The sequence below is a fragment of the Lactuca serriola genome, chromosome 1 (assembly GCF_051521515.1).
Source record: "Lactuca serriola cultivar US96UC23 chromosome 1, Lser_US96UC23_V15, whole genome shotgun sequence".
Lineage (NCBI taxonomy): Eukaryota > Viridiplantae > Streptophyta > Magnoliopsida > Asterales > Asteraceae > Lactuca > Lactuca serriola.
The window spans coordinates 38,984,725-39,056,813 of record NC_136408.1 but is presented as its reverse complement, the minus strand read 5'-3'; the positions used below and the strand labels follow the sequence as shown (position 1 = coordinate 39,056,813).

General features: G+C 36.8%; 3 protein-coding genes and 1 pseudogene across 3 annotated transcripts; 3 read left to right on the top strand and 1 right to left on the bottom strand.

The window, feature by feature from the left end:
* Positions 1 to 29,907: 29,907 nt before the first annotated feature.
* LPA3 (Low PSII Accumulation 3) lies at positions 29,908 to 33,701 on the top strand. The gene is made up of 12 exons (XM_079023430.1): positions 29,908 to 30,319; positions 30,770 to 30,800; positions 30,897 to 30,989; positions 31,411 to 31,473; positions 31,621 to 31,732; positions 31,844 to 31,929; positions 32,026 to 32,084; positions 32,181 to 32,283; positions 32,366 to 32,426; positions 32,916 to 32,998; positions 33,095 to 33,175; positions 33,510 to 33,701. Exons 1-12 carry the CDS (start codon positions 29,994 to 29,996, stop codon positions 33,567 to 33,569), a joined length of 1,158 nt encoding a protein of 385 aa, XP_078879556.1. The 5' UTR covers positions 29,908 to 29,993; the 3' UTR covers positions 33,570 to 33,701.
* Positions 33,702 to 33,869: 168 nt separating this feature from the next.
* LOC145084165 (putative cyclic nucleotide-gated ion channel 5) lies at positions 33,870 to 37,661 on the bottom strand. Its single transcript, XM_079023429.1, has 8 exons — positions 37,410 to 37,661; positions 36,545 to 36,873; positions 35,894 to 36,470; positions 35,608 to 35,820; positions 35,196 to 35,500; positions 34,998 to 35,109; positions 34,685 to 34,921; positions 33,870 to 34,622 (listed from the first exon to the last, which is right to left on the bottom strand). The coding sequence occupies exons 2-8, from the start codon at positions 36,601 to 36,603 to the stop codon at positions 33,879 to 33,881; spliced, it is 2,247 nt and encodes a 748-aa protein (XP_078879555.1). The 5' UTR covers positions 36,604 to 36,873; positions 37,410 to 37,661; the 3' UTR covers positions 33,870 to 33,878.
* Positions 37,662 to 53,810: 16,149 nt separating this feature from the next.
* LOC145053918 (uncharacterized) lies at positions 53,811 to 54,929 on the top strand. The gene is made up of 2 exons (XM_079002041.1): positions 53,811 to 54,206; positions 54,489 to 54,929. The coding sequence occupies exons 1-2, from the start codon at positions 53,811 to 53,813 to the stop codon at positions 54,927 to 54,929; spliced, it is 837 nt and encodes a 278-aa protein (XP_078858167.1).
* Positions 54,930 to 68,939: 14,010 nt separating this feature from the next.
* Positions 68,940 to 69,695, top strand: LOC145053909 (secreted RxLR effector protein 161 pseudogene; annotated as a pseudogene).
* The last annotated feature ends 2,394 nt before the right edge of the window (positions 69,696 to 72,089 follow it).

Here is a 72,089-nt window from a genome sequence, read left to right as displayed (position 1 = left end):
TTTTGTTACAATAATATATTTTCTAACATTTTGTATTGCATCATGATTATAAAAATGTAAATGTTAAAGTTGTTGTTAACCTAAAAGGATCGAGATGTAATATATGACAAGTATTTAAAGTATTGCATGGTGTGCGACGGGAAAGTTTTAGAAACATGGTGTTTGGTTACTTGTTGGACGTCTCTCAATTACAATGGGACGGGTTGTTGTTTCATAAAATGTTTCTTCATCAGTTACGGTCGGACGCAGTAGTATCTCCAAATGGCTTAAAGCGGCTGTATTTTAAATTGGGGGATACTAAAATGGTGTATGGCCCGAAAGAGTTTTGTTTGATAATCGGGTTTAATTTTGGAGTTTATCCAAAAATGATTGGAAAAAAAGTGTCGGAAAAAAAATTAGTAGTAAAAAAAGATGTTTATTGTGGGAAGGTCTCTTTCTGAACCACACAAATAGTTCGGTGAAAATCTGTGATTTGAAAATTTATATTTTAAATTAGTCATTCTTAGCAGCTACTGACGATGATGTAGTTAGAGGATGTCTCATTATTGTTTTGTGTGATTGTGGAAGAAGTGGATGACGAAAGTACATGGAACAACATAAATTTTGATGAACCGGCAAAATTTGAAACAAATTTTTCTTTTGATGAAAAGGTTAGTGACACCTTACATTTATGATATAATTTGTTAATAAATATGTATGTTTTTTTTTAATAATTTAAATGTACTAATGTAGGTTTTAGATGATGGGGTGCAGACTAGAAATAAATTCGATGAGAATGTTTTTTATGATAATGAAGCTGAAAATGTTATTATACATTATAATTATGATATAAATTGTAAATAATTATGTATATTGTTTGTTAATAGTTATATATTAATGTAGGTGTTAGACGAAAGGAGACATGAAGGGGGGTGGAGTACAAATCAATCTAATGATGATGTTTTGGATTTTAATGATAATGAAGGTAAACAGGTTATTATACTTATATTTATGATATTATTTGTTAATAAATACATACATTTTATTAATAATTATAATGTATTAATATATGTCAAAGACTAAGTTCTTCTAAACCCTTCAATCTAAACTTTTAGATTCGAAAAAAAGTATGAGTGCCCTCTCCCTTATGTCTAAATATAGCGAAACAATTTCCAAACTTTGCAACTTGCAAACTGAAAACTTTGTTTCCTTCAAATAGTATTGTCAACTTGCAACACTTAGCATAACAATTATGCTCCCACTAGTATAATAATTATTCTCTTAACAACACAACAATTATGCTCTCATTAGCTTTAACATGTACCCAGAAATCAACTGGACTTCTAGAAATCAATACTCTTGATGTAACATCCAAAAATTTCATTTTTAAATAAGTAATTATAAAAACCAATAGTATGAAACATCAATAGTGTCAACTGATGGGTTTTGGTCATAAGACATCCTATGTGCTCATGCAAACCCTAATGCTTGGATCTAGGTTTCTCTATTGTACATGCTTTGAATCCAAGACTATAAACCCTAATTCTAGCATATGGAAATCAATATTGACATATAATTAGGTTTAAGATATTACCTTGATTGTTATGTAGCAATAACAATCCCAATTCCTCCTTGAATTGACTTTGGAAGGCTTAGAGTCACAAGTGTCACTCCTCTAATGGCTTACAAACACCAAGAGCAAATGGAGAAGGTATAAAGAGAGAGGAGAGAGGTAGGAATTCGTCCTTAGGACTTCTTGGGAAGGGTTAGACGAATTCATGAGCCTTAGGGGGTTTATATAGGTGTAAAGATTAGGGTTGTAGTCTTTATCCTTATCTAGTTGCTTGCCCACCAAGCAACCATAAGATAAGTCTTAGAAACCCTTATCCTAGTCGAATTCTAAGGCATTATCTCCTTAAATTCGTTCACCCTATATTTAAGATAATCCTTACCTTATTTTGTAACTATCACATAATTACAATTCAGCCCCTCTAGTTTAATTAATTACACTTGATCACAAAATTAATTATTAATTAATTATTGACCAATATTAATTAAACAAATATGATTTCTCCTTTAATATATTATTCTTATAACATATTAATAAATCATAATAACCTCTCTCTCTATTTATTTCTCCAATCAAGTTGCTTTGGTGAAGGCAACCCAAAAGGACCATGCACCATCGGGTCAAGTACATACCAAAATAGTTATGGACTTAGAAACTAATCCAACAGTCTCCCACTTGGATAAGTCTAACAACTATTCTGCGTATGACTTCAGATCCTGATCTGCAATCGTAGCTTTCCAAAGCCGCTGTCAACTCTGATCATATCAGATACGCGTGTCTTAGATAAGTGATCATATATTCCTCCATTCTAGATATCATATGAGATATGATTTCAAATCATTCTCTTTGTACTATATCTCGATTTCTGATTTATGACGACAGACTAATTGAACAAATCAAATTAGCCCTAGCCCGGCCGAGCATTTACGTTTGTCATCACTAAACCATCGAGGGGCCCAAAGATATCGCTTTTATCCTACTTTGAATAAAAGGAACGGATAAACTTTGATACAATGTTTGCTTGCACTTACTAACCAAATCACACACAATAATATGTTTTATAACACCAAGTTACTAGTGCGTTTACATATTATCAATGTGCAACCGATTCGCAAGATACAACTCACACATCTCGGTTTCAAGAATATAAGATGTTATCGCCTCACCAATCACTCATGATACAATTCATGGAGTGATCTTAGTGAGCGTGGGTTTAATCAAATGCTCAAATCATATTCGTAAGCACTCATGAACGTTGCAGCAAACATTTGCTTATGTCTAATACTTTTCTAGACAATCCACACACCAATTCATGACAGTCTTCATTCATATCTACTTCCAACATATGAACGACTGTGGCCCGTTCGAATAATTCGATTATTCTTAATAAACTCAATTATTCTGGAAGTCAAAACATGCAAATATGAAACACAAGAATAATACTAATCCCATATGGCCTCAAACCTTTGAGTATAAATAAAACTCCTTTTATTTATCACCATATCGATTACTCATTATTTGTCGTTTCGGGTAATCAACTTCTTACTTGAATTACAACACTTGTCCCATGCTCCTAGCATGCACACAATGTTTACCTATGGTTCTTACTTTGTGAAATAGATCACATTGAACACATTTCCAATCATTCTCATTTCACAACTCCAAATCCATTTTTCATAAGTGTAAGAATATCAAATTCTTACTACTTATAGAATATGTTAGATTCTAACATTTTATGCAATGATCCTTTCGTAATGTCACTGCACCAAAGTCACAAAGACTATTGCCAATGATATTACAAAGTCCTCTATCGGAGATTGTTACAAGACAATTCCATAGACGTGATGTCTCTCACTCAAAGTACATTCTTTAAACATCCTTTTGCATAAAAGTTTCTAATCTAGACATAGGTTTTCAATATTCAATTCCCCATATGGACACGTTTCCATATTTTCCATATGACAACTCATTCTTAATAGAATCTTTTCTATTCATAATAATGTCGATATGGTCCATCCAATACCATGCTTCACAAGCGACCAATCCTCGTCGAACTTTGGATTGTCCTTTGATAGTTGTTTAATTATTTTAGTCAAAACTGATTCTAGTCCTTTTTCCCTCTAAATGCACTAGACATTTGGAAAATTTTAGAATGGTCAAACATTAAAGCATTTGCAATCGATCCTATACCCGAAGCGTATGGGACACGACGCATAATGTTTTATTTGCTATGTTCTCAAAATTCGAATTGTGAAGAGGAATGCCGTAATCATAATCGAAATTTTAAGAACACACTATGTACCTTTGACTAAGTTTATTAACATTTCTCAACCTAATCCTTTAGATTTGAAATGAAGCATAATATTCTCTCCCTTAATTATAGCAAAACAACCTTTCAACTCTTACAACTTTGCAAAGTATGACTCTTGTTTTCTATAATTAATATTGCTAACCTTGCAATACTTTCCTTAATAATCATACAATCATAACTTTTATGCTCCCACTATCATGATGATTACTATAAAACATAACACTTATGCTCCCACTAGCTTCGACATGTATTCATAAACATCTTAACTTTCAGAAAAACAATACTTATTGAATTTCTTAAGTTCATGTTTCTAATACTTAGTGCTTTGATAATCTTTTATCAAGGCTTCTTGAACTTATACACCTTTGCCTTCGATAGTTCATATGTGTGTGTAAACAATTGCCAAACCTCGCAATTCAAATTATGGAAAGGGATGCCGTAACCATAATCGAATTTGAGAATGCAATTTTACAATCACTATCTTCTTAAGATCTTTCTTAGTGAAAGCATTTCCTCACAATCATTTTCATGAAGGAGGAAATCTTATGACACTTAGATTTAAATGGTGTATGTGTTCCTATCCATGCGAATTTGTTAAAACCAAAGTTTACGACAAATTCAAACTCATATGGACCGAACTTTCTTAATCTTGATTTCTTGCCTTATGGTAGCACAACTGCCCACCATGTCTTCCAAGTAGTTAAGCAGTTCACCCTTTCCTATCAATGTACCTTTCATTGATTAAGGTGATTTGCCTCTTATGCGTTCAAAATGAGAACTCATAGAACTCACATGCATAATTAACTCAATTGGATTGGCACAAAAACAAAATAATGTCAACACGATAGGTTGTAAACCTCAACTCGTGTGCTAGTGATAATTGATAAGGTTTATTTGATTTGTTCTTGAAACCTTTCAAGACCATTAAAACTCCCACTTACTCCTTGACATATAAGATTCTCTTGTCAAAACATTTTTTGACAAACAAATATTCAAGAGTTAGTGTAGTTTTTATCAAAACACTTCATAAATTGGTCTTAGTTGGTCTTTGTCTTATCCAAGACATCACAACTTTCCACATTTGATGAATGTTATAAACCTCTAATACTTTTCACTCATAGTCACAATCTTAACTTTAAGACTTGTTATTGGAACGAAGTATGATAGATTTCTTGATTTAACCATTTTTTCAATCCTTGATTCCTCTTCTTAAACATACAATTGTACTAAGACTCACTTAGAGGATCAATTGAAATATGGTTCTTATCATTAATACCTATCATAAAGCTACTCTCCCTTCTTCTTAGAATGGAGAAACTTTTATCTTTCTGCTTACTTGATTCTTCTTATTCATTCTGCTATTGATCTAAACCCTTTAATCAATTCAGAATTACACCTAATCTTGTAAGTATAATCATATTTACTAAACCTTTAGTAAATCATGATGAATATCTTTGTTACTCTTATGGTGAACTTGATCAACACGCAACTTTGTGTACTCGATCTCCTAGTCCTTCACTTGACACATTGTCAACGAATTAGTCTAATTATCAAATATGAGATTTCTCATTCATCATGCAACCAAGTTGCATGATTCCAAATTTCTGTCCATTTGAAACTTTGGGCGATGAGAAACTCTCCCTATTTGGTAAATTCCTGACATCTACCATAAATAACATAACTAAGAATCATATCCATTCGTTGTAGAAATATGCAAACATTAATTTTCATAACGATTTCATTGCAAGGAAATAAACAAATAAATAAATAAGTCAAACAAAATTTATTTTATTTATAAAAGCAGCGGAAAAAATTTGTCCTTACAATGCAAAATCCATTGAAAACTATGTAAAAGGAAAATTTCTAACAACTCTATCATAACTATTTAAGCTCAAAATCTAATCTTCAAGTCCATGCGATTGAGATCCATCTCTTGGTGATTAGATTCATCTTGCTCTCTCAACAAGCTTCCTTTCTTTTCACCGATCCTGAAAAAACACTCAAATGCAATCTTATCACATCATGTATTAAGAATCAATGAATAGGAACTTAACGGAGTTAGATAGTGGATTCTTACCTAAAGTAGAGCCATACGTTCTGACTCTCCCATCTCTTAGATCTCTTAGGTAATTAGGGCAACTTCGTCTCCAATGCCCCTTCTTTTGGCAATAAAAGCAAATTGACTCTTTTGGAACAACACATGGAACTACTTCAGACATCGCCTTTCTCTTATGATCAAACTTTTCGATCATTTCATGTCTTTCATTGCCATTGTCTATATCCATAGAGGTCTTGAAGGCAGATTCACCAATTAACTTTGCTTTTCTATTGCGCCAAACCATTACTGATTCAGCAGCAATCAGCATATAGGTGAGATCTATAAGGGTCACGTCGTGGTTCATCATATAGTACTCTCTTACGAACTCACTATACGAGTTGGGAAGTGACTGAAGAACCCAATCAACAGCTATTTCCTCACAGACAACGGATCCCAACATTCTTAGTCTATCAATGTGTGACTTCATCCCTAGGACGTGTGCACACACCGACTTTCCTTCTTTATGTTTACTTGCCAAAAGGGCTTGAATGATATTGAACCTTTCAATTTTACAATCTTGTGGGTTAGGGAGAATAATTGGAGGAGTAGGAGGAAGTGAAGCATGATTTCTTGTTCCTCGATCAAATCGTGGAATATCATCTTCATGTGGAATGTTTGTTCCACGGGATTCGAGAAGACCATAGTTGTCGAACTTTGACATCTACAAAACGGGAGAAAACGAAATTCAAGTTAGTTGATTGATAGAGTCCTTAGTAAATCACCCAAATGAAATACTAAGGCTAGGACCCAACACAATATTCTACAACTCGGGAGAGGGATGCCGTAACCCAAATTGCAGAACATTTGAAGGTAAGTGAATGACGATTCACTAATTTCCACCATGAAAAAACAAAAGGAAATTTAAGTTTTAAATCTATGAAAACTCCTAGATCCTTTGAGATACATTGAACTTTCAATGGCATGTTTATATCTCGATATGCCCCTCTTGTTTGTGACTGGGATGCCGAGGATCACAAAGCGGGTGTGAATAACCATGCAAACTTACATGGTGACCTCACATGTTACAGTCACCTATTCGATGTGCCGGTAAACCACACACGCTCCACCGAACTATGACACACATTGAGTCACCCTTTGCTACCTTTGCTTAGAACCATTTAGTGTGCCGGTAAACCACACACGCTCCACTAACGTCTTCGCAAGGGCACAAAGTGTATTTTCATGGAATTGCATCAATTCACTTTTGCCTAAGTAACTAAGATTGAGAATTTTATGAAAACATTTAGTTACTTTAATAATTCATTATACTTATAATGGAAGGTTTCGTCCTATCCTACCCATTCGGCTAACGACCCTCCACTAGTCAAGAGTGCGGTGGGTAAGAGTGGATACCCATTCAATCACCATTTTATAGGCAATTTCCTTAAACACCCCTTATAGACCAGCTTCGTGAATGAGGTCTACTAACGGTAAGAGTGACTTTTACTCATACATATATAATGTTAGACTTTTAATGTTATATATATAGTATAGGGTATATTTTACACTTTTAAAATATTAGGTGGTTCAATTTAACAATTATACTTTTAATTCAATTAAATTGTAAACCTAAACTTTTATGGATTTATTAAACCTCTTTTAATTATACACCTTAATTAATTAATAAAACCATAAGGGTGTGATTTGAACTTTTTCAAAACTATACTAGTTTTAGAATTTAACATTCCTAATTAAACTTTTAATCAACTTTTAAATTTCAAAACTTGAGGGCAAGTTTTGAAACATTTCAACACATTAGGGTTTAGAATTTAAATATACATCAAAATTAAACTATTAATCAAAATTTAAATTCCAAAACTTGAGGGCAAGTTTTGAAACCTTTTTCAAAACATTAGGGTTTCAACTATTTAAATTTCAAAACAATAAAACTTTTGGGTTCAAATTTAAACTATAAAACCTTAAGGGCAAAATATGAAACTTTTCATAACAACAAGGATCAAATAACAAATAATTCAAACTAACATTAAATCACATAATTATCCATATTTGATTTATTTAATGATTTCTTGCAAAACAATTTATCAATTTAATCAAAATAATTTAAGCAATTATCACATAAGGAAACAATTATCTTATTAATTGATAAATATCTTCAATTAGATCAAAAATATAGTCAAATATAGCATATAATCGGATTAATATTGATCTAACATGATAAGGTAACCATCCATAATCAAAAACAGCAAGAAATCCCGAATATACCTCTGTCTGACGCACCGAATCGCCGAGTCACCCTCTGGAACTCGCCGAGTAGGGGAAACTCGCCGAGTCCACAGTGGGACTCGCCGAGTCCATCAAGCAGAACACCAAAAATCGAATTTTTCAAACATATCAAGCATCAATACAATAGAAACCAATCAACGCTCTGATACCACTGATGGGTTTTGGTCATAAGACATCCTATGTGCTTATACAAACCCTAATGCTTGGATCTAGGTTTCTCTATTGTACATGCTTTGAATCCAATACTATAAACCCTAATTCTAGCATATGGAAATCAATATTGACATATAATTAGGTTTAAGATATTACCTTGATTGTTATGTAGCAATAACAATCCCAATTCCTCCTTGAATTGACTTTGGAAGGCTTAGAGTCACAAGTGTCACTCCTCTAATGGCTTACAAACACCAAGAGCAAATGGAGAAGGTATAAAGAGAGAGGAGAGAGGTAGGAATTCGTCCTTAGGACTTCTTGGGAAGGGTTAGACGAATTCATGAGCCTTAGGGGGTTTATATAGGTGTAAAGATTAGGGTTGTAGTCTTTATCCTTATCTAGTTGCTTGCCCACCAAGCAACCATAAGATAAGTCTTAGAAACCCTTATCCTAGTCGAATTCTAAGGCATTATCTCCTTAAATTCGTTCACCCTATATTTAAGATAATCCTTACCTTATTTTGTAACTATCACATAATTACAATTCAGCCCCTCTAGTTTAATTAATTACACTTGATCACAAAATTAATTATTAATTAATTATTGACCAATATTAATTAAACAAATATGATTTCTCCTTTAATATATTATTCTTATAACATATTAATAAATCATAATAACCTCTCTCTCTATTTATTTCTCCAATCAAGTTGCTTTGGTGAAGGCAACCCAAAAGGACCATGCACCATCGGGTCAAGTACATACCAAAATAGTTATGGACTTAGACACTAATCCAACATCAACTCATTTCATAATCAAAAACCAATATTTCAAATAACCCAAAACATGTCATAGAAAAGTAATATCATAGTACAGCTCCAAAAGATCTCATAATGCGGAAATCATAGTGTGATGCGCTGCAATCATGCCGATCCTTTCCTTTTGAAGAAGAAGTACCTGAAACCAAAACTGCAAATCGTAAGCACGAAGCTTAGTAAGTTCCCTCATCATACCACATACCATACAATAAATATATTGTCAGGCATATCTGGGTGCCCGACCTACCCTGCTGAGCATACATGGGTGCTCAACCTACCCATGTCAAGCATATCGGGGTGTCCGACCTACCCCTGTCAGGCATACCTAGGTGTACGACCTACCCATGTCAGGCATATCTGGGTGCCCGACCTACCCTCTAGTTTATTTCAACCAGTTACGGGTCCTATTTCACCCATACCACTACCACATGATATCATATCATAAACATACTATCAGGCATATCTGGGTGCCCGACCTACCCTCCGATTTATTTCAACCGGTTACAGGGCCTACTTCACCCTTCCTACCACTACCACATAATAATATAACATACAAACACATAAATCTCTACAGATAGTGGCATACCAGACAATTATCACAAAAACAATCATCTCTACTATAAACAACTACTAATAGACGGCATTGGTGTCTTCGACCCACTTATACCGGGATGGTAACTCACCTCGCACTGCTGAAGTCCCATGGATAAAACTCTAGCTGCTGGATGACAGATTCCCGAACTGTCAACATCAAAACAACACCCAATTAATAATTGGGTTCCAATACCTAACCATAAGTCCATGCTTGGGGTAAAAGACTACTTTACCCTTAACCTAGCTTTATTCAAGCCCAAAGCCCAAACACACACTCTAAAGGCCCAAAATACCGAACAATAAACCAAGGCCCAACATATGGCCTAATTTTCTAAATTGGGCCCAAACCCCTCACATGGGCCTTACCCTAAAGCCCATCCAAATACCCTAGTCCATATACTTGTTCTTAGATGGGCCAAGCCTATTGGGCCCAATCAAGGCCCAACTCCATTGGGCCCACTAAAAGCCCAATTCACCATCCAAGGCCCATTAGAGCAAACCCAGCAACGTAATCCCAAACATAATTCCATTACTCTAAAATCCTTAGTCCATTATGAGCCCAAACCAAAGGATAGGTCCAATACCAAGCTAGCCAACAATCAAAGAGCCCAAACGTACATAGGAGGTTCTCACGTCGTGAGGTCGTGATTTTTGTCCACAAAATTCCTCGAACACGCTCTCGCGTCGTGAGTCCAGATCTAACCAAAAATTAGCATTAAGCTCCTAATCCATTAAGCCTTAACATGGGACAGTCTAGAGGGTCTTCCTTGACCCTAGGGGCCATAAAAATCGAAGCTTTTCAGTCATGTATGTCCAATACATGACTCAAACACCAACTTAGGTCGAAATGAAGGAAAAGGACTAAAACTCAAACTTGGAATCTAAAACCATGACCAAAGCCCAGATCTGAGACTTATTCACCATGATCCATAAAAGTTGCCAACTTTATGGATCCCAAGCATTCTAACCAACATTACAAGCCATAAATGCATGGAAACTTAGATCTAGTAAGCAAGGAAAGGAAAGGCATGAGCTTGAGGACTTACACAGGTCCAAAAGCTCCTCAGCTAGCTGATAATGAAGCCAAGATGCCAACAAATGCACCACAATGTTCTTTTTCTCCCTCCATAAGCTTCAAGGGTCCAAAAACTCATGAATAAGACCAAAAATGACCAAGGACTTCAATGGGGGCTGAGATTAGGGTTTCTAGAGGTCCAGGGGTGAAGGAGGCTGAGGAGAAGCAACCCTAATCATATCATACCTTTAAATACCCGAAAATAAGGGTTTTGGTGCATCAGGTGCGTCTCACGTCGTGAGCACTTCATGCTCACGTCGTGAACCTTAAATGAGCTTGGTCAACAAGTCAATGATCACTCACCCGAACCACTTCAACTTCAAACGACCATAACTTCTTCGTTTCAACTCCGTTTTGACGTCCTTTATATCCACATAAAGGTAGCGAGAAGCCCTACACTTCTATCAACACACTATGGCCTTAAAGCTTCCCTAACAAAACCCAAAATTCATAGAAGGCCAGGTTATCAAATTACGATTATACCCTTGGGCTCAAGAAATACCATCAAACACCTGTATCATCCAAAATACATCATCCACCTCCAAATGAGCCCAAACTCAATTCTTCAAGGGTTCTAAGTCAGCTAATACCCACTCCTTGATCACCACCCTGCAATGGGAACGATTCGAAACAGGGCGTTACACTTGACTTTCTTAGTAAAGTACATATTTCTGATACACGATGCTTCGATAAGTCTCCAACTAGACTTCTCAAGCTTATGCGCCTTCATTAGATGGCATGTGTGTGTGTTTAGACCCTTTCAGAACTTATAGTCATATGTCTTGAAGGCTCAAACAATTTCGTGTCGTTTCTCACAATTCGAACTATGAAACGGGATGTCGTAATCATATTATGAATTTTAGAATGCAAATATCACAACTACTAACCATAATGATGCTTATTAGATCTTTACAATCTATTAGTGAAAGTGTTTCCTCATAATCATTCATGAATTAGAGTGAAACATTTTGCCATCTAGATTTTATGGTGTACATGTTCTCATCGATGTAAGTCTATCATTTCCAACCCACAATTATAAGATAAGGTTTAGGACAAAACCAAAATCAAATTTAGTTTTCCTTTCATGGACTGAACTTTGCTTATTCTTAATTTCCTGCCTTTTGGCAGCACAAGAGCTTACCAGTGATTATGCGTTGTTAAGCAGCTCAACCATATTGATCAATGTTCTTTCATTAACCAACATGTTCTTCCTTTTGCAATCAAATGAGAACCGTATAACTCATAAGCATTGCCAACTCAACTGGAAAGTGCACAGAAACAAGAATGTGTCAACTTAACACGACAGGTTATCAACCTCAGGTTGTATGCTAGTGACAACTAAAAGGTTTATTCTTGATCGAATCCTAAAACCTTTCAAGATCAATAAGACTCCCACTGACTTCTTAACATATATGTTTCTCTCTCAAGGTACATTCCTTGACGAGCAAAAAAAAAAATTCAAAAGTTAGTTTGGATTCTCGACAAGAAACACTTCATGTAATTTGTCTTAGTTTATCCTTTGTTTTTTAACTAAAATATCACAACTCCCAATTCCAAATGTGCTAGAGTAAGAAAACATTATTACTCCATATTTCGTGACGTGTTATAAACCTACTTAGTATAAAACAAGTTTTCAAGATACGAACATTCGTAACTAGAGCATGGCTCTAAAACGAGGTATGAGTCATCTCTCGATTGAACCATTTCAACAATATATGATTCCTCTTCTTAGCAAACAATTGCACTAAGATGTTCTTCGATGATCAATTGTGCTAAAGTTCCACAATCATTAAGATGATCACAAAACATGATACTAAAATACTCTCATTTCCTTTCAGATTGGAGAAACTTTTATCCTTCTGACTAATTGATTCTTCTTATTCGTTCTACTACTCTTTGAAACCTTTTCAAAGCATTAGAATTGTGCTTAATATTATAAACACAACCATGGTTACTGAAGCAACAGTAAATCATGACAAATAGAGTTATCATTCATTGTGGTGGACCTGAATAGTCCATATCAACATGTACTAGATCCATTAGTCCTTCACTTTGACTTACATAAACATGTGATCAATGAATTAGTCATAATTTTACAACGATTAAGATTCTCATACATCACCCAATTCAAATTACATGACTCCAGGTTTCTATCCAATTGAAACTTGGGTGATGATAATTATTTATCACTTAGTCAATTGTGACATTACCACAAGCTATATAACAAGAATCAAATCCATATTTAACATTGCTAATAACATAAATGTAACCACTAATTTTCATAAATGTCATTGTAATAGTAAGCCAACCAAATAAACCAAAATTTCACTTTTATTGACAATAAAAGAAAATTTGGAACTTGTCCTTACAATGCATAAAAATGAAAACTATGTTTCTAGACATTTCCTAAGCAATTTATTAAATTATCATAACTCCTAAGTAGCAGCTCCAAATTATGATCATTGAACCACGCGACCGAAATTCATCTCTCACGATCAGAATTAGCTCACTCTTCTTAAGATTCCTTCTTTCTCTTAGACCCTACAATAACATCAAAATGTGATCATCAAATCATGTATTAAGAATCTATGAATAGGAAATTGTTAAAAATAATGGAGTTACATAATGGATGTACCTGAAGTAGAGTCACACGACTTGACTTTACCATCTCTAAGATCTTTCAGGTAGTCTGGGCAGCTTCGCAACTAATGTCCCTTCAATTGGCAATATAAACATATGGACTCTTTAAGGTTAGCACATGGAACAATCTCAGAACTAGCCTTTCTCTTTACCATACGATCAAATGGTTTGACCTTGGTCGATCCCCTTCCATTGGGAAGAGAAATATTTTCTCGATCACCATTGCCACCCTTTTCAATGTTCATGGAAACTTCAGAGTTTGACTCTTGAAACACATTTGCTTCACTTGTGCTATTAAACATTTCTGCTTCAGCAACAATCAACATATGTGTTAGATCAATTAGGGTTACGTCGTGGTCACTCATATAAAAGTCCTCAATGAACTGACTATATGACTCAGGAAGCGAAAGCAAAACCCAATCAATGGCTTGCTCCCTATATAAAACGACACCCGATCTTTCCAATTTGTCAATGTACGATTTCATTTTCAGAACATGTGTATACACAAAATTTCCATATTTATGTTTGCATGCCAATAGTGCTTGAATAGTTTCGTATCTTTCAACTCGTGACATGGGGAAAGTTACTGAAGGAATAGGAGGAAGAGTTGGAGAAGCATGGTGTCCATTTCCACCATTTCTCGAAGCAGGGAACATACTTTCACCTTAATTAGAATGTGGAAGATCATCTTCAGATGTGGAGGAAAACCATTTCCAAAAGAATCATTGTTGTCTTGACTTGACATTTATAATAAGAAAATTCAAGTTAGTTGATTTTAATTCTTAATTATTAACCCATAAAATTTAAATTAAGGCTAGGATCCATATTTTCGATTCGAACTTTGAAGAGGGATGTCGTAATCAAATTCGAATCTATTTTAGGTAGGTAATGCTTTTACCAATTTCAATCTTATGAAATTCCTAGATCTTTTGAGATTCATTGAATCTAATCAATGACATGTTTAATCTCTATTATGCTCTCACTTTTGTGATTCGAATACCGAGGATCACAAATGAGATGTGAATAACCATGCAAATTAGCTTGATACTCTTGATGTCATTTATCATCTTGTTTTAATGTGCCGGTTAGCCACATGTGATCCATTAATCAACGATAATTTTTGAAACACCCATTACCACCCTTTATTAGTCCCACATTAGTATGCCGGTTAACCACACACGCTCTACTAACGACTTATAAAGTGTAATGTGCAATTTCATGGATTAACATACAAATTCACATTTTTCCTAAAGTAACTAAGAGTGGGAATTTTTAAAAAAAAAGTTTAGTTACATTATAATTCATTATACTTATTAATGAGAATTAATTTGTCTTATCAAACCCGTTTGGCTAACGACCATCCGCTAATCAAGGAAGCGGTGGGTGAGAGTGTACAACCATTCAACTACCATTTTATAGGCAGTTTCCTTACCCCCCCCCCCCCCCTTTATAGATTAGCTTTGTGAATGACACATACTAGTGGTTCGACTAAATTTTCTTGTACATATAATATATATTAAACTTTTAAATGTATACATAGTATAAGATATATTTTAAATCAATTTAAAATCACAAGGGTTTAATCTTTTAATAAATTAAACTTTTAATTTAATTAATTTTAAACCTTTTATGGATTTAATAGTTATCTTTTAATTAATTACTTAATTAAATTAATAATAAGATCCATAATAATGTATTTTAAACTTTTCAAAATACCATGTTTATGATGATCTATAAAATAAACAATATAATATTTGATATTAATTATTAAGTTTCATTAATAGTCAAATTAATTATTTAAACACTTGAAAAATCAATCATATTAATCACTAAACAATTAATCAAGTCAAATGTTAATCTCCTAACTTCTAGGATTTTAACTTATCATGCAATATACACCAAAATCAGATTTGAGGATTAAATATGGCAATTAGATAACACATAAAAGCTGTTAAGGCAAATTAGGCAAGAAAATATGTCGAGACTGAGGTCACGACATGAGCAAGCATGCTCATGATGTGAGTTGTGACAAAACCAAACCTGGTTTCTTTTCTGATTCACCAATGTGCAAATACAAGAAAGAAAATCCTAGGCTCAAATACAACTGATGAGTTTTTGGGGTTACAAATTTAATGTCATAAGCGGAAAATAATCAAAAACAATTTCAATTAATTAGAGCATATGCAACCTAGTTTGATCTATGTCTTTCAAGTAAAGCAACATATTATGAACCCTAAACACTAACCTTAAAGATTGTTGTAGTAAACAACCTTGATTTCTTCTTCCAAACCTAATGGTTCACACCCAAGGCAAGCAACTTAGGATTATGGAGAGAGAGAGAGAGAGAGAGAGAGAGAGAGAAGGGAATTTTTGGCCAGATCTTTCTTAGGTTTTGGAGTGCCGAAAATGTGAAGGTCAAGGATCCTTATATATGTGAGGTAGCTTAGAGCCAAAGTTAAGGTTTAAGGGTGGAAACCCTATTCCCTTTGCTTGGTGACCAAGCAGCCCACAAGCCTCCATCCAAGAGCCTTTGGATGAAATTTCTAGGCCTTCCCTAGAGGATTTCATTCAACCTCTCTTAAGGAAGTTCTAGAGCCTTTTCCTCAACTGTCAATAAATTTCCAAACAGCCCTTGCACTATTTAATTAATCAAATTATTCCCAAAATTAATTCTGATTAATTTTTGATCAATTATTAATTAAATATTATGATTTGTAATTAATAAATTATTCTCATAATATATTAACAAATATTTTTTTTCCAAATTATTAATCAAACAATAAATCAACCTTCTCTCCAATATAATCATGTTCAATTGCCAGCTTTGAGGGCAACCCAAAAAGACTGTGCCGCTATCAATTCAAGTTAATACCAATTATAGTTATGAGCTTAGACACCTAATCCAACAGTACACCCAACATACTCGGTTAGGGGTTAAAACCATCAATCTTCCGAAGGCCATAACTTCTTCGTTCTAAGTTTGATTTCGACGTTCTTTATATCCACGACAAGGTAATGAGAAGCTCTACAATTCTATCAACTCTCATTTGCCTTAAAACTCCCTGAGCTTAAATCCAAACTTCATAAAAGGCCCGAACTATCACTTTATGGTTATCCTCCTGGGCTCTGAAACACAAACCGAACTCTTGGATCCCATAATCTACATTACCCACATCCAAATGGATCCAAACCTCTCTTTCCCAAAGCCCGATACTTGATCTTCGGGCCACGACCATGAATTATGAAACGACTCAAAAGAGGGTGTTACACACCACTTCGCTAGTTTGGATTTATTAACGATATCTATTTAATAAAATTAAATAGTAAATTAACTAATAAAGCAAAATAGAATATATAGATTAAGATCAAATGGCATTCCAATCTTGCGTACGGAAGATCCCTGTCACTCTAAGATTAGCAGTAGTGCTCTTCATGAGCATACTTATGGGATAAAAAGTATAAGTAGGATACGTAAATATCTATAAGATAATAATACCACGAATAAGATTATATTATACTACATTTGATAGGGTAAAACCTAAAGAGAATGGTAGTATGTAATAAACAAAGTACCTAAATTATAGTATCCTTAAATAATAGAATACTATTAAAAGATACCCCGATAATGAAAGTCAAAATAGTTTTACAACTTAATAAAGTTACACATAAAAAGTATTTTCAAAGATATAATGTTCAAATCTGTGAACTCACCAACATTACATTGACGTTTTCAAAACCTCATGTATTCCTAGGAAATCTTGATGCTGAAGCTTGTACTCCCAGAAGCAGCAGTTGATCGAGGAAGCAACTAGAATAGTGGAATACTACTATTGTTTTTGTTATGCCTACCTGTTAAGGTACCCTTTGTATTAGAAGTTCTAGTAATCCGATGTAATGATTTATTTATGAATAAAAGTTACTTTTATGTTGCATATTGTTTTGTATCGTTCATTGTATGTTCAATGAATGTGATCTAATATCCCTATGTCACACAGCCCAACCTTTCTGTCGTCGGCTGGGGGTGTGACACTTTGTGGACATGCATGCCCAATGCATGTCATTCATTCATCAATGTCAAAATAGGATAAATAGGGTCACAATCTCATGTATGAACTCAAATCATCATAACATTTCAAATATGGAGCATCTAACCATATTTCAGTGGTGCCTCAATCAATTTGGGGTCTCTAAGCGAATAAAAAATTTAGGGCCCCTTGACTTTTATTATAGTTAATGTTATAAACTATCCTCTTTTATCTGGGTTTGGGACCATAACATAGTTAACTCAAAATTGCAGAATCATTTAGAAAAGAACTTATTTCTGCACGGACAATGCAACAATAGTTAACATAACATATACATTTAGAAAAGAGCCAAAACAATTAGACAACTACAAATCAACAAAAGTACATTTTTTTCCAGGTTGACACAATTACACAGTCTTGAAAATAAAACATACTTGAAAACTCAAATTCCAACCAAATTCGTTCCAACAGACAATACATAATCAGATAATGGAAAATTCAATTACTCATCTCTTCATTAAAAGTATAATATGAAATACAAAGTAACTACATGTTTTTTTTTTAAATTTCCCAATCTTAGTTACTTTAGGAAAAGTGAATTGGTGCAATCCCATGAAATTACACTTTGCACCCTTGCTAAGAAGTTAGTGGAGCGTGTGTGGTTTACCGGCACACTAATTGGTTCTAAGCAAAGGTGGCAAAGGGTGATTCATTGTTTATCTTAGTTCGATGGAGCGTGTGTGGTTTACCGGCACATCGAATAGGTGATTGTTACAATGAAGGCACCATGTGAATTTGCATGGTAATTCACACCCACTTTGTGATCCTCGGTATCCCAGTCACAAACGAGAGGGGCATATCAAGATTTAAACATGCCATTGAAAAGTTTCAATGAATCTCATCCAAACCTAGGAATTCTCAATATATTTAGAACTTAAAGTTATGTTTTCGTGATGGAGAATTAGTGAATCGTCATTCACTTACCTTCAAATTGTTTGCATGTTAGATTACGGTATCCTTTTTCTAATATGTAAATATTGTTGTTGGATCCTAGCCCTAATTTTTCTTATTGGGTGATAATTAGGGATTCAAATTCTAATCTATCTTTGTCCTTTCTATTTGTAGATGTCGAACACGAACAACGCTGTTGCTAGTTCATTCACATTGATGAGCCTTTGTCAAAAGGTAACTTTCGATGGGACGAACTTTAGCGAATGGATAAGATACATTCGCACAATTGCTCGCTACGAGGACAAGGAGTATGTCCTCGATGAGAAGCTCGAGAAGATCAACCCAGAAATCACTACTCCGGCTGAAATGACTGCTTTTAAGACTCACGAGCGTGATGCAACGAAGGTACATTGCATCATGATAGCCACCATGAATGCCGAATTCCAAAAGTCCTATGAGGACATGTATCCGTACGAAATACACCAAGACTTGTTGGAGAGATACCACCAAAACGCAAGGAAAGAGCGTTATGAGATTTTCACTAACATGATTTTCGCCAAAATGGGTCATGGAGAATCTCTTACCGTGCACCTGCAAAAGATGCAAAGGTATGTCGATCGTCTTCGCAAGTTGAATGTTGACTTTGGGGAAGACTTGGCGATCGACATGGTGCTTCACTCTTTGCCTCCATTTTACAATCAATTTAGGATGACCTACCACATGAACAAAGAAGAGGTCACCCTAAGTAAGCTCCAAGGTCTCCTTAGGGTTGCTAAAATCAACCTCAAGGAAAAGTCTGTTGCACCCACTCCCAATCCACCCGCTGCTCCTGTTTTGGCCATTGGGCAAGGAAGAGGCAAGAAGAGGAAGGCTCCGTCTAAGAGCCACCGCAAGGGAAAGTCCCGAGATGGTTCCTCTTCTAGTGGGACCAAAGTTGATGCCGCTAAGCCTAATCCTAACCCAAAGGAGGCAGAGTGCCATCATTGCCATAAAATAGGACATTGGAAGAGAAGCTGCCCAGACTACATGCAAGCCATAAGGGAAGGAAAGATCAAGCCGTCTTTCGCAGGTATATACACAATTAAATCTAACGATTCATCTCATGCTATTTCTTGGGTCCTTGATACCGGTTGTGGTTACCACATTTGTTCTGAATTGCAGGGACTAAGAAGAAATAGGGATGTGGAGCATGGGAGAATAAATCTAATCATGGGGAACAGAAGATCGTCGCCTGTGACCAAGATTGGAGTGTATTCTTTAGTGCTTAGGAATGGTTTATGTTTAGATTTGAACAATTGTTGCTATTCGCCAGAATTGGCAAGAAACATCATTTCATTTCATGGTTTGTTTAGACAAGGTTTTAGATTTTCTTTTAATAATGAGAACGGTTCTATTCTTGCTTATCTAAATGGTGTCTTATATTTTAAAGCAATACCGTGTTGTCACACCCCAAAACCGGAACGGCAGAAACGTTCTGGGGTGGATGACGTCATGTCAAGTATCACAACACATGCATTATAGTAATCAAAGTACAACAAAACATTGCATTAATAGTATTAATTTTACATGGTTTACATTACAAAGTATTAAGTAATACAGGCAAATATATATAAAGTACAGCAAGGTACTAAGCCATCTTCATCAACAACTCCGGGGGTGTACCTGTCTAATTGCTGACCTGAGAATACAAGTTATTTGAAAAGCGAGTATCAGCATTTTTACAAATGCTGGTGAGTTCATAAGTATTTAGTGACATTTATCCAAATAACTTTATAAAGTAGTAGTTTAAGTGTTTACTGTGTATTAGAGTTCTTTCCAGAAAATCCTATATTTTCCTTAATAAAGTAGCCTTCTACCAAGACTGGTCAGTGTTATGTGGTAAAAAGTCATTTTCCTTGAATTGCTATCATTATCAAAATACTGAATTTGATTATTGAGGAAAGCAAACGACATCAGGGAATAACATATGCCTCAGCAGTGAGGACTGCTGACTAAGGCAAGGAATCATAGACTCCAGGAGAGTATCGAACAAACGACATACCTGGTTCAGTCTAACAAATAGAGACTCAGACCCCAGAAGGTACCAAATGAAAGGTACATCTGGTAAGGTCTAAAACAATGAATACAGACCCCAGACAATATCAAATGAAAGATACGTCTTGTAAGGTCAAAACAGAGAAAGCAGACCCCAGACAGTATCAAATGAAAGATACGTCTTGTAAGGTCAAAACAGTGTGACTCTGAAAATGAATTACCAGCATACAGTGTAAATTGCTGGCGAAATACCGTTACCTTAAGGCCAATGAATTATAAGGTAAACCGGGATACTCGTAACCATACGGACTAGAGTACCAGACGCCCTACAAGCGTCTAAAATATGACATTTGTCACCCGTTGGCTTGGTAGGCCGGGACTGTAGCTAGCAGTCTGGGTGCGGGGTTGTTAATCCCGTATAGATCTATACACACAATCTCCGCTCTCCCTACAGGAGATTCTGGTTACCAACTAGACGACGGAGAAGGCCGTGTCCTGAAGATGCATCCCAAATAGTGGGTAGAGACTTCCAAATAGTGGGTAGTGTGTAAGTGCTGAACTAGAGGTAGAGACTTCCAAATAGTGGGTAGTGTGCTTCTAATGTAAGTGTAGACTAGAGGTAGAGACTCTTAACTGAACTGACTAGAGAATTCATGTATGTCCATACTCATATACATAATATATAACTAATGAATCAAATGACCTTCGGACGGCCATCCATCCCACCAGACCACATCTCAACGAAGAAAAGGAAATAGGGCGGACGAGCCTTCCTAAGTCTTTCAATCATTACTTATATGTACCTATATAAGCACAGACATACATCTAACTACAAATGAGTGTGTATCAAGTAGAAGTGATTCTTGTGAAGTAGGAGTGTCTAACAAGTGAAGTAGGAGCGGTCGCAAGTGAAGTAGGAGTGTCGAACAAGTATAAGCGTATCACGAAGTAGAGACGACAAGAAGTGAAGTAAGAGCGTCTATCAGGTATAAGCAACTACAAGTATAAGCGATGTAGAGACAATAACCGGTATAAACGCATCACAAAGTGAAAGCGTTATCGAGTAGGAGTTTATAATAAATGAAAACGAAGCGGCAGTAACTAACAAGTAAAAGTATACATGAAAACCTTGGAAAACCTTTATACTTAGGAAAATCGCATTTTGTATTCTTTGGTAAAATAAGTGTGAAAACCTTTAGAAATCTTTGGAACCTTTATAAACCAGTTTGAAATGATTTTAGATAAAACAGTATAAGTATGAGTTTTGAAACAATTGAAAACCATTATAGTGTCCTACTCGGTAAAACAGTGTAAAGTGTGGTAAAATCTTGTGCATGCGGGTTATCAATCACATGTGATTGATATGATAACTGGCATGTTTAACTTGTATTCCCCCCTATAAAACATATAAAAACATTTAAAAGGTTCATTCAGGGGTATGAACTCACCTGGTGTAAGTAGGTTCGACGAGGGTGCTGGTTGGGCATTTGGTGTCACGTAAAGACTCGAACACACTCAATGACCTATTTAACATATGATAACATATGTTCACATACAATTAGTATATTTAATACTAATTAAAAAAGTATACGCGCTCAAAGGAGCGGAAAACACTTTGGATAAGTGTTTGGGTGTCCCGGGTAGCGTCTAAAGGTGTGTATGGCTTAGGAATGGAGTTTACTCTCCAAGAGTAAACTCCTAAAGCTTAGTTTACGACCCAGGGACATCTCACCATGAGTTTACGGCCATAAACTCATGGTGAAGGGTTCTAGTGTGCTAAAGTGACTCATACCATTTGTAGATTTATGCTAGGCTCAAATATCAAATGTGTGAATGGGTTTAAAGCATTAAATGGCCTCTTTGAGGAGTTTACGGCCCTAAGCAAGGGAGCTTACGGCCGTAAGCTCCTATACACACTTTCTTTTGGTGTTTTAAGGCTCTATCTTGTTAGTGGAATTTTTCTAAGTCCAAATCCAAGAGGCATGAGTGAGTTTAAGGTCTTTAAGGGCTTCATTAGGGAGTTTACGGCCTAGGGACAACTCCTAAGGGATTTTACGGCCATAAACTGCTATGCCTTGAGTTAAGTGAAGTTTAAGCCCCTAATACCTTCCTAGCATTTTATAGAAATAGTCTAAGGCCATTTGGGGGACAAAACTATCATTTGGGCATGTTTTGGGGAGTTTACGGCCTTGACACATGTCTGGGCCGTAAACTCCTTTTAATCCTCCAAATCCTTATGTTTAAATGATCTAAACCCAAAAGGATAAGCCCCTAATTTATGTCTTAATCCTAAGGGTGGTTTGGGAGTGCTTTTGGGGCTTTTTGACATGTTTAAGAGGTGTTTACGGCCTTGGCATATGCCTGGGCCGTAAACTCTCTTTTACCCCCTAAAACCATGTGTTTTAATGTTTAAACACTCCTAGGCTAATTCCTTAATTTATTTCCAAGCCATTAGGGAAAAGTTTGGGTCATTTTGGCCTTGTTTAAGGGGTTTATGGCCTAAGGAGGAGCTTAGGCCGTAAACTCCTCTTTCACAGCTTCTATGTCCGATTTCTAAGCTATAAACACGAATCAATATGTTTAGAACAAGCTAGGATAAGCGGACTTACGATTTGGAAGCGTTTGGTTGCGGATTCGGGGCGAAAGCGGGTCTAGTGAGAGAGTATAGAGAGGGAGGGTGGAAAAGTCTCCAAATGGGGTTTACTCCCCTTTATATATGGGTGGGAGTTGAAGCTCAGTGGGAATCTACCCAATACTGCCGTTATACGAGGCTTTTGGTCGCACCCGATTTAGTGGTCGTAATAATAAAAACTAACTTTTTCCAATTAAATGGAAATGTGTGTTATGTGTTTTTATTTCCTTTTATCACGACTTAACGGCATATTAAATATAAACAAATGAAATGTTTATTTAATTGACGACCTCTAATTAACGGAACTTTTATAAATTGGAATATTCCGTTAACGGTAACAGGGAAATGTAACGGAACAACCTGGGTTGTCACACGTGTAATGGAATTTATGAAACTGTTATGATTGTAGATAACTTAGGAAATGATGTTTTATGCATGGATTCTTCCAATGGTATGGATAGAGCATCCTTGTGGCATTGTCGTCTTGGACATGTCAACAAGAAGCGCATAGCCCAACTCCAAAAGGATGGAGTGTTGGAGTCATTCGACCTTAGGGAAGATGACACATGCGAATCTTGTTTGCTTGGAAAGATGACTAAGTCACCCTTCATTAGTACATATGGACTGTTTAGGTCAACCACGAAGGATGGGAACCGCTTCTATGTGACTTTTACCGATGACTATAGTAGATATGGGTATATCTACTTAATCAAGCAAAAGTCAGAAACATTTGAAAAGTTTAAAGAGTTCAAGAATGAAGTGGAGAATCAATTGGGCAGGAAAATCAAGATGCTTCGATCAGATCGAGGAGGAGAGTACCTAAGTCTTGAATTCCACGACTATCTCAAGGAGTGTGGAATAGTTTCACAATTGACGCCACCTAGGACACCGCAGTTGAATGGTGTGGCAGAAAGGTGTAATCGAACCTTGTTGGACATGGTTCGCTCTATGATGAGTCGTGCTTCACTACCTATCTCTTTTTGGGGGTATGCCTTAGAGACTGCCACCCATATCCTTAACCGAGTCCCTACTAAGAAGGTTGCCAAAACACCTCACGAGATGTGGACAGGGAAAGCTCCCTCGTTAGCACATATCAAGGTTTGGGGTTGCGAGGCTTTCGTAAGACGAGATACTCACGACAAGCTCGAACCTCGTAGTGAGCGATGTATTTTCATCGGCTACCCATAGAAATCCTTTGGATATCTCTTCTATAGACCGAAGGACAATGTTGTCTTTGTTGCGAGGAGAGGAGTTTTCCGAGAGCGAGAACTCATAAGCCAAGGAGACAGTGGGAGGAAAATCGAGCTTGAAGAGATTCAAGAGTCGATAGATGAAGGAACCTCTACCGCTGGCACTCAACCCGAGGAGGAAACTCCGGTTAAACCAATTGACGAGTCATTATCTCTTAGACGTTCCGAAAGAGTTAGAGTTCAACCCCAGTTTTATGGTTTTCATATTACTACCGAAGGGGACACGTATATTAGTGATGGTACACTAATAAACCTTGATGAACCTAATAGCTATAAGGAAGCCATGGCAGGCCCAGAGTCTGCGAAATGGAAAGAGGCAATGGACAGCGAGATCCAGTCCATGTATGACAACCAAGTTTGGAATTTGGTTGATAATGTGCCCAGACATAAGACCGTTGGGTGCAAATGGATCTTCAAGAAGAAGACCGACGTGGATGGAAACGTACACACATATAAGGCACGATTGGTTGCGAAGGGCTTTACTCAAACTCTCGGAGTTGACTATGATGAGACCTTCTCACCAGTTATGAAGATAAAGTCTATTAGAGTGATGCTAGCTATTGCCGCATTTCATGATTATGAGATTTGGCAAATGGATGTCAAAACCGCTTTCCTTAATGGAAAGTTGGCTGAGGATGTTTACATGGCTCAGCCAGAGGGTTTTGTCGATCCGAAGCATCCAAATAGAGTGTGTAAGCTTGAGAAGTCCATTTATGGACTTAAGCAAGCGTCTCGCAGATGGAATCTTTGCTTCGATGAGAAAGTCAAAGAGTTTGGATTTGTACGAAGCGAAGATGAATCATGTGTATATGTCAAAGCCAGTGGGAGTATAGTAAGCTTCCTCGTTCTGTATGTCGATGACATACTACTCATAGGAAATGACGTCCCGACTCTGCAGGAGGTTAAGTCTTGGCTCGGGAAGTGCTTCGCTATGAAGGACCTCGGAGAGGCTTCCTATATTTTGGGAATAAGGATAGTGAGAGAACGAAGTAAGAGACTAATAGGACTTAGTCAGAACATTTACTTAGATAAAGTACTAAAACGTTTTAGTATGGAAAACTCGAAGAAGGGAGTATTACCGATACAAAGTAATGCCAAGTTGAGTAAGACTCAAAGTCTGAGTACCGAAGCTGAAATAGCTGAAATGAGCCGAGTTCCATACGCTTCCGCAGTTGGCTCAATCATGTATGCTATGACTTGTACTCGCCCTGATGTAGCCTTTGCTTTGAGCATGGTTAGTAGATATCAAGGGAACCCTGGCAGAGCCCATTGGATTGCGGTCAAGAATATCCTTAAGTACCTTCGGAGGATGAAGGAATGGTTCTTAGTCCTCTGAGGGAGTGATGACTTGAAGGTGCGAGGGTATAGTGACGCCAGCTTTCAGACCGACAGGGACAACTACCGTTCGCAGTCGGGCTGGGTCTTTACCCTGAATGGAGGAGCAGTAACTTGGAAAAGTTCCAAGCAGGAAACCGTAGTTGATTCAACGTGCGAATCAGAATACATTGCAGCGAGCGAAGCGTCGAAGGAGGCAATATGGCTGAAGAACTTCATCAGTGATCTTGGAGTTGTACCTGTCATAAAGGAGCCCATGGAGATTTTCTGTGATAATGAAGGAGCGGTTGCCTTAACCAAGGAACCAAGGGATCATGGTAGATCTCGACATATCGACAGAAAATATCACTTTATTAGACATCGTGTAGAAGAAGGACAACTCGTGGTGAAGAGGATATCATCAGAAGATAACCCAGCAGATCCGCTTACGAAGGGACTGAGTAGGGTTAAGCACTTGCAGCATGCTAGGAGTATTGGGCTGAAGAATGATATTAGTATAGATTAGATAGTATTGGAAACGTGTAATAGATAAATGTAATTAACATTTGATGATTAAATAAAAGAGTATTATTTATGAGTAATGATACTGTCTTATGTTAATTGTTTAACTATTGTTTCACTTTGCATGTTTTGACTTCCAGAATAATTGAGTTTATTAAGAATAATCGAATTATTCAAATTGTCCACAATCGTTCATATGTTGGAAGTAGGTATGAATGAAGATTGCCATGAATTTGTGTGTAGATTGTCTGAATGGTATTGGACATGGCAAAAGCTTGCTGCAACGTTCATGAGTACTTATGAACTAGTTTTGAGCATTGGAACAAACCCGCGCTTGTTGGAATCACCTTATGGAATGTGATAAAAAGGGTGATCGCAAGACGATAATATCATATAGTCTTAAAACCAAGATATATGGTTTGTTATTTGTTAATTGGTTGTACATTGATAATGTGAAACCGCATCAGTAACTTGATGTTATAAAACGCATTGTTGTGTTAAGGAAATTGGCACTTATGCTTTAGAAAGAAACCCTGGCCGATTTCTCTTCCCTCTCCTCTCTCTCAAATCATCCTCTTGCTAGTTGGTGTTTGTAAGCCATTAGAGGAGTGACAATTGTGACTCTAAAGCTCCAAGGACAAGAAGATCAAGCAAGTGATTCAAGGTATACTTCTAACTCTGATTTCATAATGTTATTATAGTCAATTAGCCATTAGAAGTCTTGGATTGAATGCATGTTTAATTAGAGAAACCTAGATCCATGCATTAGGGTTTGCATGTGCACATAGGAATGTTCATATGACCAAAACCCATCAACTTTTATGTTGCATATTGTTTTGTATCGTTCATTGTATGTTCAATGAATGTGATCTAATATCCCTATGTCACACAGCCCGACCTTTCTGTCGCCGGCTAGGGGTGTGACACTTTGTGGACATGCATGCCCAATGCATGTCATTCTTCATCAAGGTCAAAATAGGAGAAATAGGGTCACAATCTCATGTATGAACTCAAATCATCATAACATTTCAAATATGGAACATCTAACCATATTTCAGTGGTGGCTCAATCAATTTGGGGGCTCTAAGCGAATAAAAAATTTAGGGCCCTTTGACTTTTATTATAGTTAATGTTATAAACTATCCTCTTTTATCTGGGTTTGGGACCATAACATAGTTAACTCAAAATTGCAGAATCATTTAGAAAAGAACTTATTTATGCACGGACAATGCAACAATAGTTAACATAACATATACATTTAGAAAAGAGCCAAACCAATTAGACAACTACAAATCAACAAAAGTACATTCTTTTCTAGGTTGACACAATTACACAGTCTTGAAAATAGAACATACTTGAAAACTCAAATTCCAACCAAATTCGTTCCAACAGACAATACATAATCAGATAATGGAAAATTCAATTACTCAAAAATGGAGAATCATAATTAGACAGTGGATAAATTTTTTTAAAAAAATTATCCCTAAAATAAACTATTATTTAACCATAATACATAATCAAGATAATGGAAAAATCAATTACTCAAAACAGGAAAGTGGAAACCAGCACATACCGTTTCAGTAATTCGGTTCTTGACTTCTTGTCTAATTGTCTTCTTGACAGCCTTGAAGACTTGAAGTTTTGAGTCTTTTGAACAATCAATAATGGAGAATCAGAAGGTATTTTTCAGAAGATGGACAATCAATATTCAATCAGAGAGCAGAGAAGGAACTAGGAAGAGAAGAAGACGTGAAAAACAGAAGGGTATTTTTCAGTGCTCGGTTTTCAACTTTCAAGAATCGAGATTCAGAGAAGAGAAGGAAGAAGAACATGTGATGGCGCTTACTTGTAACAAGATTTAAGAATCGATAGTTTCAATTAATCTATTTTGGCTGATGAATATGATTTTTGTAATGTGGCGTGGGTAGTGTACCGTGAAAGGAGTAGTGGACTAGAGGAGCATACATATAAAATTCTTGGGTTAAATGGGGCCCTTTAGAAGTGGGGCCCTAAGCCCTAGCTTAATTAAAAGCATAGTAAGGCCGGCCCTGCCATATTTAGTACCCTAATGGTTCATAAAAATCCAACATTTATGGACATGCACAACCCATTCATTTCCTCCACTCAAACTATGTCAAAAGGGGAGAAAATGACCTACATCTCATACATGGCATTCTAAACACCAACTCTTGGATCCAGAAGACATAACGCACAAGGGACCTTGATGAACCATAAAGTTGCTAACTTTATCCAACCCAATCATCCAAACTTCAACCATGGACCAAAATATGCCAAAAATATTAGATCTATAAGAAATGAACAATATATATTAAGTCTTGAGGGCTTATAAAGGTCTAGAAAATGATCACAAATGTGGAGAGGAGTTGCTTGCTAGATCCTTGCACCAGAGACTTCTTCTTCTTCCTTTAATGAACACCAAAATCACCTAAATGAGTTCAAAAGCTTGAAAAGAGGTTAGAGTTGGGTCTTGTGCTCAAAAGGAGTGATGGAGGCTGAGGGTGGAAGAACCCCTAGCAATCACATCCTCTAAATAGTGCCTTAAGCCCGAAAATTTAGGGTTTTACACCCTGGGGTCACCACGTTGTGGCCAATACACGACTATGTCGTAGTGACTTAACTGATACGCGTTATCAAATATGGTTGTCATGTCGCGATGATCCTCACCACCACATCTGGCCACCCATAATTCACAAAAATTAGAGCATAAAACTAATACATGACAAATCAGGTGTTATAATTTATATATCCAAAATCTTTGATTTTGCCTCAACTTAGTTGTCTTAAAAATATTCAGACCAACCATAATTCATCGAGAAATTCTCATTTTCTTATATCTTCATTGTTAAACCCATATAACTATTTCTAAGACTTAACAATTTAAGCATTATATATTCAAAGATATTAAAATTATTTTGTTTATTACATTATTTTTTTTCCCTAAACAATACACTACATATAAATTGTTAAATCTTAGAAATGGTTATATGGGTTTAACATTGAAGTTAGAAGAAAATAAAAAATTATTGTTGAAAAATATCTTAATTGTCTTATGGGCGGTCTGGAACTCTGAATATTCTTAAAACAATTAAGTTGAGGCAAAATGAAAGATTTTAGATATATAAATGGTGTTTAAAAGTTTTTTAATATTTTCTATGAAATTGTCATAAAAATGACGGTCAATAACATTTTATTTGCTTTTTAAGTCACCAAAACTTATATAATTATATCCAACTGACCAATTTTTTCCGGTTATAATATACCATCGATTACATGGACAACCGGTGATGTGGATTCTATTTGGGTTTGTGACCGGCTATCACCGGTATCAATGGTATAATAGAACAAAAAAAAGTTTATCGGTCAATTAGACGTAATTAAATCTTTAGTGACCTAATGGGTAAATTTTGTTTGGTGTCCGAAATGAAAGTAAGTTTGAAATAAAATCCAAAATGGATTCGAAATATTATTTATAGAGGGTCATGTTACCGGATCGGATCAGTATACTCATTTATCCATTACAAAAATACAGATCTAAAATGGATCATTCCGAACCAAATGGTCAATTTTAAAATTATCTTGTTACTTTGTTCTTTTTAAAAAACATGATTACTCGATTTCCTTTTTTTACCGTCATAATTTTTACTCAACATAAATCAAAAGAATAAAGAATTGTTTGGTTATCAACGGTTAATCCCCTCCAACTGTTCCTGGAAGCGTTATCTCTCCTCCACCTCAATTTCTGCTCTGTCTTTGTTCCTCTAAAATGGCTATGGCTTCCTCATTTTCGCCTTCCTCTTCGCACCTTTACTCCCGTAGTCACAATCATCATCTCACTCTCTCTGCTCCTTTCTCTGTACCCCCCTCTCGAATCCTCTTCAATTTGTCTCAAACTCTCTCTTCCCCCAATAAGCTTGCAGTGAATTCAATCAAGTGCAGCAGCAACGAAGCTTCTTCTACACCAATAACTGCTCGAAAGCTTGGGGTATCAGTTTACAAGCCTAAATCATACGAAGTTCTTGTTACCGACGCCGCTAATTCCCTCGCTTGTGCTCTCGACGATGGCAAAACCCGCCTTGAAATCGATTTTCCGTAATTCTCTTAACTTTAGCATCCAATGAATATTTTGTTCCTGTTTGTACCTTTTGGTTCATCAATCGAACTCATTGTTGCTTCAGATTGTAATTTTAGCGAGAACTTAGTGAAAGGGTAAATGTTCCTCATTGCACGATTCTGTTTGTTTAGTGCACGGTTTTTTTAGTCACAAATAAGCCATTAGTACGCTTGACATGTTAGAACAACGTAATTGGGGATAAATTGAGGAAATGTAATTGCAATTTGCCATTTCATCAAGGGTAGAGTTGAATCACTCTCAGTTCATCAGTTGCAACGTCTTCTAAACGATCATATTAATCGAAGTTTTGGATCATTTGTGGAAAGTAGTTGTACATAAACGTTATACATTGTTTGATTGCTCCCTGTTCAATTTTCTTAATTTTGATAAAACTGCTGCTTACATTTGTTATTTGATGGCATTAACAGGCCATTGCCAACCAGCATTTCTTCATATAAGGTATCTTCATAGCCTCTTCATGCTTTCTTGCTGGTTCTGTAAAGCTTTTCCTTTCTTAGTAAAAAGCCTCCCCTAATCCTATATGACATTATGAAGGGATCTTCAGATGAGTTTAGTGATGCCAATGTTCAACTTGCCTTGGCTGTTGTTAGGAAGCTTAAAGAGAGAAGGGAAACACGAGCTTGCGTTGTAAGTCTACACTTACTTTTTAGGGCTAAATGTAAGAAATAACAACGTAGTTTCATTTATTTGCTTATTATATCACCTTACTTTCATTTCCATCTATTACAATACTTTAAACTTTTTCTTAGCAAGACCATTCTACTTTAAAGAATCTACCTAATAATACCATTTTGCTTTCATTCTTTTTATCGAGACATGGTACTTTGAAAAAATAAAAAATAAATAATTGCTTTGTATTTGAATGACATTGCTATAATTGGGGTGATTTCTCGAAGTACAATGCTATAATAGGAAGAAACGAAATTAGAATGCTATAATAAACAGATAAATGAACATACGATATTATTTCTTGCATTTAACCTTATTTCATATCCGGTGAATTTTCTTGATTAAGATATATTTATGTTAAACTTATTGTTTGATGTAGGTGTTTCCTGATAATCCAGAAAAACGAAGAGCCTCCGAGTTGTTCAAATCAGCTATTGACTTGGTAACTCAGCTAGCTAATTTAGAACTAATTTCTGTAATATGTAAATTGTTTCATATTAATATAAAAATTTATGTATGGATCACTTGTTGCATCTATTTGATGAGAAAAACAATTTCTTGTAATCCAATATTTGTGGTTTTCTTACAGATTGATGAGATCACTATTGGTTCCTTGGATGATATTCCCACTGGTCCTGTTGGTTCTTTCTTCAGATCTATAAGGAACACTCTTGATTTTGATTTTGATGATGACAATCAAGGTTACCCTTTTTTTTATAGCTGTAATCATTTTAAGTAACAAGTATATAAACAGAATCACAAGTTTTGACTGGATTCTTGTTTTCATAATTGTCTCCTTTTATGAAGCACAGAAAGGTGGCTGTCTGACAAACCACCAACACTTTTTGTATTCATCAGTTGCAGCACCCGTGAACTTGCTACCATTGAGAAATATCTGGTAGGGTGTACTTTCTCTTATATTCATCATTTATCTCTGTAGTGCTGTTTCTTGTTACCTTACTCTGTATTGTATTTATACTCCAATATTATATAGGAAAAGTTTGGTGGATCAACACCCGCCCTCCTATTTAATCTGGAGCTTGAAACTTTGCGGTAATTCCGTTTATACCCTTTGAATTCAGATGGAATTCATGTTTGTTGTGAAAAACCTTACTTCTTGCTTGACAAATGAAACTATTGAAATCACAGAGCTGACCTTGGCCTTGTTGGTTTTCCACCCAAGGATTTACACTACCGATTTCTTTCTCAGTTTGTTCCAGTCTTTTATATTCGAATAAGAGAGTATTCCAAGGTACCTCTCTCTCTCTCTCTCATGCTTTTGTATTTATTAAATTTTACTTTATTTTTATTATCTTTTTACTTTAAAATGCAAGACAGTGGCAGTACCACCATACATTGTTAATTACGATGGTGCCCTCTTCCGCCAATACCCAGGTAACAATTGTGATATAAGTTAACTTGAATTTCTGTTTTCCTCCCTTTGGGAAAATCTGTAAAAATGTAGGGCTTAACCTTTCCCTCACTTTATCTGTTAAGTCAAGTCGTTCTTTTTTCTTTAAGTCAAAAAGAAGCATCCATATATCGTTAAAGGTCCTTTATGGGTAAAGTGACTGAATGGGTAATAATGTTTTTCACAATATTCACCGGTTTTAGCATGAGAGGAGTTGGGAGGAAAAAAGAATGGCAAGTAGTTAAAGGGTTAGTGTCTTAATACATTAAGCCACATTATTTTTAGGCTTAACCCGCTAAGTCATTCAGTCTGGATTGAGTAAAAAGAAATAAACATATATAGCTGTGGAGATTAAGTGCTTAATCTATTAAGCTCATTAAATAAAAAAGTAACAGCCCCATGTCCCCATTAAGTCAATTAATAAAAAAAGAAACAGTGCTTAACCTGTTGATATTAACCTTATGATAATGCAGGACCCTGGCAGGTGATGCTTAAGCAAGCAGATAATTCGTATGCCTGTGTTGCAGAAAGCGAAACGCGCTTCACGCTTAATGAAGTAAATTTCCGTTATTACCCTTTTTCTGTTTTCAGTATAAATAAAATAAAATATGTTTCTGAGTTTTGAGAGATTTGTTTGGCATGTTTACTTTAGACCAAGGAAGAATTACTGAGGGTACTTGGACTCAAGGAGGAACAAGGAAGCCAACTTGAATTCCTTCGTCGTGGTTACAGGGTTTGCTTCTTTTCATACTAATTTCTTTCATTTAATTTCTTTCTTTGCATGAAATTTTAAAAAAATCTTCAATGTTTTCGGCCAAACTATATAAAAAACACTATATCTATATGGTTTGTTATTTTTTCAGTTTAACCATAAAAAATTTGCATTTTTCAAAAAACTAACTGCCCCTACCCGGTATATAAAAAAAACACTATATCTATACTGTTACATATAATTTGTGGTAATGGACAAGATACATTTGTTTTTGTTTGAGAGTATAGTAATTATTATTAGACATTTTACAAATAGTTCTTGGGTTACAACTTACAAATGCATGATGTGGTTACAGAAAGCAACATGGTGGGAGGAAGACGTGGATTTGGAGTTATCTTCCGCATGGCGTACCTGAGACTCTGAGAGTGAGTTAACCCCCCATACAAACATCAAGAGATGTGGTGGGGATGGGGTACCATAATTTATTCACATATGTATATCATAAGTACACAATTTTCCTGTTTATATTATTTTCTGCTTTCATTTTTGTCACCGTGTCCCAGTATTGGCCACAGTTAAGGAGAAAATAATCTCTTTCACAATCCGTGTAACGTTTAACAAACGTTTTTCCCCTGGGGTCGGCTATAATCTATATCACATCAAAAATTCAAAACAGCTACAACATCCGTTCATAATTCACAACTTAATAAATGTAAATTTCCATCTACAAATCACCAAAATCCGGCTCGGAAGGCTTTTGAAGACTAATAAATCCGGTCGACACTCCCCGCTTCCTCTGAACCCGTTTCATAGCATTAGCCGCAAACTTGGACGCATACATCGTCGCACCAAATGACGACGACGACGAAACCCGCCCTCTAATCAACGCAGTTTCTTCGTTAACATCCTCTTCAACCTCCTCCTCATCTTCCTCCTCATAATCATCCATATAATCCTCATCCGATTCTTCCTCCTCCAACCGATGCAATTCCAAAATCTTCCTCCTGGAATACCTCCTCCACGCCGCCTGAATAAAACTCGCCGCCCATGTCCGCCACTGCTGTGAATAAAACCGGAAAGTATGCTGAACTTGCCGACTATGAAGCCGCCTAAACTGACTCGTTATAAACTTCACCTCGTCTGCGATCAACGCAAACGCTTCCACCTCCGTTAACGCCATAACCGTTCGTGTTGACGGCGGTAGGTTACCCGCCGATTTGGGATCCAACGCCCACGTCAACAACTCTTCTCCGCAAAAATCGCCTTCTTTCAAAAACCCCCGGTTGAAAAAACCGCTTCTCCCGCCGTCTGTCGTGACGCTTTCTAAACGCCCCCGGATTATGAACAACATTTCGTCGACAGGGTCGCCTTCCCTTAAAACAAACGTGCTTTCTGTGTAAAGACTTGGTTTAAGTCTCTCGCATATGGCGTCTAGTAATCTTTCGTCAAAATTTGCAAACAATGGAACCTGCAACAGTTAGGATTTTAAGTTTTCAGTGCATGGAAGTTTGTTTAATTACAGTAACATACCCTTTTGACTAGATTTAAACAGAGGTGTCTTTTGATGTCCCTTCTGAGATCTTTTGGTAGACTTTGGACTAAGCTTTCTTCATCTACTCCTCTTGTTTCCACCCATTTGTACTGATCGTATCTTCGCACTCGTTCTTTAAGCTCTTGAGGAAGCAACCTATGATGCATCCATTGTTCAGAGTCACGCCTTTTGATTCTCATCTCCTCTAAACGAACCGAAAGCGATTGAAGATACGTCTGTTCAAAAACCAAAAACCAAAACATAAAAAACCCATTCCACGTGGCACGAGATTATTATTGGGCTAAATATTACCTGCATGTTGCCGATGAGAAGAGCAAAGAGTATGAGCCCAGAAATGGCGATTATGATTGAGAAAATAATTTCTTTAGCATATGTACTGGTTTCAAGCCCCTGACCGAGTGTACTGTTGTATGGAATTGAGCAAATGTTGAGAGATGTTTTGATTAGAATTTTTAGGTGGGTTATAATTTATAAAAGAAATGGACTTGCCTTAAGTTTCGTAATCCCCACCACAAACAGTAGCAGTATTTAGATGGAAAATGTTCAGAGGAATCAACTTGAGATTGCACAGCTTGTAAGTAAATCCCATAATCAAATTCTCCATAGGATTCACTTTCAACGCAATGTTCATCAAGAGTGGCTTTAGCAACTTGCAGCCAAGCTTTGTATCCTTCTGTCTCGTCATGTCCACAGTAAAGATATTCTATCTCACATTTACTCTCATCACGACATGCTTGCGCCCAACATGCACTCTTACGTTCCACAGCTAACAGATACCAGAAAGCTCCAAATATCTGTTCACATCACTTCAAATCAGATAAACATTTTTTCATGCATAATTTATAAATGAAACCGATGGATATATATGAAATTAAGTGAAAAAGAAAGAAAGAGCATTTACATGACCAGCAAGAACAAACCAAACCAAGTAGTAAGCTGCACCAGCCCAAGCTGTTTCAGTAATGACACCCACAGTTTTTTTGAGCTCTGAAAACAACGGTAGAATACGAAGAGATCTAGGAATATATTGCACAATCACAATCCACAGTAAAATCTTTTTTGTACCCAAAACACCCGAACCATGATCATTCTGAAGAAACCTCCACACCACAATCTGAAATAAATAAATAAGATCACTAAAAAAAAAAGACCACTGATTTTTTTGTATACAAAATGAATACTTCAACCTGTGGTAAAGGTAGCACAGAGAGAATGTCAACAAAGAAATAACGTTGCATATATCTTCTTGCAATCTGTGCAGGATCTATGACAAGTTCACCACGTCCAAACACTCTTGATGATGGAGCTATATAAGCTGTACGAAACTGGAGACCAATGCGTACAAGGTAGAAAATATCAACTATGGTTCTCACAGTTGTAATGGAGTGTGCTAAACTTCTATGTATTTTTAAGCAACTTTCCGTATTATGATAAACGGGAATATAGAAAAATAAAGGATCCACATATACTGCAAGAATGCAAGATAACACCAGAAACTTGTTCCATAACAAAAGTGTTTTGTCTTGAGGATCGATTATTTTGTTCTCAGAGACTTTTAGATCTTCTGAAAACACTGCACGTGAGACTCCGGTTTTTAAAGTTTGGCCAAAATTTATAAGTCCTTCAGACCTTCTTCTCACATACTTAATTGATTTAGATGCAGTGGTACGTGGATGACCAGAAGGGGGTGCTCCTTCTATATTGAATCCACACCTCTTCATTATATTAGATGGATATGACAAACTCGAATCCAGAACATTCAACCTAAATTAAAACATTGAAGAATCAAATTGTTACTTGACAGATTATCTGATTATGTTTCAGTAATTAATTTGTACCTTACGAATCTTTCTTCTTGACCACCTATGTATATTGTGGTGTGACAATTGTCAAACATTTTGGGAAGTGAATGGGGGAGGAAGAAAGGGGAATCATGACAGTGATTGTAACAACAATTCTTTTAAGATCTTTTAACTGCCAATGGTACCACTGTGATATCTCTGGTAGTTTGGTTAAGTGGAGTTGAATTGGATCTGGTACCATGAATGCTAAGGCCACACGATGAACACCAGAATTACAAACACGATTAGCCCCAGATGTGTTACTCTGTTCAGCAACTGATCACCAATCCAGACATGTAGGGGATCATGTATGCATATTACTCACTCTGTATTGTCATCAAATCATCAAATGAAATTTTATGTCATCAGTTACAGAAATAGGATCATCTTGCATCACCCAATCAAAGCAAACATAAACACAAATTATGTAGCTGAGAAGATCATATTAGGAAACAAGGTTTTGGATGCATGTGATCAAACAATATATTGTTGTATGATGCGAATCTGGAGACTCAGCTACAAAATCATCACATTTGTATGATTGAAATTATAAAATGAGATCTCGAGCAACTGATGTTTTTTAGTATGATTTTTGAAAATGAAGGTAGCAATCTAAACATCTGAAATACGCAAAATAAACATCTCCAGATTCATTTCACAGCTCAACGAAGAAAAATCAAACACGAAAAAACAATATCTCACATGCGCACAGACTGAAATAACATTTCGAATATGAGGGTAGCAATTTGGACATTCAGATAAAGCACAACAAAAATCTCCATATTCATAAAATTAAACACGAATGAGCAGTATCTAACACAATGAAAGAAGATTTCAGATCAAATTGAAGAAACCTACTTACCTTAAAATTCTTCAATTTTTTCAATCTATCAGATCCTGTTCCAAGAAGATCAAAATCGAAGAAACAAAACGGAAAACTAGCCTAGTTTCGCACGAGCGAGATACTGATGAGAACCTAATTTGGGAGTGATTTTGGCGCGAAAAAAAAGGGAAATGACCGATAAAATCAGGAGGTGTTTCTGGTACACATTGATCGTTGAAAACGGTTAGCCATTGCTCATATTCCTTGTCGCGGGAAGCACCTTGAAGTTTACATCACTTTACAGAAAGCCACCAAAACCTAGTAATTGTTGCAATTCACCTCAATTTTTTTTCTTGATTATTATTGGAAATAAGTGTTCCCTTAATAAGAAGCCTTGAGACCATTCTTTTCAACCTACATCTCCGATGGAGATTTGAATTTAAGAATCTCATATTATATTAAACTAGGTGTAAAACATATATATTACATGGGTTAATTAAAAAAATAAATATAAATGTTTAAATATTTAAAAACTTTGGATTTATAAGAAAATAAGAAAAATAATAAATTATTAAAATTGATTTTTTTATCTTTTAAATTGAAATAAATAAGCAAAATAAACTAATGAGCTTTAATTTGGTTATTTTGAAATAAGAAGATAAATCCATTAATGAAATTGATATTCATTTATTACTACTTTATTGTAATTATTACATTGAAATATTATGTGAAATTTATTAAAATAGAAAAAAACCCATAAAATGATATGCGGAAAAAAATTAATTCAAAATAATTATAAAATAACATTTGACAAATTGAATGAGAGTCTAACATATGACAAAAAAACATTCATTTATTAGAGTAGATAAGTTTCGAACTATTCAAAAAGTTAACTAAACAAATTGTTACAGATATTGTACTAAACACACGTTCATACCAGTGGCGGTTCGGTCCTCAGGGTGTGTAAGTGATGCGGTCGCATAGTGCCTCCGATTTTAAGGGGCCTCTAAATTTAAAGAAAATATATAGTAATGGTGTTGGTATTTTCATAAAATACAATTTTATGTGTTTTTATTAAAGAAACTTAGCAGCTAACTATATACACAATGTAACATTTGGTTGCAATCTTAAAGTAATTTTAATTGTGAAAAAAAATCAACGAAAATCAAAAAATCAAAATCTTATCATAAATTCTATATTTATAAAAAATTTAAGAAAAATATCTATATAAAAAATAAACATACGTTTCTATTATAAGTTCAAGAAAATGTTATAGGTTTTATAAAATTCACCAAAAGATCAAACCCTAACAAACTTAATAACGGTACAAGTAGATTATCGGTATTGTTCGTCTCTCTTTAAATTTTCCAAATCCCACTGACGTTTAGCTTCTTTCTCTCTCAGGCTAAATGCTCATTTTTTGAATGATTTATTTATAAATTCATAATGAATTTAAAGAATAATAAAGTAGAGAAAGTAAAAAAAAAAAAAAAAAAACAATGTTCTTGTTTTTCCTTTCATATAGTATATTGTCTTGTGCATTATGTTTATCACTCTATCACTTAGATTTATAGCTTTAACTTTTCAATGTTTGGTATAGAGGGATTAGAATAGAGGATTAGTAAATTTTAGGATAGAGTGGAGAAGGCAGTAATGAACTTCTTATTTTTTGGCTTTTAATATTAATATAATATAATCTAATATTTATCTTATGAATGTTAGAAAACAAAAATTTTGTTTGCTGCTCTAATTATTTTAAACATTAACTTTTGATAAATATTTCATATATATATATAGAAAATTTTGTTTGCTGCTCTAATTAAATGTTTCTAACTAGAAAATTTGAGTCGGGTTGTTCTAAACGTAAAAAGAAAACAAAAAAAAACAATTTATTCATAGTTAAAAAGGATCTATCAATCAATTCATCGTTAAACAAATGTCGAAACACCATCGTAATGAGCAATCAGTTACGTAAGAACGTAGAGAAGAAAAAGTTGAATTACATGTGCTAGAAAACATGGATGAAGTTCATAAAGTTATGAAAAAACCTAGAGAAGAAGTTCATAATATTGTGGAAGAACCTAGAAAAATTTTAACTGCAAGTACCAAAAGATATGTCTTGTATAGATGAAGACATAACCGCCTTGAATGGTAATGATGATCACAAAGTAGATACTTCAATGAATATGTATGATCCTAGAAACTAGAACATCTAATGAGTGGATACATGATTTTATAGCCATGAATTTACAAGATGTTTGATAGTAATTTTGAGTTTTGAATTTAGTGAATATCAAATTTAATTAATCATATTTTGCAAAAAAAATATTATGGGGCCTCATTTTTATTTTTGCACAAGGTGTCCGACATGTTAAGGTCGGACCTGTTTTGATATTAAAATGATTTTTTTAAAGGTTTTTATGTCATTTCATATTTAAGGATATTAACAAAAAAATGACACTTATAGGAATAAGATATATAGTTAAAGTCATAAAAGTTATTACTTATACAAAATTATTATGTCTATGTTGAACCATAACTTTTATTTTTGTTTCCTTTTTGCTATTATATTCTACAAAACTTTTTTTTTTATCTATTGGCCAACTACCAATAGATTGATACCGTGTCGGTTTAGGACGAAGCATGTTAGGGTTAATGTCATAAACGTCCAACAAACAAAATATTATGAATGTCAAACAAGTTATTGTGAGAGTAATTTTTTTTTAAATCTTTTTTGTACATATTTTGTTTCATATTGTTTATGAATTACAAACTTTTTATATTAATTTATTTTATAATTATAATTATACTTTATTTCTTTTATCTTAAGCTTTGCAGGACTTATAAATAAGGTTTGTGAAAAACCTTTATTATAATTGTAATATTATAAGTTTTTTGATTTGTTGAGCTAACATTAATATGTAATTAAAAGAATTTAGTGAAAAAGATTTTGATATATTCATCTTGAACTAAGATGACCATAAAAAATGGGTGTGTGATTAGGGACTAATTATCCAGTAGTAACCAGTAACCAGTATCTAGTGTTTCTCGAGAGGATATTAGGCCATCTTATATACCTAGCGACCACATTTTTAGTGACGTCATGGGAGGACGAAAGACGGTGGACACGGGAGATGGGTGGACTGAGATACGTCGTCGGAACAAGCAAGGAAACGATCGGAGTTACATGGCGGATGTAACGCCCGCAGATCCGGGCTAGTCAATTTAGAGGCAATAGGGGTCGCAAACGACTTTTCGACAAAAAGATTATTTAGAATAAATAATCTTAACCAAGTTGTAGAAGATGTCACAGGGTTTCCATACATATACAGAACGCCGAAATCCGAGTTATAACGAAGAAGTTATGACCCGTCGAAGTTTCGCGTCGGAACCGGCACGACGCCGGGAAGCGTAAATAGTAAATTTATGATAGAGCGAGATTTAGATTTAGCGCTCTAAACGAAAGTCGTAGAATATGTTAAACTAAGAACTTCGATAAAAAGAACGCCCAAATCTGACTTCGTATGAAGAAGTTACGATTTTTCGAAGATTCGGGCTATGTTGGCTGAACAAAGGGAAGAAATGAGACGGATGTTGAATAGGGACGAACCTACTATTGTAACAACGCAAATTTTCAAAACAAAATTTTCATTTTAAAAATAAAGTATTTCCATCCAAAACAATGCATAAATAGTTTAAGTATTATGTCAATACAATTAGTCTAAATCCCAAGATCATAAAAACATTCTTCAGTGTGTGTCGATCACGCCGGCGCCTTCTCACGGTCCTTGCTAGTACCTGAAACACATGCATAACAACTGTAAGCATAAATGCTTAGTGAGTTCCCCAATATACAACTTACGCACATACGCCTTTCCAGGCCCTAACCTTCCGGTCCATGTGTCTCAGGGGACTTCCGTCCCTGCTGGGTAAACCTTCCGGTCCTACCCACGCCGACCTTCCGGTCCATCACACAACATATCGCCTTCCGGCCCATAATATAATCGCCTTCCGGCCCATAATATAATCGCCTTCCGGCCCATGACATACATAGCACACATATAACAAATAACTTACCACATATAGCATACATATCACATATCATATCCGACCTTCCGGTCACACAGTCAAACCCTTCCGGGTACAGTATAGTGAGAAGACTCACCTCGTGAATGCTGAAAGCTAGCAAATCCTGAAATCACTCGTGCACAATCCGACGAGCTACAACCTCCCTATAACATCACATATCCCTCATTAACACTTATATCTTCTAAGTGTGACTATCCCTAAGAAGTCAGACTTAGGTCATCTCTGGTCAACGGTCAACGGTCAACTCGACCGGACTCGGCGAGTGCCATGGCGACTCGGCGAGTCTAGACGTCCTCCCCAACTTCCCCTGATGTTCCCTTTCTACTCGTCGAGTATCCCTCTTGGCTCGACGAGATCCTCGTGGAAGAATCGCGGGGCCACCCCGACTCCACTCGCCGAGTCTGAAGAACAGCTCGACGAGTCCCAGTCAATCTCCAAGCTACTCGCCGAGTCTGTTCATCGGACTCGGCGAGTCCATGCCATGCAGTCGATCAAACTGCTTCCTGAGATAAGTTTTGTCCCGAAATACACAAGCATGGGACCTTCTGGACCTCTAAAGGTCCTAATACAGGGTTATAGTCGTTTGGGTAACAAGGCAATAATCCATCTAATCACCAAATGGGTTCCATAAACCCTAGATCCATACACACATCAATATAACAGAAATGATCCGAAATATTACCTGAATAACGCACTCTCTGTGTCCCCAAACCTCAGAACTCGAATCCCTTGCAGTTCCTTTAGCCAAGACTCCCCTCCTCCTTGCACCACAATTTCTTCAAATCACCAATGGCCTTCAATCTTGCTCTAGATGCCCACAGCCGCTTAGGGTTCTTCTCAGTAGGCTAAAAGACGGACAATGACGGCATATAGTGCCTTATATACGATCCAAAACCAAACGGCTAGGGTTTCCGCTGAACAGCGTCGACTCGCCGAGTCCATATTTGGACTCGTCGAGTCCAGTCGCGATCCCGCGATCAAGTCTGCGATTCTACTCGGCGAGTCTAGGCTCCAACTCGCCGAGTCCCCTCTTAAATCACCCCAAAAACATAATTTAATAATACCTGAGATTCCGGGCTGTTACAACTATGCCCATTGAGCAACCCGAACTGATTCCCGAGCAATCTGAGGAAGGGAACTACAGCCGCCAAGTGAGTCAAGTTGGGACTCAAGGTGAGCAAAGGGATGGCCCAGAAGGGAGAAACAACAAGGATGGGCGGATGTACAAGAACTTCTTGGGTGCGAAACTACCAAGCCTCTCAGGAAGCCCAAAGCCGGTTGAGGTTATGGATTGGATCTCTGAGATGGAGATGGTGTTTGAGAGCTGCAGCTGTAATGAGAAACAGAAGACTGTCTTTGCAGTAAGACAGCTGAAAACTGGAGTCTTGAGCTGGTGGAAGCTATTGGCAGATACGATGCCACGAGGAGAAGCCTTAAGGATGTCGTGGGAAGAGTTTTTGGAACAGTTGAAAATGCAGTACTGCTCGGAGGTAGATCTGATAGACCTAAACAACGAGTTTCAGAACCTGAAGAAAGGGAAGATGAGTGTTGATGAGTATGTCACCGCATTTACCGAGAGGATGAAGCTATTTCCCTACTTGGTGCCTACTGAACTCTCAAAGATTGATAGGTTTGCTAACGGACTGCCCACTGACTTTGGTCCAATGGTCAAAATGGCAACTACCTTAAAAGCAGCTATTAGGGCAGCTAAGAACGTAGAGGCCCAGATAAGAGAAAAGGGTCTAGAAAAAGATAAGGCAGGAGAGAAGCAAAATTTTGAGGGATCTTCGAGGTCGAACAAGGAAAGCAAATTCTCAAAACTCGGAGGAGCAGATGGAGGTGAAACAAGATGGTGTGATAAATGCAAGAAGAAGCATGGTGGGAAGTGCAACGAAGAAGTGACTTGTTACAAGTGTGGGAGGACGGGTCACTATTCCAAAGACTGCACACATAATGACAAAGTATGCTACAGATGTGGAGGCAAGGGGCACATGTCCAGAGACTGCCCAAGGAAAAATAAAGCAGCAAGACCAGAAACGCCACCAAGGCCAAGGGCATTTCACATGATCCTCGACGAAGCAGAGAACCATGCGAGGAATCAAGAATGAGGACTTCTTACCCGAAGATCGGATTATGCAGTAGCCATAGTTTCGTATGATGTAGCCTAGTAGAGGCATAGTCTAGGGTGAACTTGAACACCTATGTAATCGTTTCAAGAATTAATATAAAACCTTCGTTTTGTTATCTGATGTGTTGAATGATTGTATGATTTGCTGCATGGTGACTTGAGAAAACTGCGAGACAATACTTGGGACGAGTATGAGTAGGTGTGAATGGTAGTAGAGGCCTATACTACCGGAAGCACAGGACTCACACTTGGATCAGGGAAAGTCACAAGGTTACCAAGAAGCTAGTAATTGATTTCGTTTTATTCAAGTGTGTTGTTACCATCGTTTCGGTAATGACTAAGAAGATTGTTGATATTCCGACCCTAGTGGTCATATCGAATCGAGTCCGACTACGATGAGTATGTTGTGTGGCTCAGAGGACCAAGTTTGATGTAGCGTCCGACTTAAACCAAACGGTTGAAATCAAAGCGATCAATAGAAGTATCGCACTCGTTGTTAAAGAAGTTGGTGGCTAGAAATGCCTAATGTTAAAGTGTGATTATATCACATTAGAACATGAAGGAAGGCATAGTCTGTTTTAGAATTTAACTCTAAGAGACCTAAGTCTAAGTGTTGCAACATACGATGATAGGTCATTAGAATATGACACATCGATCTATAGTAATAATAAAAGAACTTATCTCAAGTCCGTATCCAGCAAGGATCGAGATTGTGACTTGAAGGTCATAATTTGGAGTCTAACCTGAGGTAGAGAGCAGGTGCATGATCGAGTACTCTTACAGTCAATGAGTTTAAGAGATAGAATTGAAGGAATGTAGAAGTTATAATTATTACCTAGGATGAAGAGATGACGTATGGAGTCATTATATGACCCTGTTTCGTTGATGATTATGGGACGTAATCATCCAAAGGGGGAGATAATTGTAACGCCCGCAGATCCGGGCTAGTCAATTTAGAGGCAATAGGGGTTGAAAACGACTTTTCGACAAAAAGATTATTTAGAATAAATAATCTTAACCAAGTTGTAGAAGATGTCACAGGGTTTCCGTACATATACAGAACGCCGAAATCCGAGTTATAACGAAGAAGTTATGACCCGTCGAAGTTTCGCGTCGGAACCGGCACGGCGCCGGGAAGCGTAAATAGTAAATTTATGATAGAGCGAGATTTAGATTTAGCGCTCTAAACGAAAGTCGTAGAATATGTTAAACTAAGAACTTCGATAAAAAGAACGCCCAAATCTGACTTCGTATGAAGAAGTTACGATTTTTCGAAGTTTCGGATTAGCAGTGTACAGTCCGAAATTCGAATATTAGATCGAGCGATTTTTAGCCGACACAACCTAAACGAGAATTGAAGATCTCATTATTAGTAGCGTAACAATAAAAAGACAGACGAAAATGGACATCGGATGAAGAAGTTATGAGATTATAACGGACCAATCCTGTCCCGGCTTGTTAAAAATATAACTTTAAAAATAAATTCAAAATTAGCCGAAGGAGTCTAAACGAAAGTTGTAGAGTGCGTCTCCACCTACGCATGGATATAAAGAACGTCAAAAACGGAGTTCGTATGAACGAGTTACAAATTATAATAGCATATTTACGTATTAAAATAAAGTATAAATCATATATACGTACACATATATATACATATGTATATATCATTAGAAAGGTATCGACGATGCGGTCATTATAAGACTAATGTTGAGTTCTTTCGACATTAGTTTAGTACAAATATCTTTAAATCTATTTAAAATAGTATTATAAAGGGGTGTTTAGTTGTTTAGATAACTATAAGGTCATTAAGTAATTATGGGGGGTAGTTTTTGTAAATTCAATTACTATAAATAAGAGGCTTGGGCTCTCATATTTCTTGCACCATTCTCTTGATTCAAAAGTCTTTCTCTCCTTATCCCCCGAGCATTTCGGTCCCTCGTGATTCGACTTCTCTTTCTGTAGTTTTAGTATAGTAAGGTGAGCGCTGAAGCGCTGCACGGATCTTTCTTAGAAAGATTCAGCGACGAAGTTCTGCCCCTACAGAGCCCGACTCCTAGCTAAAATCCCCTTGTAAGTAAGTTATACTTACCCTATTTTAAATATAGTTTATATTTAAAATTAGTATTGTTATTATAAATTTATAATAAATATTTGAGCTATTATTATGACTTATATAAGTGTCGTTATAATATCTTTTTAACTACTCGCGGTACGGGGAATCTGGTTTAAAGGGCCGCATAGGGTTGTTGGATTTCAGAAGTGCTATATGCCAAAATGGTCCTGCCCTCCGGTGTTTTATGTCTGGCCCCTGTCTGTACATAGTGGTTGGAAAGTATTGTTTAAACGCTTATATAATAATAATAATAAGACTAATAATTAGTCACGGTAAATATTAGACTAAAATCTAGTGGTAATAATACTAGGTTTCGTCGAAGGAAATTATTTTAAAGTAAACGAAGCGCTGTCCGAGTACCGAGTCACCACCTTCTCAAGTGAGTGCATAGTTACTTTCATCTTACACATAGATATGAAGTATTTTATATAAACTACGTGCTATGTGTGCACATTATCTGAATACTTGCTGTCTATGCTGGTTGAACGTTTTATACATGTTTTAAAGGACTTAAACTGTATACGTATTTTATATATACAAAAATGTTGGGTATGAGATGGGTAGATGAATGATGAGAGATAGAAGATGACGTGAGTATACATTGGCAGCTACAAACTTAGTGCCTACGGGACAAACACCGGTAGCTATGGACTTAGTACCTTTTAGACGTTGGTAGCTATGGATTTAGTACATGTAGGAATTGGTAGCTATGGACTTAGTACCTGTTGAACATTGGTAGCTATGGACTTAGTACCTATTAGATAAAGACTGGTAGCTATGGATTTAGTACCCGATGAATAGACTATAGCAGCTATGGAATTAGTGCTTTATGAACGAACATTGGCAGGTATGGATTTAGTGCCAGTCCCATAACCCTGGAAGTAAGGGACTTCGAAATAAACGAATGCAGGATAGATGACTCTTAGGTTAAATCCTTAAAGAGTAAAGAAGATAATGGGGATGGGTAATTGGGTTGATTGTTTGATTGAACATAATAATTATATTATTGTGGGTTGAAAACCCTATGTACTCACCAGGTTTCCCAACCTGACCCACTCAGTTTATGTATATCACAGGTGACGAAGTGAAGTGACATTACACTGAGAGATTTAAAAGAGATGTAGATCACTAGTGTAAATCATTGTAAGTCTGTTTATGCTTATGTTTCGGTATTAACGATAACATCCCAAACATTTTAAAATGAAATAAATACGTTTCTTCGAAAATGTTTTAATAACGTATTTACCATGTTTTTCTGGGAACAAATTCCGCAACCTTTTTATAAAATGAAGTACTCTGATTTTTATAAAGCATAAACAAAAATCGGTCTTTTCGGGCCGTGATTTTGGGGATGTCACAGCTGACACAACTACGTTTTATGTGGCAGGATTTCAAGATGGAATCAGCAAAGTAGATCTGCGTAGTGTGTTTGACAGATTTGGCCACGTATCGGATATTTACATTGGTGGGAAGAAGAACCAACGTAAGCAGAACTTTGCGTTCATCCGATACACTGGTGTGAAGGACATAAGAACCATGGAAGCTGATATGCAGGGTGTCAAACTCTGTGGCATTACTCTTACGTCTAACTTGGCCAAATATCAAAAGGAGAAGACCCCCTATAGAGTACCTCTAAGGGGTAGACAAGTCGAATCACATTCTGCCTTCCGGGAATGTAGCGGTCCAAAATCCTTTGCACAAGTGGTGTCAGGTACCGGTTCTCGTAATAGTAACTCTGCCCTCACCCCTTCCCCCCATCCTGCTTAATCCCAATACAACCTTCAGTGAATGGATATAGAAGAAACTTTTGATTGGCGAGGCTCATAGCCTTGACCATATTGCCAACCTGCCATCTCCTACTTTTACGTCGGAGGATACTAAATACCTTGGTGGGCTAAGGATGGCCATCAAATTTAGCTCATCCAAGGATGCACGTGAGTTCTTGGAGGACAAAGCTAGATGGCAAGAATGGTTCAAGTGGATGATATTAGAAGATCAAAAGAATATGGGTTACGAAAGGTTGGCTTGGTTGAAGATTATCGATGTTCCCTTAAAATACTGGGATGTAGATAATTTTTCTCGGATTGCTGGCAGATTCGGGAAGGTCTTAATTCCATTTGATAATATTTTTGACAGTAGAGATCTATCTATGGGTAAGGTGGGCATGTTAACATCGCGTACGAAGTGGATTAATGAAGAGATTCAAATCACTGTTGATGGTGTAGTGCATGTGATTGGAGTAGTCGAGTACACTGACGATTGGTCGCCATTCAAATCGTGTCACTTTGATAAGGTAGCAGATGAGTTTGACCATGAAGATAGTGAAGAAGAAGACGTAGAAGAGGGTATCTCTGAAACATGGTTGCAGGAAAATGATAAAGATTTAGAGGAGGGTGAATTCCGACTTGGTGGCTCACCTGAATTCCAACTGGAGAAGGTGAGTAATAACGATGGTGCTGGAAAGTCTCCGGGGAACCTTGTAAATGAAATGGATGTGACCGTTGAATCGACGGAGAAGATTTCCCTGGGCGAGAATTGTGTGAATGCGGTTAACGAATGTGTAACGATCGGAGTTCCCCATGACCTAAAAAACAGCGGGATAATTGAAGATTCGGAACACAAAGGAGTAGAAGATCCGATGGTTATGGGTGTGGACACCAATTTACACGTTAATGGGCCTATTAATTATTCTGGGTTGTGTGATAGTATCGGCCCACTTCCTATTTCTTCTCCTCTAGTCCAGAGCGGTGATTCTTCATCTCGTTCTTGTTGATGCAGTAGTGGACCAAAAATTAAAAGAAGGAAAAGATCTAGAGGCTGTCGCTCCCCCCCTGTGTGGTTCCTTCTTCGGTCAACAACCTGTTATCCCCGAATGGCAATGATTCTCGTTCCCTCAGCAATTCTGCTTCACTGGATCTTAACAAGGACCCTGTCCCCTCTGAAGCGACTAATCATGCTCCTAACGGTCTAGACGAGTCTATTTCTAGCGAAATACGGCAAACGGTGGCCATAGGGACTGAAATTGGCTTTCAAATGGAGGCTGACAACCACATTCTAGCTGAGGTGGTGGGTGGTTTGGGTGTAATTGCTCCAAATCAATGAATTTCCTGTCACTTAATGTAAGAGGGGTGGGCGAGGTTGCGAAAGTGGGTTGGGTAAGAAGATTGAAGATCTCTCACAAAGCCAATTTTGTAGGACTACAGGAAACTCAGTTAACTGTCTCCTCTAATATTGATGTCAAAGGGTGTTGGGATTCAAACGATTTTGACTTTGCTTGTGTGGATTCAAGTGGTCGTTCGGGTGGACTGATCTCTATATGGGATACCACATGCTTCCAGAAATTAGAAGTAATCAAGAATCGATACTTTCTAATTGTCATTGGTAAGTGTAAGAATAGGGAAGCAAACCTGAATATAATTAATGTTTACGGCCCCCAGTCTCGTTCAGATAAGAAAAAGGTCTAGAATGAACTACTTGGAATTATGAATGAAAGAACAGGCATGTGGGTTGTGTTTGGTGATTTTAATGTTGTGAGAAATCCCAGCGAAAGGTGTAACTCCCAATTCTGCCCTTCTAGTGCTTTTGCTTTTAATAGATTCATACAAGGAGCTAATCTAAAGGACCTCAATATGGGTGGGGAAAAATTTACATTTATGAGTCGAATTGATGCCAAACTAAGCAAGTTGGATAGATTTCTGGTCTGCCCAGTCTATCTATCCTCCTTTCCTCTTAGTGCTGTAACGGCTCATCCACGTGAGCTATCCGACCACAGTCCCATTACCTTAATTTCTGTTATGGTAGATTTTGGTCCAATTCCGTTCAAACTTTTTAACTAATGGCTTCTCAGAGAAGGATTTGATCAAGTTGTTATTGATTCATGGAACAATTTTATGGGGTATGGTACCCCTGACGCGTACCTGGCGGCCAAACTCAAGTTCTTGAAGGAGTCAATTAAGAAATGGAGAAGAGATGTTGAACAGGAAGAAAAGAAGGTGTATAGTGATAATATGGTCTTGATTAAAGACTTTGAGAAACTTGCGATGTCCAGGCCCCTCTCTCATGCTGAAGTGGAAGGCTGGAACATTGGGATCAAAAAGATATCGGAGTGGGAACGCTTTAAGGTCCTTGATTTGAAACAGAAAGCTAGAATAAAATGGACCGTTGATGGTGATGAAAACAGTAAATTTTTTCATGGATACATTAACTGCAAAAATCGAAGGAATCTTCTTCATGGTCTCAAGATTAATGGTCGCTGGACAACAGAGGTTAATGAGATTAAAGGGGAAGTTTTTAGATTTTTCCATGACAAATTTACTGAGGTTCATGTTTCAAGACCCAAACTAATCAATTCGCATTTTAAGTCGATTTCCATGATGGGTGCCATTACAATTGAATCCCCTTTCTGTATTGAGGAGGTTAAGGCTGCGATTTGGGATTGTGGAGGTGAAAAAGCCCCGGGTCCGGATGGTTATACCTTTAAGTTTCTTAAAATTTTTTGGGACATCATTAAATGTGACGTGATGAAGTTTGTTAAACATTTTGAGGAGTTCGGATCGCTTGCTAGGGGATGTAACTCGTCATTCATCACTCTAGCTCCTAAAATCAAAGACCCATTATCATTGAACGACTACAGACCTATAAGCTTAATGGGATGTATGAGTAAGATCATAAGTAAAATTCTTTCCAATAGGATGAAATCTGTTATTGGGAAGGTAATCGGAGATGAACAATCGGCATATGTGGAGGGGCGTTGTATACTTGAAGGTCCGCTTATGATTAATGAGGTTTGCTCATGGGCGAAGAGGGATCGAAAAAAAAATCCTGCTCTTCAAGGTTGACTTTGATAAAGCCTTCGATTCCGTGAATTGGCAATATTTGGATTCGGTCCTTGAACAGATGGGTTTTGGTAATAAATGGCGGATGTGGATTCGGGGTTGTCTGTCTTCATCTAGAGCCTCAGTGATCATTAATGGATCCCCGACGAAAGAATTCCCCATATCTAGAGGCGTTCGTCAAGGTGATCCTCTATCCCCGTATCTTTTCATTATAGCTATGGAAGGTTTAAGTGTTGCTCTCAAAACTGCTTGCAACAAAGGCCTATTCAGTGGTGTCTAAATTCCCAGAAATGGTCCGAATATCTCCCACCTATTCTACGCTGATGATGCGTTGTTCATAGGCGAATGGTCTCGGACTAACCTAAAGAACCTTGCTCGTATTCTGAGATGTTTTCACATCTCATCGGGTCTTAAAGTTAATTTTCAGAAATCGAAGGTATTCGGTATCGGAACCTCTGTGACGGAAGCTGTGAATTGGGCTAACTTATTGGGCTGTGCTGCGGGTGCTCTTTCGTTCGCTTATCTTGGTGTCCCAGTTGGCGCAAATATGAATTTAATTAAAAATTGGAAGCTAGTTATCAATAAATTCCACTCCAAACTATCCTTATGGAAGGCTAAAACCTTATCGTTCGGTGGTAGATTGACTCTAATTAAGTCAGTTCTTGGGAACTTGCCTACCTATTACCTATCGCTATTCAAAGCTCCAACAGGTGTGTTAGATGAACTGGAGAAGATTCGAAGATCTTTCTTATGGGGTGGGTGTGATGAAAAGAAAAAATTCACTGGGTTAGTTGGGATAAGGTGCTAACAGCTAAATGTAATGGGGGTTTGGGAGTGGGTTCCATAAAAGCCTTAAATATTGGGTTACTTGTTAAATGGTGGTGGCGACTAAAGAATGACAGACATTCCCTGTGGGCCCGGGTGATTTGTGGGATCCACAACTTAGCGGATAAGCCTTTTGATTATCTTTCTAGAAACACATCTTGTGGCGTTTGGAATAATATCTGTAGAATTAAAAAGACACTGCTTGAGCTAGGTATTGACGTCCAAGATATATTCAGATTGGTGATTAAATCTGGGAATGAATCCCTGTTTTGGTATGATTCGTGGCTCGGGTCAGGTAGTTTAAAGGTAAAATATTCGTCCTTATTTGAATTGGAATCCAGGAAACGATGCACTGTAGCTGACAGAATTGGTGGTTCGAATTATGGATGGAATTGGAAGTCTAGTCCTGCTGACCTGGGATTAGACTCTGTTGTTAGCACCCTTTCTATTGATGTTTCTAGCATTCATTTAAGGACGGGCTCAGACTATTGGAGTTGCAGGCTAAATGCTGATGGCAGGTACTCAGTCTGCTCTCTCAGGAAGATTGTTGATTCTATGTATGGGAACGTTCCTGATACTTTGGATATGGTATGGAGTAACGTGATTCCAATCAAGGTGTCATGCTTCATATGGAGGGCTATCCAAGACAGAATTCCTACAGCTCTAGCTTTGGAGAAAAGGGGTATTATGGTAAACTCACTGCTATGCAGTGCCTGTATTGGGTCGCCTGAATCTACCAATCATGTTTTGATGGAGTGTCCGTTTGCTACTGCGATAAGAAATAACATCTTAAGCTGGTGTGGTGTACCAAGTGACCTGTCCTCATTCAATAATGTAGGTGTTTTTCTTCGTCTGGCAGCCACCTGGTGTAACAACCAATGGAAAAAGGAAAGGTTTGTTGTCATATGCTATTGCTTGCTTTGGAATCTATGGATGTTTAGGAATAAACGATTATTCCATACTGAAGGTACTTCGCCTCTTCACGGTTCCGAAAGTATTAAGCTAATGGCCTTTTATTGGCTGAAGCACATGGATAAAAACGGAATATGTAGTTGGAATGAATGGTTAGTTTCTCCTTTTAGTGCTTTGTAATCCTTTTATGTATTTGTACTGTTCCTTCTGGTTCCATTTTCTAGCTTCTTGCTAGATTTGGATACCTTTTTTATAATATATTTGCCGTTTCCAAAAAAAGATTAGGGACTAATTTTTTTCCAAAATTTAAGAAAACGACTATGATATTCGTGAAGAGCAAATCGCAAATTCACGATAATACCTTTTTGGCATAAAGCTAACGTAAACTCTCGCGATAATCCAACTATTGACATGAACACTAAATTTTTTAATAATAGGCAAAGTTTTTATAGATATTTTCATAAACAAAAGAAATATTACAATACGCAATGTGAAAATAACTAAACAACCATGAGTAAGATAACATTTGTAACTTTATTTTCTTTTTTCTTCAAACTACCTTTTTTGTTATTCTCTTTAACTCTAACTATATTTCCTTCAATTTTCACTGTTTATATTTCATATATGAGTGTATTTCAAGAAGAAAATCTTTATATTTTTATCATGTTAGTTTTTTTTTTTTTTTTTAAATTAAAATATCACATTAACCATAGCTGAAAATTATGAAATTTAATTACAACACAAACCTTGAAATAAACCTTCCAAAAACTTCTACCATGGTTCCACACAGTCAATGACAAAAATAATGGAGCTTACATCACAATGATTGTTGGAATCCTAAGTCGAGTAGGACTTGGAGACCAAGCAAAAGCAACTTAGTTTTTAGGAAACTATGTTCAAGTCAGTTTCTAGTATCCTAATTGTGATCTAATTACAAGTCGGTAGATTAGAATATATATATATATATATATATATATATATATATATACATACATCTTGTTTAGCTGTGTAGGGTAAGAGATTGTATTCACAAATTGAGTTTTGAGTTATTTTCTCATTTAATCAAAGACATAGTTTGATTAATTGTTTGTGTTATACATTCAATTGGTATCAGAGCTTAGGTTAAGAAGCTGTGAGATCGAGTTGTTTACCTATTGACGAGCTAGGTCAATATGTCAGACGTAGAAGATGGTGCAGGGCCCTCCTCCATTGAGAGTGAAGGAGGTTGGGACAACCACAATCGCATGTCCGATGCTTACTTCCACCAACTATACCGTCTAGGCACTAATGATGAAAGTAGTGCTCAGAATTCACAAAGCTTGGGCAACGATTGATCCAGGAACAGACGATAATGATGAAAAAATTACCTGGCAATCGGATTGTTGTACCAAGAAATACCAGAATCGTTGACTATGCAACTGGGAGATGTCGAATAAGCTAAAGTCCTCTGGAAATCGATCAAAGCGAGGCACGTTGGTGCCGATCGAGTGAAAGAAGCCCGACTTCAAACCCTAAATTCCGAGCTCGACAGATTGATGATGTCAGAGAAAGAATCAATTGATTCCTTCGCCGGGAAATTATCAAGAATCGCCTCCCAATTGGCGTCACTGGGAGAAACCATCAAAGAATCGAAGATGGTGAAGAAGCTGTTAAAATCCGTACCAAGAAAGTTTTTGCATATCGTGGCGCCACTTGAGCAGGTTCTCGATTTGAAGACAGTGGGGTTCGAGGACATCTTCGGACGGTTGAAAGCTTACGAAGAGAGGGTAAAGGAGGCGGATGATAGTGGTGAAGGATCAAGGATGTTATTTGTAAAATCAACGTCTCGAGGAGGTGGCTCGTCGTTTGGTGCGGGTAGCTCGTCAAGAACAAAGGGAAAGGGAAAGTGGAAAGGATCAAATGGTGGATCAAATGGGTCATCTGGGTTAAATCAAGTAAATGGGTCACACAGGTCCAATAAAGCCAAATCAGCCCAAGAACAAAAACCCAATAACAATCGATCCAACCAACCCAATTCTAATTATGATGCTAATCAGAAAAATAAAAATAAAAAAGACCGGTCCAAAATTATTTGTTACCGGTGCGATAAGTCGGGCCACTTCGCGTCTCAATGTCCGAACTGAATTAAAAAATTACAAGAAAGTAATTTTGCCGAATATGACGATACCGATGAGACCGTAGTTTTACACGAGACCATATTTTTAAACGAAGAAAAGGTGATACCGTCTCGATACGAATCACAAGAAAACGACGTGTGGTATTTGGATAATGGGGCGAGCAATCACATGAAGGGAAATCAGTCATTTTTCTCCAAACTTGATGAAGGCATAACCGGGAGGGTTAAATTCAGAGATAATTCGTGTGTAAAAATAAAGGGAAAAGGTGCTTTACTTTTCCAAGGCAAGAGGGGTCAACAAAGGCTTATGACGGAGATTTACTACATACCGGATCTCAAGAACAATATTATTAGTCTCGGACAAGCAACCGAAGCCGAGTGTGATATTCGAATGAAAGACAACTACTTAACCATGCACGATGCCGATAATTGCTTATTAATAAAAGTACAAAGAACTCCAAACCGCCTTTATAAAATAAAATTACAAATTGGAGTTCCTATTTGCCTTCATTCGAGACTAAGTGAAGATGTGTGGCGATGACATGCAAGACTTGGGCACATCAATTTCGAGTCGATGAAAAGAATGTCCAATAAGGGTTTAGTCAAAGGGTTACCTCAATTTGATCATGAGAATCAATTGTGTGGATCGTGCTTGGTGGACAAGCAAACAAGAAAATCATTTCCGACTATGACGACATACAAAGCAAAACAACCATTGGAACTAGTTCACAATGATTTATGCGGTCCGATCACGCCGGCAACCAAGGGTCAAAATCGGTATATTTTTACACTAATTGATGTTTTTCACGATTTGTCACACCCCAAATCGGTATATTTTTACACTAATTGATGTTTTAATTAATTTATTAAATCTTGTAAGGATTATCTAATTAAATTAAACAATTAATTTAATCCTAATCCATATCCCTTCTAGATTTCGAAAATATGGGGATAGGATAATTTCCTTATTTTTCTCAATTATCCAATAAGGCAACTATTATCCAAAACAAAGAAACCCTAATCTTTATAACATATTTCGAAATTTTCAAGGGAGGAGGCTAGGGTTTTCAAAACCCTAACCCTAATTTCGATTAGGGTTCTTTAGAGGCTAGGGTTTTCAAAAACCCTTTGATCCACAACCCTAAAAATCGAAAAAATGGCCTTTAGGGTTTAATAGCTATAAACCCTAATTTGCAATTCAACAATTATAACAATTCAATTTAAAACAAACAATGGCTCTGATACCACTGATGGGTTTTAGGTAAAACAAATAAACTAGAAAACAATTCCTAAGTTCACTTGCAACCTACTTTGGATCTATGTTTTATCGATTGAACATACAACTTTGAATTGCAAAACAAGAATCCTAGAGGAGAGAGGCTATAATCGAAATTTACAAACTAGGGTTTAGTAATTACATACCTTTCAATTGTTATAGTAAACAATTGATAATTCCCTTGATCTTGATCTTGATCTTCTTGGAAGCTTAGCACCACAAGTGTAATGCCTCTAATGGAATCACACCCAAACTAGCAAGAAGGAAAGTAGAGGAGAGAGGGGAGAGAGAGTATGCAAAATTTAGGCCCTTAGGGTTTCTTCAAAAGAAAAGAGTGACCAAAACATGAACCAGGAGGCTCCTTATATAGCTGAGGGATCTAGGGTTTAGGGGAAACCCTAGTTATCCTTTGCTTAGGGCCTAAGCAAACCCAAGGGCCTTATCCAAGCCCCTATGGACGAAATTATTAGGGTTTCCCCTAAAGATTTCATCCACCCTTATCCAAGGGGGTTCTAGAGCCTTCCACTCAACTATTAGATAACTGCAAACTAGTCCCTGCACCTTATAATCATTTCTTTTAACCCCAAAATTAATTCTAATTAATTTCTAGCTAACAATTAATTAAACAAAATGATTTCTTATTAATATATTAATCTTTTAACATATTAATAAATTCATTTATATTAATTTATTAATCTTATAATAAATTAATATCTCTCCTTTCATAATTTCCTTGTCTGGTTGCTAGGTTTGAGGGCAACCCAAAAGGACTGTGCTGCTATCAATTCAAGTACATACCAATTATAGTTATGGGCTTAGACACCTAATCCAACAGTCTCCCACTTGGATAAGTCTGTAACTATAATTGCTAGTATGCCTTCTAAATTTGACCAGCAAATTGTAGCTTCCAAAAAGCTGCTGCCGAACTCTGACCCAGTCAGTTACGTGTCCTAAGATAAGTGATCATATAATCCTTCGTTCTGCTAGATATCTCTAGACAAAAGACAAGGAATGCAATCAACCTCTTTGTCCAGAATCTATGTTTCTCGATTCCTGATCGGTGATGATGTAGGACTTCTAATTGAACACATCAACTTAGTCCTGGCTGGGCCCAGCACACAAGTCAACACCAAATCATCGAGGGGCCCACAAATATTGCTTTTCCCGTTAGGGCAAAAGGAAAGAATAATCATTGACTCATATTCTTGTATCTTTTACTCATCAAACCATACATGATAATACGTTTTATAACACCAAGTTACTGATGCGTTTCCATATCACCAATGCATAGCCGACTTGCAAATCACAATTCATATATCTCTGTTTCAAGATTATAAGATATTATCGTCTAAATATTACTCGTGATGAATTCCATGAAGTAATACTCTGAGAGAGGGTTTATCCAATACTCAAATCTCAATTTCTGAGTACTCATGAACGTTGCAGCAAATACATTGCCATGTCTATCCTTAGACAATCTACAATCCAGTTCATGACAGTCTTGATTCACTACTTACTTCCAAAAGTACGAGCGACTGTGGTGTTTGAATAATCTTATTATTCGGGAATTAAAACATGCAAAAATGAAACACAATAATAAACAATTGACAAAAGGTAGAACCCAAACTTATAAATAATACTTTATTATTTAATCACCAAAAGTCAATTACATTTACTTTGTTACAAGTTTCAGAAAACTAATCTAACTACTAAAACTAATATCATCTTTCAGTCCTATGCTCCGAGCATGCTGAATATGCTTAGCCCTACTCAGACCCTTTGTGAGGGGATCTGCTGGGTTATCTTCAGATGACACCCTCTTCACTATAAGATGGCCTTCTTCTACTCTATGTCTGATGAAATGGTACTTTCCGTCGATATGTCTGGTTTTACCATGATCTCTCGGTTCCTTTGTCAAGGCAACCGCTCCTTCATTATCGCAGAACAGTTCCATAGGCTCCTGGATGGTTGGAACAACTCCGAGATCCCCGATGAAGTTCCTCAACCAAGCTGCTTCTTTCGACGCTTCACTTGCTGCTATGTACTCTGATTCACAAGTAGAATCAGCGACCGTATCTTGCTTGGAACTCTTCCAAGTAACTGCTCCTCCATTTAATAAGAATACCCAGCCTGACTGAGAACGGAAGTTATCTCTATCCATCTGAAAGCTGGCATCACTATAACCATCTACTCTCAAAGTATCATTGCCACCAAGTACAAGGACCCAGTCCTTCGTTCTTCGCAAATACTTGAGTATATTCTTCACGTCTAAACAATGAGCTCTACCTGGGTTTCCCTGATAGCAACTGACCATGCTCAAAGCAAATGCCACATCAGGGCGAGTACATGTCATAGCGTACATGATCAATCCGACAGCGGAAGCATAAGGTACACGACTCATGTCATCTATTTCCTCATCTGTACTCGGGCATTGAGTCTTACTCAATTTGGTATTACTCTGGACAGGTAGCTCTCCCTTCTTGGAATTTTCCATACTAAACCTCTTTAGTACCTTATCCAAGTATGTGCTCTGACTAAGTCCAATTAGTCTCTTCTTTCTATCTCTTAATATTCTAATCCCAAGAATATAGGCGGCTTCTCCTAGGTCTTTCATGGCAAAACACTTTCCAAGCCAAGACTTAACTTCATTCAAGGTTGGAACGTCGTTACCAATGAGTAATATGTCATCGACATATAACACCAGAAAAGTTACTATACTCCCACTAGCCTTGATATACACACAAAACTCATCTTCACTTCTACAGAAACCAAACTCTTTGACTTTCTCATGGAAGCAAAGATTCCAGCTGCGAGATGCTTGTTTCAATCCATAAATGGATTTCTCAAGCTTGCATACTCTATTGGGAAACTTTGCATCAACAAAACCCTCTGGCTGACTCATGTAAACATCCTCAACCAACTTCCCGTTAAGGAAGGCAGTCTTGACATCCATCTGCCAGATTTCATAGTCATGAAAGGCAGCTATGGCGAGCAATATCCTAATAGATTTAATCTTATCCACCGGCGAAAAAGTCTCATCATAGTCAACCCCTGGGGTTTGAGTGAAACCTTTTGCAACCAGTCGAGCCTTGAACGTATGCACATTCCCATCCATGTCTGTCTTCTTCTTGAAGATCCATTTGCACCCAACTGTCTTCCGACCTGGTGCACTATCAACCAAATTCCAAACTTGGTTGTCATACATGGACTTAATCTCGCTGTCCATTGCCTCTTTCCACTTGGAAGCCTCTGGGCCTGCCATTGCTTCCTTATAAGTGATTGGTTCATCTAAGTTTACCAGTGTTCTGTCACTTATGAATGTGTCACCATCTGAAGTAATATGAAAACCATACAACTCAGGTGGCACACTCACCCTAGTGGATCTTCGAAGAGGTAATGATTTATCAACCGGTTCAACAGGAACTGTTTCCTCTGGTTGAGTGCTAGTGTCATATAAGGTTCCTTCATTGGTTGACTCTTGAATCTCTTCAAGGTCAATGGTACTCCCACTGTCCTCTTTGAATATGAGCTCTCTTTCCAGAAAGACTCCTCTTCGAGCTACAAACACCACATTTTCACTAGGTCTGTAGAACAAATATCCAAAAGATTGCTTTGGGTAACCAATGAAAACACATTTCTCACTTCTAGCTGCTAGCTTGTCGTGAGTCTCTCGTCTTACGAAAGCTTCACAACCCCAGACTTTAATATGTGATAACGAGGGAACTTTCCCTGACCACATTTCGTGAGGTGTTTTGGCAACCTTCTTTGTAGGGACAAGATTGAGGATGTGGGCGGCTGTCTCTAAGGCATACCCCCAGAAGTGAATAGGAAGCGAGGCACGACTCATCATAGAACGAACCATGTCTAACAAGGTTCGATTACGCCTCTCAGCTACACCATTTAACTGTGGTGTCCTAGGAGGAGTCAATTGTGAGACTATCCCACATTCTTTCAGATAGTCGTTGAACTCGGTACTAAGATACTCCCCGCCTCTATCGGATCTAAGTATCTTGATCTTTCTGCCCAATTGATTTTCGACTTCATGCTTAAACTCTTTGAACTTTTCAAAGGTTTCTGACTTATGTTTGATCAAGTAGATGTAACCATATCTGCTATAATCGTCAGTGAAAGTCACATAGAATCGATTAGCATCCCTTGTGGTTGATCTGAAGGGCCCACACACATCTGTGTGTATGAGATCCAACAGACCTTCACCTCTTTCACAAGACCCTGTGAATGGTGATTTTGTCATCTTTCCCAAAAGACAAGATTCACACATATCATCTGATTTTAGTTCAAATGATTCCAACACTCCATCCTTTTGGAGTTGGGCTATGCGTTTCTTGTTAATGTGTCCAAGACGACAATGCCACAAGCATGCCTTGTCTACACTATTAGACAAGTCAATATTAAGTACACTATTTCCTAAGCTATCAACACAAGTCATTGTTTCATACACACCATCACAAGGTAACGCTTCAAACACAAAAACACCATTCTTATAAATAGAAATTGAACCATTCAAATCATTAAAAGAATATTTAAAACCTTGTCTGAACAATGCATGAAATGAAATAATGTTTCTCGTCATCTCAGACGAATAGCAACAATTTATTAAATCTAATCTAACATCATTACTGAGCAAAAGTTGATAAACTCCGATCTTGGTAACTGGTGAAGACTTTCTGTTCCCCATGATCAAGTTTATTCTCCCATGCTCTATCTCCTCACTTTCCCTTAGCCCCTGCAAATCAGAACAGATATGAAATCCACATCCTGTATCAAGGACCCATGAACGAGAAGATAATGAGTTATTAGTAGAAATAGTGTAAATACCTGCCGAGGATGGCTTCACTTTTCCATCCTTGATATCTTGCAGATATTGTGGGCAAGATCTCTTCCAATGCCCCTTTTGATTGCAGTAAAAGCAAATGGCCTCTTTTGGATCAGAAACATGGGGAGTGGAACCATTGGGCTTAGCCTTCGGGCCATTACTAGATGACACAGCTTGAGCCTTGCTCTTCCAGTTTTGCTTGGGAGGACCTTTCCTCTTCTTCCTCTTTCCCTGTCCAATGGCCAAGACAGGGGCACTTGCAGGTGTGGAGGGTATACTTTTACCCTTCATCCTTGCCTCAGCTGTTTGCAACAAGTTGTGCAATTGGGCCAAAGTTTGCTCAGTGTTGTTCAAATGGTAATTTAAGATAAACTGACCATAACAATCAGGCAACGAGTTTAAGACCATGTCAATGGCCAATTCCTCATCGAAGTGAATGTTGAGCTTGACCAAACGCTCTATGTAGTGTTGCATTCTTTGCACATGAGATACAACCGATTCCCCCTCTTTTATCTTGCAAGCCATGAGTGACTTGACTACCTCAAACTTTTCTTGACGAGCTCGCTTATGGTACTTTTCCATAAGGTCCTTGTTCATCTCAAAAGGCCAGTAGTCCTCATAGTACCTCTACAATTCTGGGGACATGGTTGCAACCATGATGCATGCCACTTTGGTAGCATCATCATAGTGTTTCTTGTAGGCAACGTACTCTTCGGGAGTGGCTTTTGACTCATCAAGTTCTTTGAGCTCCTTTTCAAGGACATACTCTTTGTCCTCGAATCTAAGCGCCATCTTGATGTTACGCATCCAATCGTTATAGTTGGAGCCATCCATAACGACTTTGGAGCAGATGTTTAGTAGAGAGAAGTTGTGGCTGGAGGATGATGAAGCAGAAGTGTTTCCAGGAGTAGACATCTGAAAAGAAAGATAGTTTTAGTTAGATTCCAAGACACCTCAATATAATAACCCAAAGATATCATATCAAGGTTAGGACCCAACTATGACGATTTACAACTTAGAAATGGGATGCCGAGATCCAAGTTCAAATCTCATAAAGGTAGGTGAATGACGATTCACCAATTCCACCATTAGACAAAATAAACGAAGTGAAATTCCTAATTCTTTTGAGATACATTAAAACTATTTAATGGCATGTTTTAATCTCGGATTATGCTCTACTATTTGTGACTGGGATACCGAGGATCACAAACTAGATGTGAATAACCATACAAATGTGCTTGGTAACCTTATTGTCTTTATCATTAACTATTGATGTGCCGGTAAACCACACACGCTCCATCAAAATGATAATTATAAGATACCCATTACTACTCTTTATTAGTACCTTTTAGTGTGCCAGTTAACCACACACGCTCCACTAACGACCAATAAAGCATAATGTGCAATTTCATGGATTAACATACTTTTCACATTTTTCCTAAAGTAACTAGAGTTGGGATTTTGAAAAATAGTGTTCTAGTACTTTCTTTAATAGCATTATACTTTTAATGGGAAGTAGTTGTCCTATAAAATCGTTCTGCTGATGACCCTCCACTAATCAAGGAAGCGGTGGGTGAGAGTGGACACCCATTCAACTACCATTTTATAGGCAGTTTCCTTATACCCCCCTTATAGACTAGCTTCGTGAATGAGGAATACTAGCGATTTGACTGACCATATTCTTATACATATATAATATTTAACTTTTAATTATAATATATATGTATAAGGTGTGTTTTAAAAACATTTTAAAACTCCAAGGGTTTATATAAATTTTTTCGAAATTTAAACTATTAAATTTTAAATTTAAATAAACCAATTAATTAGATTTAATATTTATCTATTAATTAACTTTTAATTAATTTATTAAATCTTGTAAGGATTATCTAATTAAATTAAACAATTAATTTAATCCTAATCCATATCCCTTCTAGATTTCGAAAATATGGGGATAGGATAATTTCCTTATTTTTCTCAATTATCCAATACGGCAACTATTATCCAAAACAAAGAAACCCTAATCTTTATAACATATTTCGAAATTTTCAAGGGAGGAGGCTAGGGTTTTCAAAACCCTAACCCTAATTTCGATTAGGGTTCTTTGGAGGCTAGGGTTTTCAAAAACCCTTTGATCCACAACCCTAAAAATCGAAAAAATGGCCTTTAGGGTTTAATAGCTATAAACCTTAATTTGCAATTCAACAATTATAACAATTCAATTTAAAACAAACAATGGCTCTGATACCACTGATGGGTTTTAGGTAAAACAAATAAACTAGAAAACAATTCCTAAGTTCACATGCAACCTACTTTGGATCTATGTTTTATCGATTGAACATACAACTTTGAATTGCAAAACAAGAATCCTAGAGGAGAGAGGCTATAATCGAAATTTACAAACTAGGGTTTAGTAATTACATACCTTTCAATTGTTATAGTAAACAATTGATAATTCCCTTGATCTTGATCTTGATCTTCTTGGAAGCTTAGCACCACAAGTGTAATGCCTCTAATGGAATCACACCCAAACTAGCAAGAAGGAAAGTAGAGGAGAGAGGGGAGAGGGAGTATGCAAAATTTAGGCCCTTAGGGTTTCTTCAAAAGAAAAGAGTGACCAAAACATGAACCAGGAGGCTCCTTATATAGCTGAGGGATCTAGGGTTTAGGGGAAACCCTAGTTATCCTTTGCTTAGGGCCTAAGCAAACCCAAGGGCCTTATCCAAGCCCATATGGACGAAATTATTAGGGTTTCCCCTAAAGATTTCGTCCACCCTATCCAAGGGGGTTCTAGAGCCTTCCAGTCAACTATTAGATAATTGCAAACTAGTCCCTGCACCTTATAATCAATTCTTTTAACCCCAAAATTAATTCTAATTAATTTCTAGCTAACAATTAATTAAACAAAATGATTTCTTATTAATATATTAATCTTTTAACATATTAATAAATTCATTTATATTAATTTATTAATCTTATAATAAATTAATATCTCTCATTTCATAATTTGCTTGTCTGGTTGCTAGGTTTGAGGGCAACCCAAAAGGACTGTGTTGCTATCAATTCAAGTACATACCAATTATAGTTATGGGCTTAGACACCTAATCCAACAGAAAAGGGGTCTTTCGGTTTGGGAACGCTGCTCCAGCGAAGCCCGGTTTTCGAGAAAACCCGCTGTAAGTGAGCTACGCCTAACCTATCTTTAGTTTAGCTTACGTTTTAATATAGTAATGTTATTAGGACCTTATAATAAGTACTTGGGCTATTATTATGGGTTATATAAGTATCGTTTAACGCTTATATAATAATAATAATAGCTAGACTATTAATTAGTAGCGATTATCGTTAGACTAAACCCTAGTGGTATTGATACTAGGTTTTATTGAAGGAAAATCGTTTTGAGAGTACCGAAGCGTTGTCCGAGTGCTGAGTCACCACCTTTCAAGTGAGTGCATAGTCCCTTTCATCTTACACATAGATATGAAGTATTTTATATAAACTACGTGCTATGTGTGCATATTATCTGAATACTTGCTGTCTATGCTGGATGAACGTTTTATACATGTTTTCAAGGATTTAAACTGTATACGTATTTTATATATACAAATATGTTGGGTATGAGATGGGTAGATGAATGATGAGAGATAGAAGATGATGTGAGTATACATTGGCAGCTATAGACTTAGTGCCTATGGGACGAACACCGGTAGCTATGGACTTAGTACATGTTAGACGCTGGTAGCTATGGATTTAGTACCTGTTAGGAATTGGTAGCTATGGACTTAGTACCTATTAGTTGGACGCTGGTAGCTATGGATTTAGTACCTGTTAGGAATTGGTAGCTATGGACTTAGTACCTATTAGATGAACACTGGTAGCTATGGATTTAGTACCCGATGAGTAGACTATAGCAGCTATGGAATTAGTGCTTTACGAACGAACATTGGCAGCTATGGATTTAGTGCCAGTCCTATAACCCTGGAAGTAAGGGACTTCGGAATAAACGAATGCAGGATAGATGACTCTTAGGTTAAATCCTTAAGAGTAAAGAAGATAATGGGGATGGGTAATTGGGTGGATTGTTTGATTGTTTAACATAATATTTATATTATTGTGGGTTGAAAACCCTATGTACTCACCAGGTTTCCCAACCTGACCCACTCAGTTTATTTATATCACAGGTGTTGATATGGAGTCACTTTACACTGAGAGATTTAAAGAGATGTAGATCACTAGTGTAAACAAATGTAAGTTCTGTTTATGCTTATGTTTTTGTATTAACGATGACATCCCAAACGTTTTAAAATGAAATAAATACGTTTCTTCGAAAATGTTTTAATAACGTATTTACCATGTTTTTCTGGGAACAAATTCCGCAACATTTTTATTAAATGAAGTACTCTGATTTTTATAAAGCATAAACAAAAATCGGTCTTTTCTGGCCGTGATTTTGGGGATGTCACAGTGTATACATTAAGGAATCATAAAGTTAGCATCATGGTCCTAACTTTTAAAAGTAGCCTTCTACCAAGACTTGACTGTTTTCAAAGTAGTCTTCTACCAAGACTCTACTGTTTTGAAAGTAGTCTTCTACCAAGACTCGACTGTTCCTTTGTCATATGTAAAGATTATTCTCCCTAGTTTATAACTATCTCGAATAGAAAATAGATTAACCTTCAAGTGTTACCGACACTTTATGAAAGTAATGGGAGAAGTGAGTACCCTGATGTCATTTATAATGACAAGCGAAGGTATTATTAACCTAAAAACATATTTGTTTTATTACGGTCATAATGTGAAAGCTAGAACCCCTACTAAACATTCTCATGTAAGGAGATTGAGGGAACCCAACGAGACCCTAGCAAATCCATGCAAGTCGTGTAATTCACATTAAAGTTATATGATCATGTATACCCAATATAACTATCACTAATGCGTTAGCGATTCATTGGTATAATTAGATCCTGTCTGCGTATTGTCATGCTATAGCAAATTAACTTGTTTGTTATGTTCTGTTCTGGTGTTGTTTGATTCTCTTCACTGTTTGTAATGTTCTGGTATTGTTTCTTTGTGTGCTTCTTTGTACTAGAAATAATGAATAATATTCTCCTAAACTATACCTATAATAGTTTACTAATGTTCTAACTGTACTGATGATGAAAAAACTCATTTGTCTACCAAGTTATGTTTATACTTTAAAAACGGAGTTCTGTACAACTATAAAGTAACACAACCTTTAAAAGAGTTTTGAAATGTAAAGACGACTTATAAATGACATCAGTAACATTTTGAAGGATGTTTATAACAAACATTTACACAATTATCATTGTTTTCAACTTGTAACCCCCCTTAAAACAATTAAAATAGTTTAAAAGATTCATTACGGGGTATGAACTCACTTGATGTGGGTGATTCAAACGGGTATGCGCATACGGATGAGAAGTTCCACGAATGAAGTCCCGAGACACAATAAGTCCTAAATGACATATAAGGACACATATTGACATGAATATAGTGTTTATAAACAACTATATGAAAGATAACACCTTCCGGGACTAGGAAACACCTTGGCTAGGTGTTGGAATCACATGTGATTCAACAAAGGGAAGTGAAATGGCACTAAATGGTGTTTATGGTTTTGGAACCAACTCCATTTGAGTTTACGGTGGTAAACCCATGAGTTTACGGTCGTAAACTCATGGTACTTTGACCATATGGGGGTTTGAAGTCCTAGAAGTCCTTTTGAAGCATCCTAACTTCAAGTTTTAGCCTTAGGAAGTGATTAGGGCAACATATCACCCCTTTTATAGGGTTTACGGTTTTTGGACCATATGACTTTAAGTTTACGGTAGTAAAATCAAATGGTTTATGGTCAAATGAAGTTTTCAAGTCCTAAACACTTCTAGGTAAAGGTCTAGGCCAGTTTCTAAGCTTAAGGAATGAGTTTGGGGCATCAAAACATGTCTAAGAGGTGTTTATGGTTTTGGGAGATACCCAAATCGTAAACACATATATATGAGACATTTTTGTGGTTTTCATGTGCTAAACACATCCAAGGAATGTTCCATGTTTGCTTCTAGGGTTTGGCAAGAGTTTAAGGCACTTTGGCACACTTTTAGCATCCTTATTAGGGTTTACGGTACAAGGAGATTCTTGGACCATAAACACCTTATCCTTGTGATATTTGGGTGTTTTCTTGAGGCTCTTATGGTTTAAACATGTTAAGGGTTGTTTATATGCTTGTTTCAAAGGTCTAAAGGGACAAAGGGCACATTTAAGCCCCATTTTTAGTGTTCACGGTCCAAAAAGATTTTTGGGCCGTGAACACCTTGTTCTTGAGGTATTTTGATGATTTCATGGAGTTTAACACTTGATCTTAACATACTAAGGCTAGAAACACTTACTAGTTGAAGATCTTGAAGAAAAACGCGATGCTACTTGAGAGAGAAATGGCTTTAGTCTTTGGAATTGTGAAAAAGTGATTAAAATAACTAAGTCACACTTATATAGTCTTTTGGGTTTATGGTCCTAATACCATTTTGGACCGTAAACTCAAAACTCTTGAAGTTTTGGGCATGTTTTGCTACATAGTACACCCTAGGGTATCCACTCTCCTGATATCTCTTGAAGCACTAACTTTAAACCACTCAAACTTATTCCAAAAAAGTTTGAAAGTTAGCAGAAATAGTTTTAACTCATATTGAAGTGAATGGTTGAACAAAATGGAAAGTTTTGGGTTGTCACACGATTTATGTGGATTTATCTCATGAAAGAAAAAGAGTGAGGCGTTTACACACTTCAAAAAATTCAAAGCTTTGGTGGAGAATGAAATTGGAAAGCCTTTGAATGTGTTTAGAAGTGATAGAGGAGGTGAGTTTACTTCTCTCGAGTTTAATTCTTTTTTGTGAACAAAACGGAGTCAAATGCCACCTTACCGCCCCATACTCTCCACAAAAAAACGGTATTGTCGAACAAAGAAATCGAACACTTATGGACATGACATGAAGTATAATCAAGGCAATGCATGTTCCAAACTACTTATGGGGAGAAGCGGTAAATCACTCTACAAATCTAATCAACCGCGTTTGCACAAGAATCCTTGGTGATACAACTCCATACGAAAAGTTGTATAAAAGAAAACCGAATTTAGAGAATGTTCGTATATTTGAGTGTTTAGCACATGAAAAAGTCGAACCGGTGAATCTAAAGAAGTTGGATACAAGATCAAGATCACCAGTACATGTTGGTTCCGAACCGGGTACAAAAGTTTATCAATTATTTAACCCGGTGACACAAAAAATAATCGTGAGTTGAGATGTTATTTTTGATGAAACCAAAAGGTGGGATTGGACTAAAGAAGTAGGAACCAACAATGAAGAACTGGGCTCATTCATAATACCATGGGACTATTCGAGAGACGAGGCGAACAAAAACTAAGGAAACGATGTAAACAATGACCCAATTGAATCGATTGAATTGGATCATGAGATGGGAGACGGAGCGGAAGTACAAGATAATGAACAACTAAGTCTGGTAAATAATAATGTTCAACAAGGAGCTGCAAATCAAAGACCCTCAAGAACAAGAGTACCTCCAAGACGATTTCAAGATTATGAGCTTGATCTTGATAATCTCGAAGAACTCCTTCTAACAACTAATGATGAGCCAGTATCGGTTGAAGAAGCAAAGAAAGAACCAGAATGGGTCAAGGCCATGGATGCGAAAATCAATTCGATAAACAAAAATAATACTTGGACTCTTGTGAACAAGACAGCCTATGGGTGAAGCCAATTGGACTCAAGTGGGTGTTCAAATTGAAGAAAAATACAAACGACACCATTAATATATACAAGGCAAGGTTGGTTGCTAAAGGTTACGTGCAACAACCTGGTATTGATTTTCAAGAAGCATTTGCCCCGGTAGCTCGAATCGAAACCATCCGGTTTCTTATAGCCTTAGCTGCTACTCATGGGTGGGAGCTTCACCACTTAGATGTTAAAACGACATTCTTACGTGGAGAATTAAAGGAAACTGTTTACGTATCGCAACCGAAAGGCTATATAAAGAAAGTCAACGAGCATAAAGTATATCGCCTTACGAAAGCACTATATGGTCTAAGACAAGCACCTCGAGCATGGAACACGAAGCTTGATGAGATTTTAAAGAGTACGAAATTTCAAAAGTGCATGAAAGAACCATCGATATACCGGAAAAGTGAAGGATCTAACTTGCTAATTTAGAAATTTATGTTGATGATTTATTTGTCACAGGTATAAATTTGAGCATGATCAAGAGGTTCAAATTAGAGATGTCCAAGAACTTTGAGATGTCGGATCTTGGAAGATTGACTTATTACCTTGGCATTTAAGTTAAGCAAAAGGGATCGGGGATTACTATAAACCAAGAAGCATATGCTCAACGCATTCTAAAAGAAGCCAGTTTACATGATTGCAATCCGACTCCATTCCAATGGAATTGGAAATAAATTGTCAAAGGCCGAAGATGAACCTGAAATCGACCCGACACAATATCGAAAGGTGGTAGGATGCCTTAGATATCTCTTGCAAACAAGACCCGATATGGCATATGCGGTAGGAGTTGTTAGCCAATACATGCAAAGTCCAAGAGAATCACATGGTGCTACAATCAAACACATTTTAAGGTACTTACGAGGAACAACAGGATACATAATTAAGTACGAGAGGATGGGACAAAGGCGACTTATTGGTTATAGTGATAGTAGTCACAATGTTGACCCGGATGACGGAAAAAGCACAACCGGTCACATTTTCTACTACGGGTCATCTCCAATTTCATGGTGTTCGCAAAAGCAAGATATTGTTGTTTTATCATCTTGCGAGGCAGAATTCATGGCGGCCACGGCGACCGCATGTCAAGCAATATGGCTTCAAGATTTGTTTGGAGAAATCATGAACAAAGCGCAAGAGAAAGTGATTCTTAAAGTTGATAACAAGTCGGCTATCCAACGAACGAAGAATCCCGTCTTTTATGGAAGAAGTAAACACATTCACACGAGGTTTCACTTCATTCGTAATTGTGTTGAAAACGAACAAGTGGAGGTGGAGTACATTCCCAGTGAAGAACAAAGGGCGAGTATTCTTACGAAACCACTAGTTCGAACCAAGTTCAAAGAAATGCGGAACTTGATCGGAGTTGAAGAATTCTCTAAAAGGACTTAGAGATTCTGAGGTGATTGTTGGAATCTTAAGTCGAGTAGGACTTGAAGACTAAGCAAAAACAACTTAGTTTTTAGGAAACTATGTTCAAGTCAGTTTCTAGTTGCCTAATTGTGATCTAATTACAAGTCGGTAGATTAGAATATATATACATCTTGTTTAGCTGTGTAGGGTAAGAGATTGTATTCACAAATTGAGTTTTGAGTTATTTTCTCATTTAATCAAAGAGATAGCTTGATTAATTGTTTGTGTTATACATTCTTGACTTGAATGATGTCTTTGGATTTTACCATTTCTTAGGCTTGAGGGAGTGGGGTGCAGTTTCGCCACAATGATGTCTTTGGATTTTACCATTTCTTATGGGCTAGGCATCATCAAATGTTCAATGGCAATAACTTTCGTGATGAATTTAAGCACAAACCTATCGCAACATTTGCTAGGTATATATTTATGAACATGAGTGTTTCCCTGGACACAATTCATATATCCAACTCAATGCAAATTTCTAACTAAATGCATATAGTTTGTTGTATATATTTCTGATAGTGAGTGTCTCCCATGCAATCGTTCATATTCCCAAACTTAACGTGAATCGCTAACTAAATGCGAACAGTATTGTCGTGCTATATTTTGTGTATATAGTTCGTTGTAAAAGTTGTTTTGGATAATCCATACATACATGTGAAATGTTGATAAATCATAATGGTGCATTCACTTAAGACGTGTGGAATAACTATTGACGGATGATAATCTATCTTCCGTCCACCTTCACCTACTACCACCAATTCAACTTCTTCCATAACATCTACTCCTTCCGGCCCAATTTCTAGTTTTCTACCTTCCATACATGTATAAATGTTTTTAAGTAAAAAATTAACTAAATATGGCCAAGAACGCAAGATTATCCCACATTTCTCAGTATCCCTACAAAATGGAAAAACAATGTTGTTTTATTTTGTAAAATGGCAAAACAATATTGTTTGACCATTTCGCAATACTCTATATCATATGCAGTGGACCTTGGAAATGTATATTTTTTGGTGTCAATGTGAAATAGCAAAACGATATTGTTTTGATTATTTTGCAATGTTGTGTAACATATTTTGCAGCGGCTTGCAAAATCCATGGTCTCTAAGGTAATCGACTTAATCGTTGACTAATTTTATGAAAAAAGAAACTAGAAAAAAACTAGAAAAAAAAAAAAAAAAAAAAAAACCTTAGGAGTTAAGACTAGTGGCTGGTTTTGCTTTTTCTTTTTCAAAATGGGCCAAAAAAGTGTTTGGGATTACGTGTGTTGGTCTCTTGCTCATTTTGACCTAAATAATCAATAAACTTGTATATGATATAATTAGTGTTTTTCAGATATCAAATATTTTAAACCATTTGGCCAATTAACATAACTAATAAAATTATAACTAAAAGTTAAAGGAGTTTGAAACATATAGCATATTGGGGACATGGGTACAAATATATTTGTCAAACATATTTGGCAGGAGAAGCATGGGTACTCCATGGGGGCAGAATGTATTGTATGTATGAATGAAAATGAAAGTATCCCACAGTGTGGTGGGGCGCACAGTCCATATGATTAATTTACTACACATCTTAGTGGAACCACTTGTTGCATCATATGAATGAACTTGGTGTTTTTATTATTTATGTTACTAAATTGATTTTTTTTATAAAACATGTATTAAAATTAATGTTCTTTGTATAGATTAATATTAGAAAATAACAACCAATAATAATTTATTTGTTTGTTGGGCACTTATCTTCTAATTGTATTTAATAATACATTTTTTTTTCTTAGGTAATTAGTCAAAGTGTTATACCTCCTCCGAAAGGGTGCGAGGTGTGGAGGTTGTCATCAGGAACACCATGCCGCCTTGGGCGGCCCCTCTCCCTATTGCCCTTCCTTTTTTTTTTCTCTTGCCTGTGAATTAGGATTAGTATATTGCTTTTAAAAGAGAAAGATAAGTATAACATGGTATGTAGATGGTAGGGAGTGATGTGGAGCAAAAAAAGTGGATGGTGAAAAATAAGTATAACACATGGTCTAAGTGGATTTAATAAAAGATGAGTATAACACATGATCTTATTGGATTTGAACCGGGTAATTTTATCATTTTGGATGTCATTTAGAGATAAGTGAACAAATTATGTCATGTTGGATGTCATAGTGCACACAATGTAGGATTCGGCACCAATTGATCCTGTTGAAATCTACTCCAATAATGTAATGGAAATCCAGAATATTGTTTATTAGTCTATTGAGTATAGTTTATAGTTAGCAAAAATAACCTGCTTATTATTTTATCTTCTTTTTGGAAAGTAACCATTGTGTTTGGAATGATCATTTTGGACCAGGCCAAAATAGGCTACACCATTACTGTAGCC

Coding starts and splice junctions, on each gene's coding strand:
- LOC145053918 (XM_079002041.1), top strand. CDS start 53,811: ATGTCAGAGAAAGAATCAATTGATTCCTTCGCCGGGAAATTATCAAGA. Junction 54,207..54,488: donor GGTCATCTGGGTTAAATCAA/GTAAATGGGTCA, acceptor AACGAAGAAAAG/GTGATACCGTCTCGATACGA.
- LPA3 (XM_079023430.1), top strand. CDS start 29,994: ATGGCTATGGCTTCCTCATTTTCGCCTTCCTCTTCGCACCTTTACTCC. Junction 30,801..30,896: donor CCAGCATTTCTTCATATAAG/GTATCTTCATAG, acceptor GACATTATGAAG/GGATCTTCAGATGAGTTTAG. Junction 31,733..31,843: donor TTTTGATGATGACAATCAAG/GTTACCCTTTTT, acceptor TATGAAGCACAG/AAAGGTGGCTGTCTGACAAA.
- LOC145084165 (XM_079023429.1), bottom strand. CDS start 36,603: ATGTTTGACAATTGTCACACCACAATATACATAGGTGGTCAAGAAGAA. Junction 36,471..36,544: donor CAAGAAGAAAGATTCGTAAG/GTACAAATTAAT, acceptor GTTTTAATTTAG/GTTGAATGTTCTGGATTCGA. Junction 35,110..35,195: donor TGGGGATTACGAAACTTAAG/GCAAGTCCATTT, acceptor TCCATACAACAG/TACACTCGGTCAGGGGCTTG.